Source organism: Ranitomeya variabilis, chromosome 3 (genome assembly GCF_051348905.1).
Source record: "Ranitomeya variabilis isolate aRanVar5 chromosome 3, aRanVar5.hap1, whole genome shotgun sequence".
Taxonomy (NCBI): Eukaryota; Metazoa; Chordata; class Amphibia; order Anura; family Dendrobatidae; genus Ranitomeya; species Ranitomeya variabilis.
The window spans coordinates 372,175,744-372,247,832 of record NC_135234.1 but is presented as its reverse complement, the minus strand read 5'-3'; the positions used below and the strand labels follow the sequence as shown (position 1 = coordinate 372,247,832).

General features: G+C 42.7%; 1 protein-coding gene across 2 annotated transcripts; it reads left to right on the top strand.

The window, feature by feature from the left end:
• The first annotated feature begins 30,713 nt into the window (after positions 1-30,713).
• On the top strand, positions 30,714-64,771 carry MTF1 (metal regulatory transcription factor 1). Of its 2 annotated transcripts, none has more exons than XM_077295943.1 (10): positions 30,714-31,736; positions 40,888-41,126; positions 48,024-48,155; positions 49,459-49,532; positions 49,636-49,763; positions 51,037-51,114; positions 54,306-54,408; positions 56,759-57,300; positions 58,549-58,612; positions 64,009-64,771. In XM_077295943.1, exons 1-10 carry the CDS (start codon positions 31,317-31,319, stop codon positions 64,389-64,391), a joined length of 2,163 nt encoding a protein of 720 aa, XP_077152058.1. In that variant the 5' UTR covers positions 30,714-31,316; the 3' UTR covers positions 64,392-64,771. The 2 variants fall into 2 exon arrangements, with proteins under 2 accessions (XP_077152058.1, XP_077152059.1); XM_077295944.1 differs by having other exon boundaries at positions 31,180-31,736; positions 58,552-58,612; positions 64,009-64,524.
• The last annotated feature ends 7,318 nt before the right edge of the window (positions 64,772-72,089 follow it).

The following is a 72,089-nucleotide window of genomic DNA, read 5'->3' as shown; positions in this document are numbered from 1 at the left end:
AATTCCAGTCAATTTTGCATTGAAAAGTCAAATGGCGCTCCTTCGCTTCCGAGCTCTGTCATGTGCCCAAAAAGTGGTTTACCCCCACATATGGGGTATCGGCGTACTCAGGACAAATTGTACAACATTTTTTGTGGTCCATTTTCTCCTGTTACCCTTGGTAAAATAAAACAAATTGGAGCTGAAGTAAATTTTGTGTGAAAAAAAGTTAAATGTTCATTTTTATTTAAACATTCCAAAAATTCCTGTGAAACACCTGAAGGGTTAATAAACTTCTTGAATATGGTTTTGAGCACCTTGAGGGGTGCAGTTTTTAGAATGGTGTCACACTTGGGTATTTTCTATCATATAGACCGCTCAAAATGACTTCAAATGAGATGTGGTCCCTAAAAAAAAATGGTGTTGTAAAAATGAGAAATTGCTGGTCAACTTTTAACCCTTATAACTCCCTAACAAAAAAAAATTTTGGTTCCAAAATTGTGCTGATGTAAAGTAGACATGTGGGAAATGTTACTTATTAAGTATTTTGCTTGATGTATCTCTGTGATTTAAGGGCATAAAAATTCAAAGTTGGAAAATTGTGAAATTTTAAAATTTTTTCCCAAATTTCCTTTTTTTTCACAAATAAACACAAGTTATATCGAATAAATTTTACCACTATCATGAAGTACAATATCTCACGAGAAAACAATGTCAGAATCGCCAAGATCCGTTGAAGCGTTCCAGAGTTATAACCTCATAAAGGGACAGTGGTCAGAATTGTAAAAATTGGCCCGGTCATTAACGTGCAAACCACCCTCGGGGCTTAAGGGGTTAAAAAGCACTTATCTCCAGAAGATAACCCTGTTTGTTTTTTGTTTTTTCAGATTAATTTTCTTTTGTTAGCTTCCATCCCCCCACCCCATGTCTAAAATAATAAGCATTACTCACCCTCCCCATGCCCAGCACCAGCTCTGTGCTGCCAATTTCTGTGTATTGGCTGCAGCAGAGGTGTCACAACTACAGTACACATCACCACTTCTATTATTGAGCTCCGGAGCTCGTGCATCTCCTCCTCCATAATCTATGTCCAACTATATACAGAACTATGTTAATACTTAAACTTTATGGTGAACAACCAAAAATCTGAAGATTACACACCGTCTCCTTACTGGAGGATATGTGAGGCTTCTTTATATTCTGTTGGGTGAACGCTCCTTCATGGGAAAATATCTTGTTCAATATTCAACCTGCTTCTCTTTAAATAATGCAATTAGTTTATTTTCTCATTTCTATCGAGTTCCTCTTAGAACCTGAATTCTGCCCTGCTGAATTGTATGGAGCCTAGCTTTCTTTTTCCTTGACAAGTGACGAAGTGCGATATTCATAGCTTTGCTACCATTTTTAACACTTTGTATTATTTATTATTGTTGATTTCTCAGAGGTTGTGTGATGCATTAAGAGTACTATCAAATATGTTGTACTGGTTTGTATCTACCATATAGAGACTGTAATTGTCCAGCAGTGGCCACAGTGACGTCTGTGGTCACAGTGGAGAGTACCCCACAGTCATTTAGAGAGAGAGACTAGAGAATAATGACAATCGGAACAGGAGGTTAGGTATGGTAATGATGTCTCCTCCAATGCCTCTGCAAAACTGCTGTCTGGACGCCTAATTTTATGGGGCCAGATTCTAAATTCGTTGTTAGGGGTAGTCAGGAGTCTGATTACAAAAACTTCCAACTTCGGAAAAATGCTCCAGTGAGGCTCCAAGTCTCTGTTTAGTAGCAGCCATCATGTGACGCTGCAGTCAATCACCAGTGGTCTTGCACCGTACTACTGCCGTCATGGTCTGGTGATGCCAGTAAGGCACGGACCGTCTGCAGAGGTCACATTCTGCTCAGAGCACCAGCATTAGACAAAGGACAGCTAAGTAGTGTTTTTTTATTATATGTGCAGTGTTTTTTATTTATTTTTTTAGAGTGGTCTGGAGTCTGATTTGGAGTCTGAATGAGTTTAGGGGATCTGATCTGTGGTCAGAATGAGCTTTGGGGCAATTGGATCTTGATTTTGGGGTCCCGTATGGCATCCTCACCAAGAAATACTAAATTTTGTTATAAACAACATGTCCAAAATGTTAACAAGCCAGAACAATGTAATGTTGATGTTCAGCTCAGAATTTCATCTAACCAAAGATTCAGGTAAATGGACCTTTATTAAACTTTGATCATCATTCCCTGCTATGCATTGACGTGATAATTAGAGATTAGGTACTACAACAGATATGTAAATTAAATCTGGGTATAGGGTGAGTCTTCAACCCGGAAAGGTTTCTGTACTGGAAGAAAATGCTCATATATACTGAGAATCGGGAAGGTTCAAGTAAAGGTATTGAGGACATATTTTTTCACACACGTGCTGCAAATTAAGAACGCTTTCAAACACAGAAGTGTTAACAGGTTGAATTTTGTCAATTGATAACAAAGAAGTGAATGAACAAAAGCAAAATCTAAATCAAAATATAATTTGCCACCTGGCGTTGTCATGTTGAAAAATGGCTCCTGGGACACTTTGAAGAAATGGTGGTATCACTCATTCCATTGCCAAATGTAACGCTGAACTGTTATAGCTCCACAACTTGGAGTGGGGTGGTCCCCATATGAGATCAACGGTGGACATAACCTGACTAAGGCTACTGTCACACATCAGGTTTTTGCCGTCAGGCTCAATCCGGTGTATTTAAAAAAAAAACGGATCCGTCGCAGATTGTGAAAAACTGATGGGACAGATCCATTTTTTTGCCGGATCCGACAAGCTGATCTGGCTAATTGGATCTAAGGATATGGGGGAGGAGAGAGAGAGACCAGAATGGAAAACATGAAAAAATCGGAGCATGCTCGGTTTAAAAAAAAACTGAATCCGACGCCGGATTCCGTCAGTTCACGAATACGGCGCCATAGGCTTCCATTATAGCAATAGCCAGATCCGTCACTGTCCGTTTTTTCGAAAGACACAAAAAATGTTCCTCTGTGCGTTCTCTCCAACCGCCGGACAGACAATTTTCGACGGATCCGACGAACGACGGACAAAACGTGAGGCCATCCGTCACAATCCGTCCCTGATACAAGTCTATGAGAAAAAAACGCATCCGGCAGAATGTGTCGTTCCTGATATCGGGGAAATTATTAACCCTTTGTGTAAGGGGCAGGCTTAGTGTTGACAGAATGACTAGTAATAAACTAAGCGATGTAATGGGGATTAAGTGGCCATGATCCAGTAGAAAAATATATAATGAAATATGCAATGAATATATAATGAATATGTGCATTGTATTGTATGGGGAGGAAAGGGAGAGGAAAATAAGGGGGGAGGGGAAGGGAAGAGGAGGAAGGGGGGAGCAATACTGTACCATGTATGCTGATTGTAGTGAACAGACTTAAGGCCCCGTCTCACATAGCGAGATCGCTAGCGAGATCGCTGCTGAGTCACAAGTTTTGTGACGCGTCAGCGACCTCCATAGCGATCTCGCTATGTGTGACACGTACCAGCGATCAGGCCCCTGCTGCGAGATCGCTGGTCGTGTCAGAATGGCCTGGACCTTTTTTTGGTCGTTGAGGCCCCGCTGACATCGCTGAATCGGTGTGTGTGACACCGATCCAGCGATGTCTTCACTGGTAACCAGGGTAAACATCGGGTTACTAAGCGCAGGGCCGCGCTTAGTAACCCGATGTTTACCCTGGTTACCAAAAAAAACAAACAGTACATACTCGCCTTTCGGTGTCCCTTGCCGTCTGCTTCCTGCTCTCACTGACTCCCGGCCGTACAGTGAGAAGTGAGAGCGCAGCAGTGACGTCACCGCTGCGCTCTGCTCTCACAGTACGGCGGCTCAGTCAGAGCAGGAAGCAGACGGCAAGGGACCTGGACACCGAAAGGCGAGTATGTAGTGTTTGTTTTTTTTGGTAACCAGGGTAAACATCGGGTTACTAAGCGCGGCCCTGCGCTTAGTAACCCGATGTTTACCCTGGTTACCCGGGTGCTGCAGGGGGACTTCGGCATCGTTGAAGACAGTTTCAACGATGCCGAAGTCGTTCCCCTGATCGTTGGTCGCTGGGGAGAGCGGTCTGTGTGACAGCTCCCCAGCGACCACACAGCGACTTACCAACGATCACGGCCAGGTTATATCGCTGGTCGTGATCGTTGGTAAATCGCTTAGTGAGACGGGGCCTTTAGAATACTATATTTTTCTACGAAGACTGTATAGAAAAGAAGCAGAAAGTTAGTATATGGACAGGTCACCACTGGCACTGTGGATAGGACAAACAGTATTATAGGAAACTTCTAAAAAAAGGAGATTACATATCAGCAAAGGAATAAAACGAGATACTGAGAACTCCAGAACGAGAGGATTGTAATACAGTGTATTAGTTGAACAATCTCACAAGAAGCTTGCATTATCGTAGTCCCTGTTAAGGCCTTTGGGCTCCAGGGTTTGCAGTGTATGGATCCAGTAGGCCTCCCTCTTTTTTAGATGTTTGATTCTATCATAACCCCTTCTTGGAGATTGTACCTGCTCCAGCACATGGAATCTTAGCTGGGACATGTTGTGTTTCATGCGATCAAAATGAAGTGTAATCGTGTCTTTTTTCACCTGATATTCGACTTATGTTGTGAAATCACAAACACACTGTGTGCTTTCTCCTATCTATACAAGGGGCACTTGATGGTGTATACTACAAATGTAGATTCGCAGGTTAAAAAAACCCTAATTGGTATAACCGTGCCAGTCTGGGGATGGAATTTGGAGTGAGAAATGTTGGCTGTTTTTGTGTCCACAGAAAAGTTTTTACAGGAATACATGATTCTGAGCCCAAAACTGCTTGAACCAGTTTGTCCCTAAGGTTGGGGGGACGTCTGAAGCACTGGAGGAAAGGTGCCTGAAACTCCTCCACGTTGGGGTAGCTGTTGCGTTAGATTGACTAGTGCTTCCTGATAGTCTTATGGATGCAATAGGACTAGGGGTGAAACATGTGATTGAATGCTATTCTCTTGGCCTTGGGTTTATGGGCCACTGGTCATATATTCTGTATTGTTGACAGCACCCACTCGGGGTACCCCCGTCACGGAACTTATTCCTCATCTCCCTTAATCTAACTTCTTTAATATGTTCCTTACGACACTACTCTTTCCACCCACTTAAATTGAGATAAGGTGATTGATTTTTTTCATAGCCATAGGATGGTAACTGGACAAGTGTAATAGGCTGTTTCAATCAGTTTCTTTCATGTATAAATCCATTGCTAGTCTCCCATCGTCATTCCTGCAGGCCAGGGTGTCAAAGAAACTGATTTGTTTGTCATCGTGGTGTATTGTGAATTGTAGCTTTGGCCATACGCTGTTGATGTATGTATGGAATGCCGTTAATAATTCTACTGGTCCGTCCCAAATGCAAAAGATGTCTTCAATGAATCTGCGCCATAGGCGTGAATGTCTCTTGTACAGCTCATTGTTGTATACTGTATGTACTCCTCCTCAAACATTGACATATAAGATATGGCATAGGGGGTGCAACATTAGACCCCATGGCTGCCCCCTGTATCTGAAGGTAGAATGTGGCTTGGAAAAGAGAAAAAACAGTTCAAGGATTTCTGAACAAAATCCCCTTGTGTCTTCAGTGCATTGTACCTCCATTAACTGCCTATCCACTGCTCCAAGTCTTTTCTCATTCGTGATTGAGGTATATAGGCTATTTATGTCCCAGGACACTAGTGTGGCGGTGGGGGAAATGGGGCCAAATGTATTTATGAGCATTAGAAACGCATTGGTGTCTATTAAAAATAGTGTGTGTTTTTGAACAAGAGTGACAATATATGTTCCAAGAGTATGGCCAGTGGGACAAGATGGAGTCTGTAGATGCTACAATGGGCCTCCCAGGGGGCTTGTTGAGTCTTATATATCTTGGGGAGGATGTTATAAACGAATATTATGGGATTTTGTTTAATAAGATATTCTGCTGTCTTTTTTTATCTCTATCCACAACTGTCCTGATTCTGGAAGCTATGAGGGGTGTGGGGTTCCTAGATAGGACTTTATAGACCTGTGTATTGTTGAGCTGATGGTGTATCTCTTCAACATAATCTCGATGGTCCATAATAACTATTGCACCCGCCTTATCCGCTGGCTTGATCACCAGACTCTTGTCATTAGTGTACTTACTGTATGTCATTCCTTTCTTCTGGAGATAGGTTGGAGGTACAGTGGACCAGACTCCAGTCCATCTCACGCTCAGTATGGTGTATGTCCCTATCAAATAAATCAATGTCTCTACAGGGGGATTGTTTTCGGGGGGCATATAGGTACTAGGGAATCTGAGCCCCAAATTATGGAGATTAATAGAGGTTCTAGTCACACTCCATCTCCAATCTACACTGCCGCAGCTACCGCGTGCGCACATCACGGCACACGATCACCACCACTCACTGTTGACATCACACATAGCTCCTCCTCTTCTCCGTAGGCAATGTAGCCACAGTGTCACATGAACCAGGATAATGCGGCCTTGCCTCATCCACCACAATCGGCTCTGACATAGCCCTGTGCCATTCATCTCAAGTCTCTCCCCCCAGATGGCAATCAGGTACTACATATGTACATGTTCTTGCCTTCTTTTAGATACTATATATTGTGCAGAGAACATCTTGCTTTTTTACACTGGTCTACTTTACATCAGACTAGTTCTCTGCATTAGATTAGATAGACATTTTGCCCCATTCAATAAGGTTAATATATAATCCCTGACTCATCATAAGGTGTGTGCGTCACCTTTACTACACTTCAATGACTTCACCCTTGGTGTGGAACATCTAACTCTTACTACCTTTATGATTTGTATCACTACTAATTTGCTAACATATTGTTTCTTTTGGAAAAACCTCCATTGTCATAGTCTTTTGGGACCTCGTTTCATGCCTCTTCCCCCACCTGTTTTTACCTATTTTAGCTGTATATTAAACTTTATAATTTGATCTATAGAGGACCATAATTCCTCATAACATGTAATAAACGTTCTTGATGTATCATTTCTGTTAAGCCGTATTGTGCAAAATAATTTTTTTCAATTAACATACTGATTGTATTATTATTTTGGTTCATTTAATTGTTTGTTGTTTTGTATGATTTCACACAGTTCTGACGAAGGTCTAAACAGACCGAAACGTTATACTGTGGATTGCCAATTACATTTCACACGTCTATAGACTTTGAGTGCCCTACTTGGCAGGAGTGCCGTATATTCCTTCTACATATGGTGTGTGGTGACATAGTGTGCTGTAGCCAGACGAGCTTGGTGTTACATTTATTTGGTTGAAGAACCAGTGGTACAGCTATTTCTCCAAATTGCCTCAGGAAACACTTTTCAACATGAAGTCAGGCCGCATTTTGCTGGTACTACTGTGAGCACCCTGCATGGCTTAAACCAGCTACCATGGTCTACAGGGTCTCCCAACTTGTCTCTCTCATTGAGCACATTCGGGATTTAATTTGCTTCCAGCACTGGATCTGGTTTATTTGCCTGCCCAAGTGCATTTAGTGTGGCTAAACATTCCCCTGACAACCATTAGGTCACGTGCACACGTTGAGAATTTGGTGATTTTTTTACCTCAGTATTTGTAAGCCAAAACCAGGAGTTGGAGATAAATACAGAAGTGGTGACGTGTTTCTATTATACTTTTCCTCTGATTGTTCCTCTCCTGGTTTTGGCTTACAAATGCTGAGGTAAAAAACTCCCCAAATACTCAACGTGTACATGAGACCTTATAAGGGTTACCTCATAATCTATTTTTTTTTCCTTCAAACTCACTGTAAGGGTAAGTTCACACAGGGCATTTTTGCTGCGTTTTTTAATGTTAATTTTCAGCTGTCTTTTATAGTACCAGCAAAGCCTATGAGATTTCAGAAATCTCATGCACACACATTGGTTTTTTGTATGATCAGTATGTTGTGCTTTGCTGCGTTTTTTGGATATAGAGCATGTCACTTCTTTCAGCGTTTTTGCTGCGTTTTTTTCAGCGTTTTTCACCCATTGACTTGAATGGGTGTTGATAAAAGGCAGCAAAAATGCATCAAAAACGCTCTTATCATTATTTGCTGCGTTTTTGCTGCTGAAAATCCAGGGACATTAGCATGGACAAAGAGGAAAAAAACACACCAAAAAAACGCACCAAATAACAAAAAATGCACCAAAAACGCACCTAAACCTGCGTCTTTGAGGCAGCTTCTTTCCTGCCAAGAAGATCAGATTTTGCTGCAGAAAAACAAAACAAAACCGACCTGTGTGAACTTACCCTAAATAACCCCTTTAAATGAACCCATTGTTGCCTTTAGATCCTTATTGGCTAATTGTGTACATTATTTTCTATCTCCAGTTCCTCCATAATTATCTCTCTGACAGTATGATGTGGGACAGGCCTTCAATGGTGCCACCTGCTCTCCCCCATACACAGATAAGATTAGCTACTCTTCTAACTGCTCAGTAATCATAGATTGTAAGCTTGGGAGCAGGGTCCTTACTCCTCTTGGTATCTGTTGATTTATGTGATTATTGTTAATGCTGTAATGCCATTTGTCTGTACAAGTCCCCTCTAAACAATAAAGTGCTGCAGAATATGTTGGCGATATAGAAATAGAATTATTATATTACTAGATGGTGGCCTGAGTCTAACGCATCGGGTATTCTAGAATATGTATGCGTAGTGTATAGCACAGCCCATGTAGTATATTGCGCAGCCCACGCAGTACATTGCGCAGCCCATGCAGTACATTGCGCAGCCAACCCAGTACATTGCACAGCCAACGCAGTACATTGCGCAGCCAACGTAGTACATTGCGCAGCCAACGCAGTACATTGCGCAGCCCACGTAGTACATTGCGCAGCCCACGTAGTACATTGCGCAGCCCACGTAGTACATTGCGCAGTGTCAGGACTCTGAACATTTTTTACCTTTTGTGCATTACTGCCCTTTTCCAAGATGGCGTCTTTGGTCTCATGTGCACTGTGTCTTCCTGCTATAAAACTCCACCCCAGCCTTCAGTCTGTGCTAGAGTATTCTTCCTTGCATCCCGCTCCTTACCTCTGATTACTCCCTGGCTATACACCTGCTCCTGTGAACCTGTGTGGGGAACCTGCTACTCTGCTCTGAGTTCCTGCTGCATACACCAGTTCCAGTAATCCTCTTTCATCTGCTGCTCGTGTTTACTTCCATCTGCATTTGCTGGACATGTAAGCTGTTTCTGCTCTGCAAGAACCTGAGACTATTAACCAGGCCTCCCTGGTTGAGCTAAGATATGATTTGAACTGCCTTATAAGCATATCTATCTGTGTTTGGACTAAGACAAGGATTTATTCGTGTCAAGCATCCTCAAGAATAACTGTGCTTCATAGACTTTCTGCTTGATTGCATTTTCCTCTGAAGTTTCCTATAGACTGCTAAACTGCAATTAATATTTACTCCAAGTGTTGTGGACTTGAGTTTCTCTCTGCACCTGTTTGAATCACCGTGTGATAATATAGACTTAACCACTTCTAAAACTGTGTCCTGTAGTTGTCTTGTTCCACGCAAAGAGTCTCCTGAGTTATCCCCTATAATTATTACAGGATACTCTAGCCTAAAAAAAAAAAAAATGAAAAGGAGACTGCTGGAACAATGACTGCAGAAAGCAGATTAGAGCAGGTGTTTTCCATAATTAGATCACTGCAGAAAGATGTGGAAGGTCTGCAAAACAAGTTTGGAAGCTTTGAACACAATCAACAAGTGTTTGGACAGACTTTGCAGGACTTAAGCAACCGCATGGCAGCCCAGGAAAACAAACTTGCTGGCATAGAGTCCCAGTATGGACGGGCTTTTCAGGACATAAGCACACAAATAGCTGCACAAGTGACTTTACCCTCTGGGCAACCGCCACCAGCTAGCCCACCTAAGTTGCCCCCATTCAGATTTAATGGTGATCGCGACAAATTTCGTGGCTTTGTGAATCAATGTATGCTATATTTTGATGTGCATGCTGACCGTTTTCCTACTGATAGATCTAAAGTATTGTGTGTAATAATGCTACTGACCTCACGAGCGCTCGCCTGGGCGAATCTGATGATTGATTCTCGTGACCCACGGTTAAATAACTTGGATGATTTCTTGGCCGCTATGGCATTAATGTTTGATGACCCTAATCGCCGTGCAACCGCTGAATCTGCTTTGTTGTCTTTACGCCAGGCTAAACGTTCTGTTATTGAGTATGCCACTGAATTCAGGAGATTAGCGGTAGATACCAATTGGGACAGTTATGCACAATTGCCTATTTTTAAAAGGGGTCTGTCTAGTATTATAAAAGATGAACTAGCTCGCTCTGAGTCACAACAAGAGCTAGAGACATTTATACAGCATTGTGTGCGCATAGACATTCGCCTTACTGAGCGTAGGCAGGAGAAATTTGCTGCATATAACCGTATTTCTAACTTTTCCCTTCCTTCCAAAGAGCCTGCAGGTAAAACCTCTCGGGAGGCGGAGGAGGTGCCCATGCAAATTGATTCCGTTCAGAGGCGCGAGATCAATGAGTGCCGGGAGCATCGCCTTCGTGAAAGTCTATGTTTCTACTGCGACCAGTCTGACCACTTCTTGATCAATTGTCCTAAGTGTCCTAGACGGCCTAACAAGGTGCTAGCAGCAGTAGGGTAGTATGACAACTGTGATGATGAATCTGACATCTCTGAATGTAGCCTGCCTTTAAACGCTGTATTCCATTCACTTTGTATGACTTCACCCCCCAAGGAGCTGAAGGAGAAGAACTCTCACTGTTCTCTCCCTATTAAGATCCTGTGTTCAGGACAGTGGATTTCCAGTGCAGCTATGATTGACTCAGGTGCAGGTGGCAATTTCATGGATATCGCATTTGCCAAGGAACATGGTATTGAAATTCAGCAAAGAGCCTCTCCAATTACCATGGAAACAGTGGATAGGTCACCTTTAATCTCTGGGCCTGTGAATCAGGAGACAGTACCCCTTGAAATTTTGTTGGAGCCTAATCATCAGGGGCAACTTTCTTTCTTGCTAATTTCTTCTCATTTTCCTGTAATTTTAGGCATTCCTTGGTTGCGTTCTCAGAACCCAATTATCAACTGGGAGACCGAGGAGATTATCTTTCCAACAAGGAGCAACTCAACGTTAACAGAAGCTGTCCCTGAGTCCACGGCTACGGAACCACATGTACAGGTATTTTCTTTACCTCCAGCATATAAAGAGTTCTCTGACATCTGTGACAAGAAGAATGCAGATCAGCTTCCTCCACACAGGCATTATGACTGTCCCATTGAGCTGCTTCCTGGGGCAGCTATTCCTTTTGGTAACGTATACCCTTTGGTGGCACGTGAGCTTCAAGCCTTAAAGGAGTATATTGATGAAAATCTGGCCAAAGGCTTCATACGTCCTTCTTCCTCACCAGCAGGGGCACCTATATTTTTTGTAAAAAAGAAGGATGGGACCCTGAGACCCTGTGTTGACTATCGGGAACTCAATAAGGTAACCGTACGAAACCGTTACCCTTTGCCTCTGATTCCCAAATTACTGGAAAGAGTCCGCCATGCTTATAACTTGGTGCGTATTCGTCCAGGGGATGAGTGGAAGACAGCATTCCGATGCCGACACTTTGAATATCTTGTGATTCCCTTCGGGCTTTGTAATGCCCCTGCAACGTTTCAACACCTTGCTAATGACATTTTCAGAGATTTGTTGGGCCAGTTTGTGGTGATCTATTTGGACGATATTCTAATCTTTTCTGACTCTCTACAGGAACATGAAGAACATGTCAAAGCTGTTTTAAGACGTCTGAAAGAGAACCATCTGTACATCAAGCCGGAGAAATGCGAGTTCCATCTTTCTGAGATACAGTTCTTAGGTTATATCATCTCTCCCCAGGGGCTGAACATGGAATCTGGTAAGATTCAGGCTATCCTTGACTGGCCAGTACCCAAGAACGTTAAGGAGGTCCAACGTTTTATTGGTTTTGCAAATTTCTACAGACGCTTCATTCAAAATTTTTCTGATATTGTCCGTCCCATTACTTCCTTGACAAAGAAGGAAAAGCCCTTTAAGTGGTCATCACAGGCTCAAGAAGCTTTTGATCGGCTTAAGATGTTTCACATCAGCACCGCTGTTGATACACCCAGATCAAACACTTTCATTCATTGTGGAGGTGGACGCTTCTGATCATGCTTTGGGGGCTATTCTCTCCCAAAGAACGGGAGGGAAGGGTCTGCTACATCCTTGTGCTTTCTTTTCCCGTAGACTAACCTCAGCAGAGAAGAATTACAACGTGGGAGACATGGAATTGCTGGCTATTATTGCGGCTTTCAAAGAATGGAGGCATCATCTGCAAGGAGCTGCACAACAGATCATAGTGCTAACTGACCATCGCAATTTAGAGTTCCTTAGATCCGCTAGATGTCTTTCTCCTCGTCAGGCTCGTTGGAACTTATTTTTAAATCAATTTAACTTTGTTATCTCGTACCGTCCAGGTTCTCATAATGGGAAGGCTGATGCTTTATCCCGAATCCATGCTGCGGATTCGGTACCTGGAGCCCCGTCTAAGACCATTCTATCTGATGCCAATTTCATCGGAGTTATCCACAATTAGGACTTGTGGAAGGAGTGCAGGGAGGCCTATGACGGTGATGTATTTCTGGCCAACCCACCTGTGGATATTAATCTTGTCTTTAAGGGTGGCATGTGGTTCAGAGATCGACGTATCTACATCCCTGAGGTCGTCCGTCTGCATATCCTCAAGTTGGTACATGACTCCAAGTCTGCTGGTCACAGGGGGGTACAGAAGACACAAGAGTTCCTGAGCCGATTCTTCTGGTGGCCAACTTGCCTGAAGGATACCAAGGACTATGTTCTCTCTTGCGAGGTATGTGCCTCCTCACATGTGGCACCTACAGGTCTTCTACAACCATTATCTGTTCCGTCCCGCCCTTGGGGGTCTATATCAATGGACTTTATTGTGGAGCTGCCTACATCGTGGGGCATGAATACAATCATGGTGGTAGTTGATCGCCTGACTAAAGCTGCTCATTTTGTTCCATGCACCGGCCTCCCCTCAGCTAAAGATACAGTGAACTTGGTTATACAGAATGTCTTTTGGTTGCATGGGGTTCTGGTGGAGATCATCTCTGACCGTGGAGTACAGTTCACTTCAAGATTCTGGAAGGGGTTTTGCTCTGCACTCAATATTAATGTCTGTCTCTCTTCCGCTTACCATCCCCAGACAAATGGTCAGACTGAGCGTACCAACCAGACGCTGGAACAATATCTAAGATGCTATGTCAGCCATCTCCAGGATGATTGGTTGGAGTTGCTGCCGTTAGCCGAATTTTCATATAATAATTCTCAGAGCGCCTCCACTAAATTTACACCTGTAAATGACTTAGAGAATTTCTCTATGTAAAAGCTCATGTTAAAATCACATTGCAGTCAGATGTAAATCGGATGCTATGTGTAAAAAATCAGATTGTATTCGCATGAAAAAAGCATGACACTTGCACGACACTTGCATTACAATCGTCCGACTCTCCTGCATCAAAATTGGACCAATTTTAAAATCGCTAATGTGACTCCAGCCTTAGTGCTTCATTCAGACGTCAATGCTTTTTCATCTGGGTTTGTATGCCACAACCAGGAGTAGAACATACAGAGAAAAGCTACAATTGAAAGATTGATGCCTGTTCTGTGTTTTGAAGACATTTCTAGTTTTGGCATACAAATACTGATGAAAAATCACTGACGTCTGAATGAGCCCTAAAAAGTAGAAAATTGTTAAAGTCTTGCAGAGGGATGCAGCACTCTTGAAATTGAGAAGATATTGGGGCGTGATCACAGAAGCATCAACTATTTTGTTGCGATTAGTCAACAGGGTCGCAAAAAACGTGTTGAGAAAAAAAGGCCACACTTAACTGCTAAAGATCTGTGAGGAATCAAACATGAAGTGACCAGAAACCCATTATTTTTCCAGTGATGTAATATTCCAAAACTACAGCCTCCCTGGATTACCCAGAAGTACAAGGTGTTCATTGCTCAGAGACGTGGGAATTAAGAAGGGCTGACACCCGACCACCACTGAACAAGACACAAGTTGAAACATCAAGACTGGGCCAAGAAATATCTAAAGACATTATACACTGATGAGATGACCGTGACTCTTGATGAACCAGATGGACGGGCCCATGGCTGGATTAGTAATGGGCACAGACCTTCGACTCAGATACCACCAAGGAGAAGATGGGGTACTGCTATGTCTTGTATTATTAAAGATGAGCTATATGGACCTGTTAAGGTTGCAGATGGTCTCAAAATGAACTCCCAAACCCACTACCAGGTTTTAAGGGACAGTTTTTTCAAGCAGAGGTATACGAAAAAGTGCATCTTTCAGGAAAACCGTGATTTTTATGCAGGACAATGCTCCATTGCATGCATTGAAGTATCCAGTGCTCAGTAACTGAGGAATCAAACATGAAGTGACCAGAAACCCATTATTTTTCCAGTGATGTAATATTCCAAAACTACAGCCTCCCTGGATTACCCAGAAGTACAAGGTGTTCATTGCTCAGAGACGTGGGAATTAAGAAGGGCTGACACCCGACCACCACTGAACAAGACACAAGTTGAAACATCAAGACTGGGCCAAGAAATATCTAAAGACATTATACACTGATGAGATGACCGTGACTCTTGATGAACCAGATGGACGGGCCCATGGCTGGATTAGTAATGGGCACAGACCTTCGACTCAGATACCACCAAGGAGAAGATGGGGTACTGCTATGTCTTGTATTATTAAAGATGAGCTATATGGACCTGTTAAGGTTGCAGATGGTCTCAAAATGAACTCCCAAACCCACTACCAGGTTTTAAGGGACAGTTTTTTCAAGCAGAGGTATACGAAAAAGTGCATCTTTCAGGAAAACCGTGATTTTTATGCAGGACAATGCTCCATTGCATGCATTGAAGTATCCAGTGCTCAGTAACCCAGTAAAGGCCTAAAAAAGGGAATCTGTCAGTAGGATCAACCCTCCTAAGCCGTCTACATGGGCATGTATCATAAGAAGTTGTATAAAATATCTGTTATCTGTGATCCATTGTCTTATTTCAGAGAAATCTGTCATTGCATGTCTCATACTAGTAACGCTCCTTGTAATTTAAAATAGGGTCTTGAGGCAGATTGTTTTGGAAATCTTTGTCCGGGTCGTAGAGCTTAACAGCTCATTTACATACGACCGCTGTACGCCTTTTAACGGTGGCAGCTAAATAAATAAGGTTATAGCGCCCCCAGCGTCGGAAAATCTCTGCCCTGGAGAACATGATTCGGGTCGGTTTTTACCGTCCCTAGTCTTGTGATCACCATTAGTCGTGGAATAACGACGACTGCAAAAAAAAAAGTCAGATTTCATTTCTCTGTCCTCTGATATGATCTAGCATACTAGATCATATCACAGAGCCCACCCTGGTACCTCCAGTATCCCGCGATGCTCTGGCTCTGTCCCTCTGTGTCTTCTTCCTGGAAGAAAATGGCGGTCACATGCGCCAAGGTCTGCCATCCGGCACCCGGCAACAATAGGAGATTTTTCCTATTGGTTCATTTTGATTACTGTGATAGACCCTATCACAGTTATCAAAGTAAAAAAAAATAGTAAATTAAACCCCCGTTTATCACCACTTTAGGTAAAAATAATAAAATAAAAAAATATATTTTTTTCCATTAGGGTTGGGGTTAGAGCTAGGTTTAGGGTTGGGGTTAGAGCTACGGTTGGGGCTAGGGTTAGGGTTGTGTTGGGGTTACGGTTGTGGTGTTGGAGTTACGGTGGTAGTGTGGGGGTTATAGTTGTGGTGTTGGGGTTAGGGTTGTGTTGGGGTTACGGTTGGGGTGTTGGGGTTAGGGTGGTGTTTGGGTTAGGATTGTGGTTAGGGTTGGGATTAGGGTCAGGGGTAGGATTAGTGTCAGGGATTAGGGTTGGAGTTAGAATTGGCGGTTTTCCACTGTTTAGATACATCAGGGGGTCTGTTATGGACCGATGGTAGGACCTCAAAACTGACCTGACCCATATGACCAGAACATAGGACAAGTTCTGGGGATGTGGAAACTATACTGACCGCAATCCTGATCATATCCACACACAGTAAAGGTAGCCGTGGAGCGTTACCTGAAAACCTAGATGCCTCGTCACTGCCTGAGAAACTGACTACCCCTAGAGAGAAAGCAAAGACCTCACTTGCCTCAGAGAAATAACCCCAAAGTTATAGATAGCCCCCACAAATAATAACGGTGAGTTAAGGGGAAAAGACAAACGTAGAAATGAAACAGGTTAAGCAAATGAGGCCCGCTAATACTAGATAGACAGAAAATAGCAAGGAGTCTGTGCGGTCAGTACAAAACTATCAAAAATAAACCACGCAGAGAATGCAAGAACCCCCACACCGACTCACGATGTGAGGGGCGCACTCTGCACCCCAGAACTAACCAGCAAGCAAAAAATCACATAAAAGCAAGCTGGACTGAACTCATTATATACTGAGAAACGTTTTCAAGGAAATAATGAGCAAATAAACTTAGCTTTTCCAGCAGGAGACTGGTCACAAGGAATATTCAGGAGAACTCAGAAACAGGACTGAATACACCGACAGCAGGCAACAAATGAAGGTCCCGATGAATTAAATAGGAAAGGCCTAGCAGGAAGTGAAGCTGCTGAGCCCAGCCATATCGCTAAAGGCCACCAGAGGGAGCCCAAGAACAAACTCACACAGTACCACTCATGACCACAGGAGGGAGCCCGAGAACAGAATTCACAACAGTACCCCCCCCTTGAGGAGGGGTCACCGAACCCTCACCAGGGCTCCCAGGCCGATCAGGAAGAGCCGAATGAAAGGCACGAACCAAATCAGTCGCATGGACATCGGAGGCAACAACCCAGGAATTATCCTCCTGACCATAGCCCTTCCATTTCACTAAGTACTGAAGCTTCCGTCTCGAAATGCGAGAATCCAAGATCTTCTCCACCACGTACTCCAACTCCCCCTCGACCAAGACTGGAGCAGGAGGATCAACAGAAGGGACCACAGGCACCACATATCTCCGCAACAATGACCTATGGAACACATTATGAATGGCAAACGATGTTGGAAGGTCCAAGCGAAATGATACAGGGTTGAGGATTTCCAAAATCTTATAAGGACCGATGAAACGAGGCTTGAACTTAGGAGAGGAAACCTTCATCGGGACATAACGAGAAGACAACCATACCAAATCCCCGGTCGGGGACCCACACAGCGACGGCGGTTAGCAAAGCGCTGAGCCTTCTCCTGGGACAACGTCAAATTGTCCACCACATGGTTCCAAATCTGCTGCAACCTATCCACCACAGAATCCACCCCAGGACAGTCAGAGGGCTCAACCTGACCCGAGGAAAAACGAGGGTGAAAACCAGAATTGCAAAAGAAAGGTAAAGCCAAAGTAGCAGAACTAGCCCGATTATTGAGGGCGAACTCAGCCAATGGCAAAAAGGTCACCCAATCATCCTGATCAGCAGAAACAAAACATCTCAAATAAGTTTCCAAGGTCTGATTAGTTCGTTCGGTTTGGCCATTCGTCTGAGGATGGAAGGCTGACGAAAAAGACAATTCAATGCCCATCTTAGCACAAAAGGACCGCCAAAATCTGGACACAAACTGGGATCCTCTGTCAGACACAATGTTCTCCAGAATACCATGTAAACGAACCACATTCTGAAAAAACAGTGGCACCAAATCAGAGGAGGAAGGCAGCTTAGGCAAGGGTAACAAATGGACCATTTTAGAAAAATGATCACAAACCACCCAGATGACAGACATCCTCTGAGAGACAGGAAGATCCGAAATAAAATCCATGGAAATATGCGTCCAAGGCCTCTTCGGGACAGGCAAAGGCAAAAGCAAACCACTGGCACGAGAACAGCAAGGCTTGGCCCGAGCACAAATCCCGCAGGACTGCACAAAGGAACGCACATCCCGCGACAAGGAAGGCCACCAAAAGGACCTCGCCACCAAATCCCTGGTACCAAAAATTCCAGGATGACCCGCCAACACCGAAGAATGAACCTCGGAAATAACTCTACTGGTCCATCTGTCCGGGACAAACAGTCTCTCCGGTGGACAACGGTCAGGTCTATTGGCCTGGAACTCCTGCAACACCCGTCGCAGATCAGGAGAGATGGCAGACAAAATCACCCCCTCTTTGAGGACACCAGTTGGTTCAGAAACTTCCGGGGAGTCAGGTACAAAACTCCTAGAAAGGGCATCAGCCTTCACATTTTTCGAACCCGGAAGATATGAAACCACGAAATTGAAACGAGAAAAAAACAACGACCATCGAGCCTGTCTCGGATTCAACCGCTTGGCAGACTCGAGATAAGTCAAATTCTTGTGATCTGTCAAGACCACCACACGATGCTTGGCTCCCTCAAGCCAATGTCGCCACTCCTCAAATGCCCATTTCATTGCCAACAACTCCCGATTACCAACATCATAATTCCGCTCGGCAGGCGAAAACTTTCTTGAAAAGAAAGCACATGGTCTCATCACAGAGCCATCAGAGCTTTTCTGCGACAAGACAGCCCCTGCTCCAATCTCCGAAGCATCAACCTCCACCTGAAAGGGAAGAGAAACATCAGGCTGGCGTAAGACAGGAGCCGAAGAAAACCGACGTTTCAGCTCCTGAAAGGCCTCCACGGCCGCAGGAGACCAATTCGTAACATCAGAACCCTTCTTGGTCAAATCCGTCAAAGGCTTAACCACACTAGAAAAATTTGTGATGAAGCGACGGTAAAAATTAGCAAACACCAAGAACTTCTGAAGACTCTTCACAGATGTAGGTTGAGTCCAGTCATGAATAGCCTGGACCTTGACTGGATCCATCTCAATAGTAGAAGGAGAAAAAATAAAGCCCAAAAAGGAAACCTTCTGGACTCCGAAGAGACACTTAGAGCCCTTCACAAACAAGGCATTGGCACGCAGGACCTGAAATACCATCCTGACCTGCTTCACGTGAGAGTCCCAATCATCAGAAAAGACCAAAATATCATCCAGGTACACAATCATAAATCTATCCAGATACTCTCGGAAGATGTCGTGCATGAAAGACTGAAACACAGAGGGAGCATTAGAAAGCCCAAAAGGCATCACCAAGGACTCAAAATGGCCTTCGGGCGTATTAAATGCTGTTTTCCATTCATCGCCCTGCTTTATGCGCACAAGATTATACGCACCTCGAAGATCTATCTTGGTGAACCAACTGGCCCCCTTAATCTGGGCAAACAGATCAGACAACAATTGCAAGGGGTACTGAAATTTGACCGTGAAGTTATTTAGAAGGCGATAATCTATACAGGGTCTCAGAGAACCATCCTTCCTGGCCACAAAAAAGAACCCCGCACCCAAAGGGGACGAGGACGGGTGAATATGCCCCTTCTCCTAGGACTCCTTTATGTAACTCCGCATAGCGGCATGTTCTGGTACAGACAAATTAAAAAGTCGTCCCTTAGGGAACTTACTACCAGGAATCAGATTTATGGCACAATCACAATCCCTATGAGGTAGGACACTGGATTTGGGCTCATCAAATACATCCTGGTAGTCCGACAAAAATTCAGGGACTTCAGAAGGAGTAGAAGAAGCAATTGACACCAAAGGAGCATCGCCATGAATTCACTGGCAACCCCAACTTGACACAGACATTGCTTTCCAATCCAGGACTGGATTATGAGCCTGCAGCCATGGCAGACCCAACACGACAACATCATGCAAATTATGTAGCACAAGAAAACGAATCACCTCCTGATGTGCAGGAGCCATGCACATGGTCACTTGGGTCCAGTACTGAGGTTTATTCTTGGCCAATGGTGTAGCATCAATTCCCCTTAGAGGAATAGGAAATTGTAAAGGCTCCAAGATAAAACCACAGCGCCTGGCAAATGACAAATCCATCAAATTCAAGGCGGCACCTGAATCCACAAAAGCCATAACTGAGTAGGATGACAGCGAGCAAATCAAAGTAACAGACAAAATGAATTTAGGTTGTACAGTACCAATGGTGACAGACTTGGTGAACCTTTTTGTGCGCTTAGAGCATGCTGAGATAACATGAGCAGAATCACCACAGTAAAAGCACAACCCATTCTGACGTCTGTGATTTTGCCGTTCAACTCTGGTCAGAATCCTGTCGCCTTGCATAGGCTCAAGTTTCTGCTCAGAACATTCCGCCAGATGGTACACAGGTTTGCGTTCCCGCAAACGCCGATCAATCTGAATGGCCAAAGACATTGACTCATTCAGACCCGCAGGCGTGGGGAACCCCACCATAACATCTTTAAGGGCTTCAGACAGACCCTTTCTGAAAATCGCCGCCAGGGCGCACTCATTCCATTGAGTGAGCACAGACCACTTCCTAACTTCTGACAGTAAACCTCTGCTTCATCTTGACCCTGAGAGAGAGCCAGCAAAACCTTCTCTGCTTCGTCTACCAGATTTGGTTCCTCATAAAGCACTCCAAGCGCCAGAAAAAACGCATCCACATTTAGCAATGCAGGATCTCCTGGCGCCAGCGAGAATGCCCAATCTTGAGGGTCGCCACGCAACAAAGAGATAACAATTTTAACTTGCTGAACAGAATCACCAGAGGAGCGAGGTCTCAGAGAAAGGAATAACTTACAATTATTCTTAAAGTTCAAAAACCTAGATCTGTCTCCGGAGAACAGTTCAGGAATAGGTATCTTAGGCTGTGACATAGGACTGCGAACTACATAATCCTGAATGCCCTGCACCCTTGCAGTGAGATGATCCACACTAGAAGACAGACTCTGAATGTCCATATCCGCAGCTGAGTTCAGTACCACCCAAAGATTAAGGGGAGGAAAGAGGCTAAACCCAGGGCAGAGGAAAAAAAAAAAAATGACTTCAGGATTTCTCTTCTCCCTCTTCTGCTGCATTAACACTTTCGGGCCTGCTGTACTGCCATGGTCCGATGGTAGGACCTCAAAACTGACCTGACACATATGACCAGAACATAGGACAAGTTCTGGGGATGTGGAAACTATACTGACTGCAATCCTGATCCTATCCACACACACTAAAGGTAGCCGTGGAGCGTTACCTGAAAACCTAGACGCCTCGTCACAGCCTGAGAAACTGACTACCCCTAGAGAGAAAGCAAAGACCTCACTTGCCTCAGAGAAATAACCCCAAAGTTATAGATTGCCCCCACAAATAATAACGGTGAGTTAAGGGGAAAAAACAAACGTAGAAATGAAACAGGTTAAGCAAATGAGGCCCGCTAATACTAGATAGACAGAAAATAGCAAGGAGTCTGTGCGGTCAGTACAAAACTATCAAAAATAAACCACGCAGAGAATGCAAGAACCCCCACACCGACTCACGATGTGAGGGGCGCACTCTGCACCCCAGAACTAACCAGCAAGCAAAAAATCACATAAAAGCAAGCTGGACTGAACTCATTATATACTGAGAAACGTTTTCAAGGAAATAATGAGCAAACAAACTTAGCTTTTCCAGCAGGAGACTGGTCACAAGGAATATTCAGGAGAACTCAGAAACAGGACTGAATACACCGACAGCAGGCAACAAATGAAGGTCCCGGTGAATTAAATAGGAAAGGCCTAACAGGAAGTGAAGCTGCTGAGCCCAGCCATATCGCTAAAGGCCACCAGAGGGAGCCCAAGAACAAACTCACACAGTACCACTCATGACCACAGGAGGGAGCCCGAGAACGGAATTCACAACAGGGGTCACCAAATGCGACATGGCACCCGCCATTGATTCCAGCCAATTTTGCTTTAAAAAAAAATCAAAATGTGCTCCCTTCCTTCTGAGCCCTGCCATGTGCCCAAACAGGCACCGTATTGCTATTCGTATTGCATATATTTCACATTGAAATGCTTTAGCACAATACCTTTTTTTGTATATTGTATATGAAGGTAACTGCTTCTGGTATACACCTATTCAGACTAGTTTGGATGTGCCAGTCAGTTTTCTTGTTATGTGCCCAAACAGTGGCTTTCCCCCACATATGGGGTATTGGTGTACTCAGGAGAAATTGCACAACAAATTTTGTGATCCATTTTCTCTTGTTACCCTTGTGAAAATATAAAAAAGTTTAGGTCAAAAGTAAATTTTTTGTGAAAAAAGTAAAATGTTCATATTTTCTTTCAACATTGCTTTAGTTCTCATGAAGCACCTGAAGGGTTAATAAACCCTTGAGGGGTGCAGTTTTAGAATGGTGTCAGTTTGGGGTATTTTCTGTCATATTGACCCCCCAAACTCACTTCAAATGTGAGGTGGTCCCTTAAAAAAATGGTTTTGTAAATTTTGTTGGAAAAATGAGAAATTTCTGGTCAACTTTTAACTCTTATAACTTCCTAACAAAAAAAAATATTTCCAAAATTGTGCTGATGTAAAGTTGACATGGGGGAAATGTTATTTATTAACTATTTTGTGCGATATGACTCTCTGATTTAACGGCACAAAAATTAAAAGTTTGAAAATTGCACAATTTTCAAAAATTTTGCCAAATTTGTATTTTTTTTTATAAACGTAAGTTATATCGAAGAAATTTTACCACTAACATGAAGCACAATATGTCATGAAAAAACAATCTCAGAATCAGCGGGATCTGTTGAAGCATTCCAGAGTTATAACCTCATAAATTGCAAGTGGTCAGAATTGTAAAACTTGGCTCTGTCACTAAGGGGATAAATCCAAGCCAAAGAGGCCACACTGAAGGTTAAATGTAAATGTAGGCACCTAGATGCATATATTACAGTAGCAACATGTTACACATGGCGTAATACTAGACATGATAGCAGCGATAATAAACCCATATCATGATGTGGGTGGGCAATATTACCTGGTGAGTTGTGTAGGTGCAGCACGTATCCCGACGCGCACTTTGGACAACGTCTTTCGTCAGGGGGTAGTGCCCAGACAGAACCGGGGGGTTTTAAATAGTGAGACCGATGCGATATTATTGGAAATGAGCGCCGCATGCTCCTCTTGGAGCACCCAGAAGTTGCTGGCCCACACGTCATTTTACAAATGACGTCAGAGCACAGTCATGTGATCCGGCTCATCAGTGACCTAGAGATGCAGGGGGCGGTCAACAGCTGGGACACGAGCAGGCGCATGTGTGCGCAACCGGTGATATCGGATGAGTGTAGGAGGAGGGGCCCTGAAGGTAACCAATGGATGTGGTTAGGCACGAAGGGCATCATACTGTATATACAGCTCTGGCAAAAATTAAAAGACCACTGCAAAATTTTCAGTTTGTCTGATTTTTCTCTTTATAGGTATATTTTTGAGTAAAATGTAAATTGTTTTTTTATTCTATAAACTACTGACAACATGTGTCCGACGTTCCAAGCAATAAATTTTGTATTTATTTTTTGGAAATGAGAAATGGTTAAAATAGCAAAAAAATGCAGTGCTTGCAGACCTCAAATAATGCAAAAAAAAAAAAGTTCATAATCATTTAGAAACAACAACACTAATGTTTTAACTCAGGAAGAGTACAGAAATCAATATTTTGTGGAATAACCATGATTTTTAATTACAGCTTTCATGCATCTTGGCATGCTTTCTACCAGTCTTTAGAAAAGTATATCGTGGCATAGGTGTGTTGGTGCACAAACAGGCTCCCAAACCAGTGGATATATAATAAAATTTGGCACTCAACTCATAAAGATCCGTTGCAAAAAAGAATTTTTATTGCAGTCCAACACAAAACGTTTCGGTCTTTCCAAGACCTTCCTCAGTAAACCGGCTGCTATTGCACTGTCTCAAATGAGCATCAGTGTTCAAAGACTGTGTCCAGTGTAGATAGTGGGGCTTGTTCTCCCTATGGGAGAAATATCTCCCTATTTTATTTGTCAGAATAGTGAGATCAACGGTTCAATTCCGGATCAGTCAAACTGGACATCAGTGAGCTTAATAAATAAAGGTTGCTCCACAGCTTTGGTGGATCCAAATTTCTCAATAGCAGAATAGGTGCTCCGGGTTTTAAAAAGAGGTTGTGACGAGGAAGTCCTTGTGGCTCCCAGGAATTGAGGAACTCAGTTGGATATGGCTCTTGAGGAAGCAGCTGCTGTTCTCATGTGTGTCAGCCTTGTTTCTCGGGCTTCACATTTTTCATTGACCCGTAATGCAGGTTTTCTTTTCACATCAGCTGACATTCGTGCCATGGAATTCCTTTTCTTATGAGGCATTATTGTGGTAAAAATAGTCTGAAACTGGCAGTTTCTATATCCTCTCACATAGAGGTAATGTGACTGACATCAGCCTTTCCACCAACACACCCTAACAACATTGATGTCAGTTCTGGTGCACAGAACCCATTTGGGCCAGGCTGGAGGGACCTGGGTTTGATGCAGGGCATCACTGTCTGTGCATTTTAAGTGTCAGATCAATGGCCCAAAGTAATTTAACCCCTTAAAACCATCAGTTACTTTTTCAAATCTGTGAAAATGGGCTGTTTGCCCACTTTGATGCCAGTTCTGGTGCCCAGGACTCATTTGAGCCCGGCGGGAGGGACCTGGGTTTGTTGCAGGGCATCAATATCTGTGTGTTTTAAGTGTCAGATCAGTGGCCCAAAGTCATTTAACCCCTTAAAACTGTCAGTTACTTATCTAAATGTGTGAAAATGGGCTGTTTGCCCACTTTGATGCCAGTTCTGGTGCCCAGAACCCATTTGGGCCAGGCTGGAGGGACCTGAGTTTGATGCAGGGCATCACTATCTGTGTATTTTAAGCGTCAGATCAATGACCCAAAGGCATTTAACCCCTTAAAAACATCAGTTACTTATTCAATTGTGTGAAAATGGGCTGTTTGCCCACTTTGATGCCAGTTCTGGTGCCCAGAACCCATTTGGGCCAGGCTGGAGGGACCTGGGTTTGATGCTGGGCATCAATATCTGTGTATTTTAAGTGTCAGATCAGTGGCTCAAAGGCATTTAACCCCTTATAAACATCAGTTACTTATTCAAATGTGTGAAAATGGGATGTTTGCCCACTTTGATGCCAATTCTGGTGCACAGAACCCATTTGGGCCAGGCTGGAGGGGCCTGGGTGTGATGCAGGGCATCACTGTGTATTTTATGTATCGGATCAGTGGCCCAAAGTCATTTAACTCTTTAAAAATATCCGTTACTTATTCAAATGGCCAAAATTGACTGTCTGCCCACTTTGATGCCAGTTCTGATGCCCAGAACCCATTTGAGCCAGGCTGGAGATAACTGGTTTTGATGTGGGGCGCCCTGTTCTATATGTCTGCAGTGTGAGATCAGTGGCCCAAAGACATTTAACCCTTTCTTCAGAGCTCTTTGGTGCCCACTTTGATGCCCATTTTTGTGCCAGTTTTATTGTTTTTGTAGCTCATTTTAAGTGTATTTACATCAGGTCACCTCACTGCATTGTTTTATTATTGTGATGCTTATTTTTTGTTGTTAAACCTATAAAAAAACAGAAAAGAAAAAATTGCCGAATAAGAAACCAACTTCAGCCTCGTATTAATAGCTGCCCAATAACGCAGACATCTAATATATAAAGCTGAATGTGTGTATGTATGTATGTATGTATGTACACTCACCGGCCACTTTATTAGGTACACCATGCTAGTAACGGGTTGGACCCCCTTTTGCCTTCAGAACTGCCTCGATTCTTCGTGGCATAGATTCAACAAGGTGCTGGAAGCATTCCTCAGAGATTTTGGTCCATATTGACATGATGGCATCACACAGTTGCCGCAGATTTGTCGACTGCACATCCCAAAGATGCTCCATACAAGGCAGGATGGATCCATGCTTTCATGTTGTTTACGCCAAATTCTGACCCTACCATCCGAATGTCGCAGCAGAAATTGAGACTCATCAGACCAAGCAACGTTTTTCCAATCTTCTACTGTCCAATTTCGATGAGCTTGTACAAATTGTAGCCTCAGTTTCCTGTTCTTAGCTGAAAGGAGTGGTACCCGGTGTGGTCTTCTGCTGCTGTAGCCCATCTGCCTCAAAGTTCGACGCACTGTGCGTTCAGAGATGCTCTTAGGCCTACCTTGGTTGTAACGGGTGGCGATTTGAGTCACTGTTGCCTTTCTATCAGCTCGAACCAGTCTGCCCATTCTCCTCTGACCTCTGGCATCAACAAGGCATTTCCGCCCACAGAACTGCCGCTCACTGGATTTTTTTTCTTTTTCGGACCATTCTCTGTAAACCCTAGAGATGGTTGTGCGTGAAAATCCCAGTAGATCAGCAGTTTCTGAAATACTCAGACCAGCCCTTCTGGCACCAACAACCATGCCACGTTCAAAGGCACTCAAATCACCTTTCTTCCCCATACTGATGCTCGGTTTGAACTGCAGGAGATTGTCTTGACCATGTCTACATGCCTAAATGCACTGAGTTGCCGCCATGTGATTGGCTGATTAGAAATTAAGTGTTAACAAGAAGTTGGACAGGTGTACCTAATAAAGTGGCCGGTGAGTGTATGTCCGGGATTGGCATCTGAACTGTCGCAGCTACAATCACAAAATTTTGCACAGTCACAGGTCTGGACCCCGAGAGCATCATAGGCTATATTGTGAGGTGAAATTTTAACCCCGCGCTTTCCAATTCACCAAACAATTTTGCCCCTATCTACATAATGGGGAAAAAGTGAAAGGAATAGTGTTGGAGGCGTCGCAGCTACAGGCACAAAATTTTGCACAGTCACACGTCTGGACCCCGAGAGCGTCAAAGCTATGTTGTGAGGTGAAATTTTAACCCCGCGCTTTCCAATTCACCAAACAATTTTGCCCTATCTACATAATGGGGAAAAAGTGAAAGGAAAAGTGTTGGAGGCGTCGCAGCTACAGGCACAAAATTTTGCACAGTCACACGTCTGGACCCTGAGAGCATCAAAGCTATGTTGTGAGGTGAAACTTTAACCCCGCACTTTCCAATTCACCAAACAATTTTGCCCCTATCTACATAATGGGGAAAAAATGAAAGGAAAAGTGTTGGAGGCAAATTAACAGCTGCCAGATGTGAACAAGGGGAACTTAAAGAATGACAGCGATGGTGCCAAAGAGTATATACTGTACTGTTGCTAAGGTGGCGCCCCGACATGGGATAATCACCACATCACCACGGGGATATGAACACACACACAAAATGCGCCACACACTACCACGTGCTCGAACACATATACCACCCTCAGCACACATTTCACCACACATACACCAACCTCGCCACATAAAAGTTGAAACACAAAAGTCGCCGCTCAAAACTCGCCACGCGCAAAACTCTCCACATGCAAAACTCGCCACATGTGCAAAACTCACCTCATGGAAAACTCGCCACACGCAAAACTTGCACACGCGGAAAAATTGCCACATGCACAAAAGTTGCAACACATGCAAAAGTTGCCTCACACAAAACTTGCACATACTCAAAAGGCACCACACATAAAACTCGCCACGCGCAAAACTCGCCATGCGCAAAACTTGCTGCACACAACTTGCTACACTAACCTGTCACATGCAACTCGACACACAAAAAGTTGCTACACGCATGTCGCTACACAAAACTCATCTCACAAAAGTCGCTACATGCATGTCGCCACACGCAACTCAACACACACAACTTGACACACGAAACTCGCCCTAAAACACACACAAGTCTGGTATTATCCTTCAAAAATAAAAATCTGATTAATAAGCTGACAAACTACAAGAGCAACAAATGTACCATATAGGAATCCGGCAGCTGTCAGTCACATGACCAGTCTATTATGTGTATGTGTGAGCTAATATATACTGCCAGGGGGTGGGCTTACTGTTGGCTGGGGATTTATCAGGCTGCCAATTTAGCTTACAAATACTGAGGTAAAAATACTGACCAAATAACGTGTGAACGAGGTCTAATACAGGAGGAAATGACATACAGATATATACTATATACAGGAGATGACACACAGGTATATACTATTTACAGGGGAGATGACACACAGGTATATACTATATGCAGGAGGAGATGACACACAGATATATACTATATACAGGAGAGATGACACACAGGTATATACTATATAGAGGAGGAGATGACATACAGGTACATACTACATACAGCAGGAGATGACATACAGGTATATACTTTATACAGAAGGAGATGACACACAGGTATATACTATATACAGGAGCAGATTACCTACAGGTATATAGTATATACAGGAGGAGATGACATACAGGTATATGCTATGTATAGGAGGAGATGACATACAGGTATATACTATATACAGGAGGAGATGACACACAGATATATACTATATATAGGTGAGATGACACACAGGTATATACTATATATAGGAGGAGATTACATAAAATGAGAGTAATGGGGATAGGGGAAAATATGTGTAAGTGGGTTGAGAGCTGGCTCAGGGATAGGAAACAAAGGGTGGTTATTAATGGAGCACACTCGGACTGGGTCACGGTTAGCAGTGGGGTACCACAGGGGTCAGTATTGGGCCCTCTTCTTTTTAACATATTTATTAATGACCTTGTAGGGGGCATTCAGAGTAGAATTTCAATATTTGCAGATGATACTAAACTCTGCAGGGTAATCAATACAGGGGAGGACAATTTTATATTACAGGATGATTTATGTAAACTAGAAGCTTGGGCTGATAAATGGCAAATGAGCTTTAATGGGGATAAATGTAAGGTCATGCACTTGGGTAGAAGTAATAAGATGTATAACTATATGCTTAATTCTAAAACTCTGGGCAAAACCGTCAATGAAAAAGACCTGGGTGTATGGGTGGATGACAAACTCATATTCAGTGGCCAGTGTCAGGCAGCTGCTACAAAGGCAAATAAAATAATGGGATGTATTAAAAGAGGCATAGATGCTCATGAGGAGAACATAATTTTACCTCTATACAAGTCACTAGTTCGACCACACTTAGAATACTGTGCACAGTTCTGGTCTCCGGTGTATAAGAAAGACATAGCTGAACTGGAACGGGTGCAGAGAAGAGCGACCAAGGTTATTAGAGGACTGGGGGGTCTGCAATACCAAGATAGGTTATTACACTTGGGGCTATTTAGTTTGGAAAAACGAAGACTAAGGGGTGATCTTATTTTAATGTATAAATATATGAGGGGACAGTACAAAGACCTTTCTGGTGATCTTTTTAATCATAGACCTGAGACAGGGACAAGGGGGCATCCTCTACATCTGGAGGAAAGAAGGTTTAAGCATAATAACAGACGCGGATTCTTTACTGTAAGAGCAGTGAGACTATGGACCTCTCTGCCGTATGATGTTGTAATGAGTGATTCATTAATTAAATTTAAGAGGGGACTGGATACCTTTCTGGAAAAGTATAATGTTACAGGGTATATACAATAGATTCCTTGATAAGGCGTTGATCCAGGGAATTAGTCTGATTGCCGTATGTGGAGTCGGGAAGGAATTTTTTTCCCCATGGTGGAGCTTACTCTTACCACATGGGTTTTTTTTTGCCTTCCCCTGGATCAACATGTTAGGGCATGTTAGGTTAGGCTATGGGTTGAACTAGATGGACTTACAGTCTTCCTTCAACCTTAATAATAACTATGTAACTATGATATATACTATATATAGGAGGAGATGACATACAGGTATATACTATATACAGGGGAGATGACACACAGCAGGTATATACTATATACAGGGGAGATGACATACAGGTATATACTATATACAGGAGATGACATACAGGTGTATACTATATATAAGGGAGATGACAAACATGTATATACTGAGGTGAAAATGAGAGGTGTGAGGTGAAAATGAAAAGGTGTGAGTGCAAAATGAGAGGAGTGAGGGAAAATAGTGGAGTGATCGGAAAATGACAGATGTGAGGTCGAAATGACAAGTGTTAGGGGGGAATGAGAGTAGTGAGGGGGAAAATAAGAGGAGTGAGGGGGAAAATGAGAGGTGTGAGGGAGAAAATGAGAGATGTGAGGGGGAAAATGAAAGATGTGATGGGGAAAATGAGAGGCGTGATGGGAAAATAAGAGAAGTGAGGTGCTATAACTAACCACAGATATTTACTATGCCCAGGCAACGCCGGGCTCTTCAGCTAGCTTAGATTTACAATCTCCATGCTTTTCTCATGGTCAACTTTATGTGGCCTGTTCAAGAGTTGGAACAGCCAAAAATCTGTTTGTCTTTGCACCTGAAGGAAAAACTAAGAATGTCATTTATCAAAAGGCTCTCGAATAAGTAGTAGAAGATTACTTCACATTACTTGGCCAATTTAGTTAAATCTGTGTGGAATATCTCTGGTGTTGAACTATATGTTGTAAAATGCTTCTATTAGCTTAGTTTTTGCCTTTTAATAATTACATTTCTATTTGTTTTGTGGTTTTTTTGTGCAGAATAAATTTTTGTTAACACATTCTATTTTGCTAACAGCAGTTATTACCCCGGGCAAAGCCGGGTAGTACAGCTAGTATAAATATATAAAGAAATGTATTATTTGCATATAGTATATTAGTGTGAAGTTGACATGCTCTAATCATTTTCTCTGGGCGCATGTCCGTGTGCGCGGCTGTATAGGCATGTGTCACATCTAGAATGACTTCCTCTCCATGCAGGGCTGTGACCAGAGCAGTGACACGTGACACACACAGCACGTCCCATGACCACACTGAACGCCTTCACTCATGTTTGTCCCTCTCGGCGGTCCGTCTTCTTCCTAGCAGCGAATGAAGGGAGCGGATCAGGAAGTGGCGCTGCTCGGGCATGAGCTGAGGACCCCGGAGCAGGGCTAGCGAGCAGCGGCAGGTTTGGCTGTCCGTTTGCCTTCGTATTGGTCGGAGCCATTGCTGTAGAGTGAGAAGTTGTGTGTGCAGTGCCGCTGTGCGAGCTCTCAGCCGTGTGTATGGGGAGCAGTGGCCCCTGAAGTCCTGTGTCAGCGCCAGACATTAGTAGCTGATTGTCGGTGGCTCCTGCCTCACCATGCTCCTCCATAGCCTGGACGTGGTCAGCTACTGGTCATGTCCCACCCTCCCTCCTTACCTCCATGTGACTGCCCTGAGCTCTGTGGAGGAGCTGGAGGCAGCCTGAGCTGGCCAGGACCTCCTATGCCATGTGTAGCCCCCCTATGAGGATGTGAATGTGACCCTTCTGACCGCCAGAATACTCGTTTCTCCAGGATAAGAGCGTGATCTATCCAGCTTTGTGCCATGGGAGAAAATAGCCCAGAACTGGCCCTTATGTCTGAGGAGGAGGAGGAGGGCATGTGCCCAAATGCCAAGATGAGGAAGTGGTTCCTGGATAAAGGCGGGCGAGAGGTGCCCACAGTCTATGATACCACCACCGTCCTCATAGAGCAGGACCAGCAGCCATCAGAGGAAGATGATGACGATGAGGAGGAGGATGAGAGTAACATTAGCTCCAAGCTTCCATTCCTTGATGCGGCTAATGAAGAAGGCCTATTGCTTATGTCCGAACAGGATGCCATGTCCCAAGGATACGTTCAGCACATCATTTCACCGGACCAGATTCACCTCACCATTAACCCTGGTTCAACTCCTATGCCCAGGAACATCGAGGGGGCCACACTGACTCTTCACTCCGAGTGCCCGGAAACCAAGCAGAAGGAGGTAATGCAGACACTAAACCTCACTAATATCTGGATATGTTTATCGGCCCCTTTTTAAGGGGTTGTACACTTCAAAGAAACTTTGAAATGCAAATATACCCAACTTTCTGCAACCTCTAGGTGCCAGGTCCTGGCATTCCACTTCCAGTTAGTGCTTGGTGCAGGAGACCTCTTCAGATGCTTGCATGTTATCAGTGCAGTCTATGAAGGGGGCTGGCAGACTGGTCATTTTAGTTGCTAAGCCAGCTGCCATCTCACACACCGAGAAGGGGGCTAGCTTTGCTATAGAAATGAGCCAGTCTACCAGCCCCTTCTATACACACACCACTGATGGTGGTTGGTAAGTTGTACATCGATCTATGTTAAACACATCTAAACACTTTTGTTACTGGCCATCTGCTTAAAATGCACCATGAATCCATTAGGCCGAATACAGCAACACTGATTGTGGGGGCCTTTAGCATGCCCCTATCAGTAGTACAGTGCCCTTCCTGGACGTTCTCTAGATGCCCTTATTTAAAATTCCTCTGTCTATATCTGGTTATAGGTAATAATTTTCTTTATTACTAAAAGGTATACAGCATTCATCTTTACTGCGGTCTTGCCTTCATTATTAGCCTTTCCTCTTATTATAGTTAGTATATTCGATTTATTGTTTCTTCAGCTACTTTTTTGTCAAATATTATGCAACCTAGTTTACATAGGTTTTCTCAAAACCACGGGGTATCCTTTACCCATCTCCAGCAATCTCAAGACTGACAATCCAGAGCCCCTTTTTGAATAGAGCAGAGGGGTACATTTTTGGCCTCTGCTCCATTCATTGTTATTGAGACAGGAAATAGCTGAACACTGTATTCCGCTTTCCCTGGCATTCCCATACACAGTGGAGTAGAGGCTGAGGATGACCACTTCTGCTTTATTCATTGTTAGGCTGGGGTCACACAAGCGTATATTCTCTCATCTGAGAGAATCGTGTCGATTATGCTAATCACATTCTCGTCAAACTGTGATCGGATTCTCTCAGATGAGAAGAAGATGGAGTAAAACATTTCTCCATTTCCTCTGTTGTCAGTCCTTGGAATCAGACTGCACTCAGATCTCATCCAAGTGCAGTCCCAATATTTTCCAGGGACTCATCGACTTGCTTGGGCAAGTACAATCTGAATATCAACTCAAACATTCTGTGATTATTTATTTATATTATTTTTTTTCCTCCGACCTGCTTTGTCTAAGGTAAAAAATTTGACATGCACGGCCCCATAGAATAACATTTTTATTAATGTGATCCGTTGCTTTGTCGGATCGCACTCAGACGGATAATACGGACTGTGCACGAGCCTTTAGTGAGACGGTAGGAAATAACTGAGTGCTGTATTCATCTTTCTCTGGCTTTCCCTGACAGTGAGTGCAGCGGAGGCTGAGCATGTCCACTTATGCTCCATTTAAAGGGAACCTGTCAACCCCAAAATCGAAGGTGAGGTAAGCCCACCGGCATCAGGGGCTTATCTACAGCATCCTGGAATGCTGTAGATAAGCCCCCGATGTATCCTGAAAGATGAGAAAAAGAGGTTAGATTATACTCACCCAGGGGCGGTCCCGGTCCGATGGGCGTCGCGGTCCGGTCTGGGGCCTCCCATCTTCTTACGATGACGTCCTCTTCTTGTCTTCACGCTGCGGCTCCGGCGCAGGCGTACTTTGTCTGTCATATTGAGGGCAGGGCAAAGTACTGCAGTGCGCAGGGAAAGGTCAGAGAGGCCCAGCATCTGCGCACTGCAGTACTTTGCTCTGCCCTCAACAGGACAGATAAAGTACGCCTGCACCGGAGCCACAGTGTGAAGACAAGAAGAGGACGTCATCGTAAGAAGATGGGAGGCCCCGGACCGGACTGCGACGCCCATCGGACCGGGAACGCCCAGGTGAGTATAATCTAACCTCTTTTTCTCATCTTTCAGGTTACATCGGGGGCTTATCTACAGCATTCCAGGATGCTGTAGATAAGCTCCTGATGCCGGTGGGCTTAGCTCACCTTCGATTTTGGGGTTGACGGGTTCCCTTTAAATGGAGCATAAGTGGACATGCTCAGCCTCCGCTGCACTCACTGTCAGGGAAAGCCAGAGAAAGATGAATACAGCACTCAGTTATTTCCTACCGTCTCACTAAAGGCTCGTGCACAGTCCGTATTATCCGTCTGAGTGCGATCCGACAAAGCAACGGATCACATTAATAAGGTTCCCTTTAAGAAGTGGCACTGCAGGAGCCCTGTTCTTGGAATTCTTGAGTATTTTTCTCAGGATTGCTAGGGGCATCAGTGATTAAACATCCAGCGATCCGCACAATAATCCCTATCCTATGGATAGCAGGTAACTTCTGTTTTTTGGAAATCCCTTTTAGGCTACGTTCACATTTGCGGTCCGCGCCGCAGCGTCGGGCGCCGCAGCGGCGCCGCATGCGTCATGCGCCCCTATATTTAACATGGGGGCGCATGGACATGCGGTGCACTTGCGTTTTGCGCCGCATGCGTCACTGCGGAGCACGCGTCCGGGCGCAGAGGACGCAGCAAGTTGCATTTTTGCTGCGTCCAAAATCAATAGAAAAAAGGACACATGCGGCGCAAAACACAGCGTTGTGCATGCGTTTTGCCGCATTTTTGTTTGCAAATGTGAACGTAGCCTTAGCCCATTTTTTTTTCACATGCCAGTTAGTCGCTGGTTATGACAGTTGGTCTCGGTGGCAAATATTTAATATGTTGCTGGCACCACTGAGATCCTTCCCAAAATGTTAATCCTCTCAGTGGTGCTATATAGATCTTTAAGGCAACATCATTCAATACCACGACTTGTGTACAAAAAAAGCCCTCCTATGTCGGTGTTGGCAGAAAATTTAAAAGTTATGGCTATTTGAAAAGGTGGAGATTAAAAAAAAAAACTTTGTCTTTAAGGGGTCAAGTCACTACTTGTTTTTAGCGCTCATACATCCCCCCAAGGGACACCCTGCACTGTGACATAGAATTACTTTACAGTGGCTGTAACTTTCTGGTGTGTACAACAGCTTAAGGCCGGGGTAACACTTTCGAGTTCAATGAACTCAACCTATAGTAAAAATATCGCAGATAAAATATTCTTGCCAGCCGCACCAAAAGCTGACAATGGGTTTTGCCTTACGAAGCCTTGACTGGCTGAACAAAATACTGTATGTGTGTGTGATACATGGTGGTGATCCAGATGAATGGCCCTCTTTGATTGGTTAGAGGAGACTCTCTTCTTCAATGCCAACATAGGACATTTGTTATATCCACGAAAACAATCTCTGGAATACAGAATACCGTGCCTGACTCTAAGAGATAGCTGTCCTAACGGGGAAATTTATTCACAACTATAGAAAAAGTTGTATCCAGTAGTTACCAGGAATCATTTTCCAACAAGTCTTGGAGTTCCCGGAGGTGCTGAGCACTTGTTGGCTGGTTTGCCTTCACTCTGCTAAATGTGCCTTATTTAGAATAAATCACCAGTAAGCAAAGCACCTCCAAACCATCACACCTACTCCTGAATGCTTCACAGCAAGCACAACTAAAGTAGAAACGTTCCACTCACCTCTCTGCGACTCAAAGACTTGCTAGTTGGTACCAAAAATCTAAAAACGTTGACTCCTTAAACAAAGTACAAATTTCCTCTGGTCTAATGTCCAGTTCTTGTGTTAGTTGCTCCAAACAAATGCATGTAGAGTAGCTGCAGAGACACCATCACGTGTTTCTCAACGCAAGCAGTGAATAGCCAGGCCTTTCACCGGGAAGGAACAACCACAGGAAGGGCAGCATCCAATAAAGGAAAACATCCAATACAGGAAAACCACCTATGCCAAGCATGGTATCCATCCACAGACAGCTGTTTTGGGGTTTTTGCCCCTCATCAGTGTGGAGTAGGAATCTGGCTATTAGGAGCAGTGCCTAGTAAAAAGGCTGTAAAGGCACAGATGATTGGCCTCGGGGAGACCAAAACATCCAACACCGCGGAGACACCATCACGTGTTTCTCAACGCAGTGATCCAGAACACTGCCGCCATCCCTTATGGGAAATATGCAAATGCATGTAGAGTAGCTGCGGAGACACCATCACGTGTTTCTCAACGCAAGCAGTGAATAGCCAGGCCTTTCCCCGGGAAGGAACAACCACGGGAAGGGCTGCATCCAATAAAGGAAAACATCCAATACAGGAAAACCACCTATGCCAAGCATGGTATCCATCCACAGACAGCTGTTTCGGGGTTTTTGCCCCTCATCAGTGTGGAGTAGGAATCGGGCTATTAGGAGCAGTGCCTAGTAAAAAGGCTGTAAAGGCACAGATGATTGGCCTCGGGGAGACCAAAACATCCCAACACCGCGGAGACACCATCACGTGTTTCTCAACGCAGTGATCCAGAACACTGCCGCCATCCCTTATGGGAAATATGCAAATGCATGTAGAGTAGCTGCGGAGACACCATCACGTGTTTCTCAACGCAAGCAGTGAATAGCCAGGCCTTTCCCCGGGAAGGAACAACCAGGGGAAGGGCAGCATCCAATACAGGAAAACCACCTATGCCAAGCATGGTATCCATCCACAGACAGCTGTTTCGGGGTTTTTGCCCCTCATCAGTGTGGAGTAGGAATCTGGCTATTAGGGAAAGGCCTGGCTATTCACTGCTTGCGTTGAGAAACACGTGATGGTGTCTCCGCAGCTACTCTACATGCATTTGCATATTTCCCATAAGGGATGGGGGCAGTGTTCTGGATCACTGCGTTGAGAAACACGTGATCGTGTCTCCGCGGTGTTGGATGTTTTGGTCTCCCCGAGGCCAATCATCTGTGCCTTTACAGTTGCTCCAAACAAGTCTCTTGTGATCCCCTAGTGGCCCCTTTACATCATTACTACTATAAGGGTGTGTGTTTTAATTTGTGCATTTGTGTGTATATATGCACATGTGTAGGCAGATTTTATTATGTTGGAAGTACAGTTGATACGTCTATATACTTGCACATTGTTGAAACACTGGACAATACCAGGAAGCAACGTAGGCAGTGCACGTAGTGTGTATATATAAAAGTACCTGTCTGCTCCCACCAAAAAAAGTTACCGTATACACTCGAGTAGAAGCCGACCCGTGTATAAGCCAACCCCCCTAATTTTGCCTCAGAAAACTGGGAAAGCTTAATGACTCGAGTTATAAGCCTAGGGTGGAAAATGCAGCCGCTACCGGTAAATTTCAAAAATAAAAATAGATACCAATAAAAGTAAAATTAATTGAGACATCAGTAGGTTAAGTGTTTTTGAATATCCATATTGAATCAGGAGCCCCATATAATGCTCCATACAGTTCATGATGGCCCTATAAGATGCTCCATATTAAAATATGCCCCATATAATACTGCACAAAGGTTAATAATGGCCCCATAAGATGCTCCATAAAGATATTTGCCCCATATAGTGCTGCACAAACGTTGAATATGGCCCCATAAGATGCTCCACAAAGATATTTGCCCCATATAGTGCTGCACAAACGTTGAATATGGCCCCATAAGATGCTCCATAGAGATATTTGCCCCATATGCTGTTGCTGCGATTAAAAAAAAAATAAAAATGACATACTCGCCTCTCCTCGCTCAGGTCCCCGGCACTTGCAATACTCACCGGTCCTCGTTCCGGCGCCGCAGTGTCTTCCGTGTCCTCTGCACTAACGTTCAGGCAGAGGGTGCGGACTAACCACGTCATCGCGCCCTCTGACCTGAAGGTCACTGCAGAGGACGCGGAAGACGGAGCGGCGCCCGGAACGAGGACAGGTGACTATCGCGCAGTGCTCCCCATTATACTCACCTGCTCCTGGCGCGGTCCTTGGCAACTTCCCTGATGGTCTTCTCCGGGCGCTGACAGCTTCTTCCAGCGTTGAGCGGTCACAGTTACCGCTCATTACAGTAATGAATATGCGGCTCCACCCCTATGGGAGTGGAGTCGGGTCCATATTCATTACTGTAATGAGCGGTACCATGTGACCGCTCAACGCTGTAAGAAGCTGTCAGCGCCCGGAGATACAGGGACCGCGCCAGCAGCAGGTGAGTATGTCACAGCCACCGCTCCCCCTCCCCCGCCGACCTCCCTGGAACAGTGACTCGAGTATAAGCCGAGAGGGGCACTTTCAGCCTAAAAAAATGGGCTGAAAATCTCGGCTTATACTCAAGTATATACTGTATATATTTAATTTCTGGTTTGTATAATATGTTATGGCATTTGTTATGCCTGATTTCTAGGAAATGAGAAGAGGAAGCAAAATCTTGCACAGTACACAAAAATAGCTGTTAAGGAAGTCGGTATTCACAAGGATTTTTTATTGCTTGCTTGTAACTTTCCATCTAGAAGGAGAAAGATGGAGTATTACGGAACTAATCACAATTAATTTAAAAACTCTCTGTATGTGCGCTTACATCTTTCACAGACAAGTCTTGTACATGGCCAGTCCGCTCCTCCATTACTAAGAAGTCAATGTTTGAATCAATATGCAAAGCAGGCTGTAGTGTTTTTGGCCCATGGAAGCTCTTCCAATTCAATTTTCCACTCCTTGTCCGACAGCTCCTTTGTTGTGTGACTTCAAGCAGAGGAGCAGTAGTCAAGGAGAAGGCGCTGAGCGGTGACTACGGGCAGTGACCACGCGTTGGGACCAGTTTCTAAGGGCCAAAAGTCTTTCAGCTCGTTTGCATATTGATTCAAACGCTGCTTTTTCAGTAATGGAGGAGCCGGCCGGCCCCATGTAAAGGTACCGCTGAACCTGTCTTAGCAAGAACTACATGCACAAAAGAGTTTGGGGACTGGGGGTTCTTCTGACAGATTTCCTATAAGTGCCAAGCTGCTACCTAGTCTATTGCACCTCATTAAATCATATGCAGTCATGAGGAAAACTAAGTACACCCTCTTTTTAATTCTATGTTATTAAAAAAAAATCTTGTCCTTAGAAGTTAGATGGTATTGGTTAAATGCATCCTCAAATGAACAACAATACATGAGAAATTACATTGTGTAATTTCTTATTTAACAAAAACTAAGTACACCCCATGAATCCATAGCTTGTGCAATTACCTTTAACAGCTGTTAAGTACAGTAAACTATTGAGAATTAAGTCTGTCAGTCTCTCACATCGCCCTGGATTATTTTTGGACCACTCTTCTTTACAACGTTGCTTAACCTATCGCCAATCTGGAGCTGCCCTTCTCTTATTCATTAAGAGTGGGCAACCCCAGACTGGTGATTTTTCTAAATAAAAGTTAGTCCAAAACGCACAGAAGGCGACGTAATGCCCCGTGAAAGGGCCGGCTGTATAGCAAAAGTCGGGCCCAAACGTTTAAAGTCTTGTGCATTCTCTTAAGCATTTTGCGATAAATCCGTGCTGCCGCACAGTTTATTAAGCAGTGAGTAAAGAGTAACATCCTCAGGTTAAGTTCACACTTGTCTTTGCTGCATTGTTTTTTTTAATGCAAATTATAAGCTGCATTTTACAGTGCCAGCAAAAGCTATTAGATTTCAGAAATCTCATGCGCAGACACTTCTTTTTTTTTTTTCTCCGAGTGAGTTGGAAAACTGCGTATTTGAAACAGGCAACATGTCACTTTCAGTATTTTTGCACCATTTTTTCACCCATAGAAAGCAATACGCAGCAAAAAATGCAGGTATTAGGTTTTGCTGTGCTTTTGGTGCAGAAAACTCAGGAACATTAGGCACTAAACTGTATCAGCATGCACAAGAGATGTATGTACCTGAAAAATGCAGCAAGACCTGCTTCTCTACTGCCAAGAAAGCATGTTTTGCCTGCAGAAAAAAACCGCAATGTGTGAACATAGCCTTAGAGCAGTTGCCGTCACTGCATAGTAAACCATGTATCAATGCTAGGTTAGTGCAAAGAGTGATATCTCATGCTTTCACTGTCAGAGTGGCCATGGAGGCTTGTGGGATCCCATTCTGCATGCTGGAATCCCACGACCTGGAAGTTTGGGCCCATCTTTTCCTTGAAAGTTAAGTCCTTTAGTGGGGTATTTGGCAGTGTTCTTAGTAACTATTAAATAACTAGATGGTGGCCCGATTCTAACGCATCGGGTATTCTAGAATATGTATGTACCAATCGCGACCAATCAGAGACGCTCCGTTCCCAGTAACGCCTTGCAGCAATAACCCGTGATGTAGCTGTCTCGCGAGACCGCTATGTCTTCTTTGGTCATTGCCGCAATGGATTCTTGGGACCGGGAGTGGGAAAGGCTGGCGCGGATGCCGGAAGGTGAGAATATAATGTTGTTTTTTCTTTTTGTTTTATTATTTTTAACATTTTATCTTTCTACTATTGATGCTGCATAGGCAGCTTCAATAGTAAAAAGTGAAGCGGTGTGTAAATCCTGCCCCAATATCGCTGATTGGTCGCACCGGCCAGGCGCGACCAGTGACGAGGGATTTCCGTTACAGACAGACGGAAGTTACAGACAAACAGATGGAGGTGGACCTTAGACAATTATATATATATATACAGTGTGTATATGTGTGTGTGTATATATATATATATATATATATATATATATATATGTATATATATGTGTGTGTGTGTATATATATATATATATGTGTATATATATGTGTATATATATATATACATATATATATATATATATATGTATATATATGTGTATATATATGTATATGTGTATATATATATATATATGTATATATATATATATATATATGTGTGTGTATATGTGTATATATATATGTATATGTGTATATATATATATATATATATATATATATATATATATATATATATATATATATATATATATGTATGTATATATATATATGTGTGTGTGTCACCGCAGATTGAGGTACTCCTCACGTTTGTAGGCATTTGTTAATGCACAGCATTTCACATTTCAGTTGGGGTGAGGTCTGGACTTTGTCTGGCCCATTGCAACACTTTGATTCTTTTATTTCTCAGCCATTATTATATACGGTAGATTTGCTCATAATCACTGGAGGTGGAAAGACAAATGGCCATTTTAAGGGGACTTCTCAGACTACCTAAGTCTGTACCTCTTATAGAAAGTGTAATAAATGATTGGCTAATGTGTATAGCTTCTTCTTGTTTTGCAGGTGAAGCGCTATCAGTGCACGTTTGAAGGCTGCCTTCGTACATACAGCACAGCGGGCAATCTGCGCACCCACCAGAAAACACACCGAGGGGAATACACTTTTGTATGCAATCAGGAGGGCTGTGGGAAGGCGTTTCTTACCTCATACAGCCTCAAGATCCATGTCCGAGTGCACACTAAGGAAAAGCCTTTTGAATGTGATGTGCAAGGCTGTGAAAAAGCCTTTAATACCCTATACAGGTGAGAATGGCATGTGGTGTCCAAGGACATCTAAATAAAGTAAATGTTTATTTTTTTCAAAAAGTTTTTCAGATTAAAGCTGGACTTTACAGAGACATACACTCAAAATAAGCCTTTCTTATATCATAGAGGGTAACGGTTGTTTAGGAACAGAAACTTTACTTAGTGGTCTTTATTTAAAGGGCCACTGTCACCCCCCTCCAGCCGTTATAAACTAAAAGATTAGGGCAATCACATGGCAGTGACGTCATCGCAGGTCCTACAGCTATTTGCTGTGCAGCAGATCCATCCTGGTGTTCTGTGGATGTCTTTTGTTCTCTGGTATCAGCCATTACATCAGACGGCCAGAGCTTACTGCGTCTGCGCAGGACACCAGTACACAGCGCAGGCGCCGGATTTGAAACGATAACAGCGCTGAGGGGGCGGCGCCGAAAGCGCAGGAAGATGTGAGTGACGGCAGAGGAGCTGGCCAAGCTGGGGAGTGAGGACCCGCCTACCTGGCTAAAGACAGGAATTGTGGCTAAGTATAAAAACGTTTTATTTGGGGTATGCTTGAACCTATAACTAAAAGAGCCACCTTGTTAGAATGCAGCATTACTGCTGCACAAGGTGGCTCTTTTAGTTTATAACGGCTGGAGGGGGGTGACAGTGGCCCTTTAAAGAATCAGTGATGGGCGAAGAATCAACCACACATGGTTCAGGCTTGAATGTTTAAATCGGCTGTCGATGAGCAACATTGCTTTTCCTCATGGGGTTTGTATAATGCAGAACTTCAGTTTAGACGACCCCAACTCTCTCGTGTTCCCCACCACCCCAAACAAGACATATTACTTCCATAGGTAAAGCTGGCTCTGTGATTACTGCAGATCTAACTGTTGTTCAGTCGACTGTCTGTTATCCTTGCCATGTGTAAGTAAAGCAAGGTGTATCTTCTAAATATACAATAATTTGTGTGCCCAGCCTATAGATCAACTTGTTGTTTGTTTCTCAATTTAATGACTGGTGATTTTTAATGACTGTGTCATGTATGTAATGAATGTAGAGGAACAAAGCAAAGGAGAACAGCTCAACAAATAAATTGCCCTTTTCATCTCTGGGTAATATGGAGTCATTTATTATGGATAATTATAGCTGTTACTGTCTCCAGTTTGTCCTTGCCTGCATGTTGCTTTTTTTTTTCTTTTTCTCTGTATAGATTAGTTACAATTTTCTACATTGTTTCAGCTGACACCTACCTAAACATGGTGACCTTTCCTCTGTTCCAGCGCAGTGTTCTGTTTTAGAAATATACAGTGTCATGTAAAAGTTAGGGCACCTCTGGTCAAAATTACTGTTGTTGTGAACAGGTAAGCAAGTTGAAGATGAAATGATATCTAAATGGGCTAAAATTAAAGATGACGTATTTCCTTTTGTATTTTAAGCAAGCATATCGTATTTTTTGGACTATAAGACGCATCTAAGCTTTAGAGGAGGAATAAAAAAATTGAAGTAAAAAATGTGGTCATGACTCACTGTTATGAGAGAGGATCTTCTGCTGACACTCTTATAGTGTAATGTCCGCCAATATCCCCTATCCTGGTATATATGTCCCCACCCAGGTATATATGGCACCCTATCCAGTATCCATGGCCACCATCATGGTGCACACTTGAAAATAAAATGATTCTACTCACCTTTCTTCCTCTCCCTCGCAATGCTATGTACTAAGCTGATGCCAGCAGCTGATTTCAACATGTAAAAGCACATGACTTCACTGCCTTGTGCCCTCACACTCAGAGATCAGCTGCTGGAGTATACACTGCTCTCCACACCCTGGACTATGGGCGTGGGGAGCAGTGAATATTCATTCTGTTTAATTGCAGGCACAAGGTTAGTTGCAGACACCGGCTTCCTGGAGCTGCTGGGTGATCACGTGTCCCCGCTATTGAATGAATATTCACTGCTCCCACGCCCATAGTCCCTCCCACCTCTATGCTCCGACTTCAGTGCAAAGAGGTGGGAGGGACTATGACCGTGAGGAGCAGTGAATATTAATTTTCTTTAGCAGCGGGTACAGTGTTGGCTGCAGTCGCCGACTCCTGCCTGCTGTGACCCACTGCTCTGCCTCTGCTGACCTCCCTCCTCCACCCATCCTCAGCCACACTGTAAGATAAGGTACATCTGAACTATATGACGCACCCCCTACTTTCCTTCAAAATTTTGGAGGAAAAAAGTGTGCTTATAGTCCGGAAAATAGGATGTCTATAATATAGCTGTATGAAAAAGTCTTTGCCCCCTTCCTGATTTCCTATTCTTCTGTATGTTTGTCACATTTAAATGTTTCAGATCACCAAGCAAATTTAAATATTAGACAAATGTAACACAAGTAAACACTTAGAATGCAGTTTTTAAATTAAGTCTTTATTATTATTATTAAGGAAAAAAGAAATCCAAACCTACAGGGCCCTGTGTGAAAAAGTGATTGCCCCCTAAACCTAATAACTCTTTGGGCCACCCTTAGCAGCAACAACTGCAATCAAGCGTTTGCGACAACTGGCAATGAGTCTTTTACAATTCTCTGGAGGAATTCTGGCCCACTCATCTTTGTAGAATTGTTTTAATTCAGCCACATTGGAGGGCTTCCAAGCATGAACTGCCTTTTTAAGGTCATGCCACAGCATCTCAGTCGGATTAAGGTCAGGACTTTGACTAGGCCACTCCAAATTCTTAATGTTGTTTTTCCTAAGCCATTTAGAGGTGGACTCGCTTTTTTGTTTTGGATCATTGTCCTGCTGCATAACCCAAGTGTGCTTCAGCTTGAGGTCATGACAGATGGCCGGACATTCTCCTTCAGGATTTTTTGGTAGACAGCAGAATTTATGGTTCCATTTACCACAGCAAGTATTCCGGGTCCTGAAGCAGCAAAACCTCCCCAGATCATCACACAACCGCCACCATATTTTACTATTGCTATGATGTTCCTTTTCTGAAATGCTGTCACATCAAGCCAGATTTATTGGGATATACACCTTCCAAAAAGTTCAACTTTTGTCTCGTCAGTCCACAGAGTATTCTCCCAAAAGTCTTGGGGGTCATGAAGATGTTTTCTGGCAAAAATGAGACGAGCCTTTATGTTCTTATTGCTCAGCAGTGGTTTTTGTCTTGAAACTCTGCCATGCAGGCCATTTTTCCCCAGTCTTTCTTATGGTGGAGTCATGAATACAGACCTTAACTGAGGCAAGTGACGCATGCAGTCTTTGGATGCTGATGGTAGTCTTTTGTGACCTCTTGGATGAGTCGTCTCTATGCTCTTGGGGTAATTTTTGTCAGGAGGCCACTCATGGGAAGGTTCATCACTGTTCCATATTTTCGCCATTTGTGGATAATGGCTCTCACTACGATTAGCTGGAGTCTCAAAGCTTTATAAATGGCTTTATAACCTTTGGATCGTGGCATGATGTGTAGCTTTTGAGGAACTTTTAGTCTATATAACTGTCTGGCTGGTCCTCTTTAACCCCTTCACGACATGCGCCGTACTAGTACAGCGCATGTCGTGTCTCCCCCTTTGATGTGGGCTGCAGCGGTGAGCCCACATCAAAGTCGCGACATGTTAGCTGTTTTGTACAGCTGACATGTGCGCGCAATAGCAGTGAGTGAAATCGCAATTCACCTGCCGCTATTAACCTGTTAAATGCCGCTGTCAAACGCTGGCCGGAATTGAGCGCATCGCCGACCCCCGTCACATGATCGGGGGTCGGCGATGCGTCAGGATGGTAACCATAGAGGTCCTTGAGACCTCTATGGTTACTGATGCCAGCCTCCTGTGATGGCTCCCCTGTGGTTGGCGCTCATAGCAAGCCTGCATTTCAGCTACATAGCAGAGATCTGATGATCGCTGCTATGTAACTGAGCCGATCGAGTGGTGCCTTCTTCTAGCCTCCCATGGAGGCTATTGAAGCATGGCAAAAGTAAAAAAAAAAAATCTTTTTAAAAATATGAAAAAAAAAAATATATATCTATATAAGTTTAAATCACCCCCCTTTCGCCCCATCCAAAATAAAACAATAAACAAAAAATCAAACCTACACATATTTGGTATCTGCTCGTTCAGAATCGCCCGATCTATCAATTAAAAAAAAGCATTAACCTGATCGCTAAACAGCGTAGCGAGAAAAAAATGAGAAACTCCAGAATCATGTTTTTTTTGGTCGCCGTGACATTGCATTAAAATGCCATAACAGGCGATCAAAAGAACGTATCTTCACAAAAGTGGTATAATTAAAAACATCAGCTCGGCACGCAAAAAACAAGCCCTCACCCGACCCCAGATCATGAAAAATGGAGACGCTACGGGTATCGGAAAATGGCTTCTTTTTTTTTTTTTTTTTTTTTTTTTAAGCAAAGTTTGGAAATTTTTTTTCCCCACTTAGATAAAAAAATAACCTAGACATGTTAGGTGTCTATGAACTTGTAATCACCTGGAGAATCATAATGGCAGGTCAGTTTTAGCATTTAGTGAACCTAGCAAAAAAGCCAAACAAAAAACAAGTGTGGGATTGCACTTTTTTTTGCAATTTCACCACACTTGGAATTTGTTTCCCGTTTTCTAGTTCAAGACATGATAAAACCAATGGTGTCGTTCAAAAGTACAACTCGTCCCGCAAAAAATAAGCCCTCACATGACTATATTGACGGAAAAATAAAAAAGTTATGGCTCTGGGAAGGAGGGGAGCAAAAAACGAAAAAGGGCCGTGGCATGAAGGGGTTAAGTGATTTATTGATAAGAACAGGAGTGGTAGCAATCAGACCTGGGTGTGGCTAGAGAATTTGAACTCCGCTTCCCAAAGATGTGATAAACCACAGTTAATTTATGTTTTGAGGGGGAGGGCAATCACTTTTTCTCACAGGGCGTTTTGGATTTATTTTCCAATTTATAATAAAGACCTTCATTTAAAAACTGCATTTTGTGTTATCTTTGTCTAATTGTTTTGGTGATGTGAAACATTTTAAGTGTGACAAACATGCAGAAGAATAGGAAATCAAGGAAGGGGGCAAATGCTTTCACACATTTTAAAAATTATAAAAAGGAAAATTGGCCGATGTGCCCTGCATGGTTAGTTCCTAGTAGCACCCCCTTTGGAAAGTACTGCATCTTGTAGACATTTTTATAGCCAGCCAAGAGTCTTTCAATTCTTGTTTGAGGGATTTTCATCCATTCTTACTTTGAAATTTCTTCCAGTTCTGTGAGATTCCTGGGTCGTCTTGGATGCACTGCTATTTTGAGGTCTTGAGGCCACAAATTTTCGGTGATGTTCAGATCAGGGGACTGTGAGGGCCATTGTAAAACCTTCAGCTTGCGCCTTTTGAGGTAGTCTGTTGTATATTTTGACTTGTGTTTAGGATCTTTATCCATTTGTAGTCGCCATCCTCTTTTCAACTAAAGCTTTCTTGCAGATTATGTTTACATCAACAATTTTTTGAAATTTCATTGAATTCATTCTTCCCTAGACCCTTGAAATGTTCCCCGTGCCATTGGCTGCAACACAACCCCAAAGCATGATTGATCCACCCCATGTTTAATGGCTGGCGAGATGTTCTTTTCCTGAAATTCTGTGTCCTTTTTTCTCCACACATACCTTTCATCATTGTGGTTAAAGAGTTCTATTTTAAGCTCACCTGTCCACAGGACTTGTTTGCAAAATGCATCAGGCTTGTTTAAATGTTGTTTTTTGCATACTTCTGACTCTGAATGTTATGGTGAGGACACAGGAGTGATTTTCTTCTGATGACTCTTCCTTGAAGGACATATTTGTGCAGGTGTCTCTGAACAGTAGAACAATGTACCACTATTCCAGAGTCTGCTAAATCTTTGTAAGTCTTTTGCAGTCAACTGGGGGTTTTTGCAATCCTACGAGCAGCTCTCACTGAAATTTTGCTTGGTCTTCCATACTTTATCTTGACCTTCGCTGTTCCTGTTAACTGCTATTTCTTAATTACATTTTAAACTGAGGAAAAGGGCAGCTTGAAAACGCTTTACTATCTTCTTATAGCCTTCTCCTGTTTTGTGGGCATCCACCATTTTCATTTTCAAAGTGCTAGGCAGCTGCTTAGAAGAACCCATGGCTGCTGTTTTTTTGGCACAAGGAAAAATGAGGCTGGGTTTCTGTAAATTAGCATCACCTTTCCATTCCTAACGATGATGAACAAGCCATAAACCTAATAGGTATGAAACTTTGGTCAAAGTTATCTGAGCACACACATCTCCCAAGTGTGCCCAAACTTTTGCATCAGCCCATTTTCCTTTTTTATCACTTTTAAAATGAGATATATATATATATATATATATATATATATATATATATATATATATTTTTGTTCCTAAAATACAAAGCAAATGTGTCATCGTTAACTTTGGGCATTTTAGAGATCACTTCATCTTCATGTTCACAATAACAGTAATTTTGACCAGGGCTGCCTGAACTTTTACCTGCCACTGTACATTGGCTTTGGTGCTTTGTCAGAATGCTGTATGTATGTTCTTCCCGTATTTGTGTGAGTTTCCTGCAACGCCCCAAAGACATACGGATAGGGAATGTAGATTGTGAGCCCCGATGAGGACCGTGATGATGATGTCTGTAAAGCGCTGTAGATATTAATGGCGGTACATAACCAAGGTATATAAAATAAACATGACAGCTACACGTAGCTTGGAAAATACCAATGCAAACTTTTTCAAACTATTTTGGAAGTAAATGCAAGCGGACAGAAAATGGCATTTTCCATTAAGGTATGAGAATCGAATAGACCGGACTTTCTTATTGCCCTATATTCTATGAGGAAGTATATATGAAATTACGGTAAATACCATAAATAAAATGTCTAAAACCAATCTTCATGTAATGATTTGCCCCTCCGTAGGTTAAGAGCTCATAAAAGACTCCACACTGGTGAAACTTTTAACTGTGTGACAGAAGGCTGCAGCAAGTATTTCACTACCCACAGCGACTTACGGAAGCACATTCGCACGCACACTAGAGAGAAACCATTCCGGTAAGAGTATGTCTATTCGCATCCCATATTCCGTCCGTGACATTCTGATGCCAGTTTCAGACGAATGACATCTCATATAATCTCCATTGTCATTACAAGTGCTGAAATGTATGTTTTACCACGGTGACTGTCATTTGTGATGTTACTTAGTGTTTGCTGCATTGAGCCAAAATCGGAACTTTCTCCTGAATCCTGATACTGTACACATAGAATGGTTAAACTTATATGTTAACATTGTTTGTTTTGTACAGGCTATGGGTTATTCCCATAAAAAGCAAGTTATGGATAGGGTATACCTTGCTGATCTCTGGGGGCCTGACCACTTGGTCTCTCAGTGATGCTGAGATTGGAGCTTTGGAACCAAGAGTGTGGGACATCCCTATCCTTATTGTAGCAGATATCCATTCATTGTCTATGGGACTGCTGGAAATAACCTAGCACTGCACTCCGCAGAACCGTTAACAGTGAATGGAGCAGAGGCTGACCATGTGCACCTTTACTTCCTTTAATGGCTGGGCTGCTGAGCCTTGTTTTTGGTGTTCCAAAGCCCCTCTTTGGGAATCGCTGGGGTTCCCCCCAGCCATTTCACCCCTAGTGATCAACGTGTCATTGGTTAGGGGGAGATAAATGCTTTGTATGAATATATCTTGTAAAAATACAAATAAAGGTGTGTGTCACAATGTATGTAGAGATCTGTTCTATCTGTTACACAAGATGTCCTGGTAATAAATGGACATGGTCACTGTACCTGCACAATAGAGGGGGGAGGACAGCTGTAGTACACAGCCTCACTTCCACCTTAATTGCTGAGTTCAGAAATAAACTTCCATCGCCATTATTTACTGGACCAAATCCAGTGCATAAGTATAAGGATCACCGTTATGTCCAAGACTAAAACCTTTATTTATTTTTTATTTTTTTGTTTTTTTTAAGGCTTTTGTCCCCAAAATTTAACTCATAAGGGCCCTTTATAGATAGAAAAAAAATTAAAAAAAAGCTATTGGTCCCGAATGCCAAGGTGAAAAAATGTATATGGTCATAAAGTGCAAAAAAGGCTTAGTTCTAAAAAATAAAAAAGTGGTCAAAATCTGCTTTAATTATTGTTCTTTTTCTTCTTCTTTTTTTTTTTAATGCGTAAAGTTAAACCCACCATTGCCGTTACTTCCTTCTTGGTAGGATTGATGTACCACATAGGGGGTATAGTTTAAACCATCGGAGAGGTTTTTAGCGGTTTCCATTTAGAGGATATTGCTTGAATGTAGGATACGTGCATATTTTAATGTAGCCTTATTTAATGATACAGATGTGACCATGATGGATGTGGCAAGGCATTTGCTGCGAGCCACCACCTGAAAACGCACACCAGGAAACACACAGGTGAGTGGTACAGTGCTGTGCCATGGTCTGTACAAAGTTATGGATATCGTTCTATAGTGTCAGGTTTTGATCATCTTTTGTCGTCTTCTTTTTTTTTTTTCAGGGGAAAGACCGTTTTTTTGCACTAGTGATGGATGTGAGAAAACTTTCAGCACACAGTACAGCTTAAAAAGTCACATGAAGGGTCACGATCTTACTGGTGTGGATGATCCGTTCCCTCACAATGCGGAGGTACTAACTGATGCTGTATGCGCCCCATGTAGGCTTGTGGGTGTATAATTGATGAGATGAGAGCACTATATGTGTCTGATGCAGCAGGTTACAGATGGCTTTATCCCACTTATGCAGCTACAAGCATATGTACACTCACCGGCCACTTTATTAGGTACACCATGCTAGTAACGGGTTGGACCCCTTTTGCCTTCAGAACTGCCTCAATTCTTCGTGGCATAGATTCAACAAGGTGCTGGAAGCATTCCTCAGAGATTTTGGTCCATATTGACATGATGGCATCACACAGTTGCCGCAGATTTGTCGGCTGCACATCCCAAAGATGCTCCATACAAGGCAGGATGGATCCATGCTTTCATGTTGTTTACGCCAAATTCTGACCCTACCATCCGAATGTCGCAGCAGAAATCGAGACTCATCAGACCAAGCAACGTTTTTCCAATCTTCTACTGTCCAATTTCGATGAGCTTGTGCAAATTGTAGCCTCAGTTTCCTGTTCTTAGCTGAAAGGAGTGGTACCCGGTGTGGTCTTCTGCTGCTGTAGCCCATCTGCCTCAAAGTTCGACGCACTGTGCGTTCAGAGATGCTCTTAGGCCTACCTTGGTTGTAACGGGTGGCGATTTGAGTCACTGTTGCCTTTCTGTCAGCTCGAACCAGTCTGCCCATTCTCCTCTGACCTCTGGCATCAACAAGGCATTTCCGCCCACAGAACTGCCGCTCACTGGATTTTTTTTCTTTTTCGGGCCATTCTCTGTAAACCCTAGAGATGGTTGTGCGTGAAAATCCCAGTAGATCAGCAGTTTCTGAAATACTCAGACCAGCCCTTCTGGCACCAACAACCATGCCACGTTCAAAGGCACTCAAATCACCTTTCTTCCCCATACTGATGCTCGGTTTGAACTGCAGGAGATTGTCTTGACCATGTCTACATGCCTAAATGCACTGAGTTGCCGCCATGTGATTGGCTGATTAGAAATTAAGTGTTAACAAGAAGTTGGACAGGTGTACCTAATAAAGTGGCCAGTGAGTGTATATCGGAGCCAAGTTCCGCACCGTTTCAACCAGCCGCTCCGATCTGCTTTTGTATGTTTAAAAAGGTGCTTGCCACCCTACCCCTGTACCCCACTACGCCTTTCATGCTCTGAATCCTGTTTTGGCATTTTACACATTTGGTGGTAAATTTCCCCCCCAATAGGAGTGTATAAAATGTTGAAATAATGTGATAGTATAATTGCTTTTGGGCCATACTAATGATTCTGCATTTCTCTTTCAGGACCCCAATCATTGGCTCTGCATCAGTGATTTAAGCACTTTATCCACTGATTCGGAACTGCGGGAAAATCCAGATGGAGTAAGTAATTTGGGAAAGTAATTTTAAAAGGGTTTTATAAGTAAAGACATAAGTAGCGTATTATCTGAACATTGTTGATCTCTAGATCAAAGGCGTGACATGTCTAGGAAACCATTGTGCTTTGTTTTCTTCTGTCAGCTTTGCTTAGCTGTCCCTGCAGGCCACATGAATATATTGAGTATATCGAGTCAATCTGTAGATAAGGTGGCACAGTGCTTTATGATGGCTTACTTCTAGTACTTAGTGTAAAGGTACCGTCACACTCAGCGACGCTGCAGCGATATAGACAACGAGCCGATCGCTGCAGCGTTGCTGTTTAGGTCGCTGTAGAGATGTCAAACACAGCAGCTCCACAACGATGCAGGAGCGATCCAGTGACGTAACGGCGACTCACTTATCGTTCTCGCTGGTTGTTAGCTCCATGTAAAACATTGCTGATATCGTTGCTTTTGATGTCAAACATGACGATACACGCCAACCTGACGACGAAATAAAGTTCTGGACTTCTAGCTCCGACCAGCGATGGCACAGCGGGATCCAGATTGCTGCTGCGTGTCAAACACAACGAGATCGCTAACCAGGACGCTGCAACGTCACTTATCGTTGTCGTTCTCGTTGCAAAGTTGCTGAGTGTGACGGTACCTTTAATCACAGACCTCGGACAGTAATTCAATGTAATCCCAGCCAAACGAGCTATAAGCCACTTGTTCCTTTATTAAACCGTGTTAATAACCATACAGAACATAAAGCTGACACACAGGCATACAGACCTACGCGTTTTGAACTATATTGTGACTAGTGACATTTTACTGTTGAAAAACGTAGGTCGCTATGCCGTGTCAGCTTTGTGTTATCTATGGTTTTTAACACTGTTTAAATAAAGTATCCTGTTTGGCTGGAATTAAGGTACCTTCACACTGAACAACTTAACAACGATAACGATAGCGATCCGTGACGTTGCAGCGTCCTGGCTAGCGATATCGTTGTGTTTGACACGCAGCAGCGATCAGGATCCTGCTGTGACATCGTTGGTCGGAGCTAGAAGGCCAGCACCTTATTTCGTCGCTGGATCACCCGCTGACATCGCTGAGTCTGCGTGTGTGATGCTGATTCAGCGATGTCTTCACTGGTAACCAGGGTAAACATCGGGTTACTAAGCGCAGGGCCGCGCTTAGTAACCCGATATTTACCCTGGTTACCATTGTAAATGTAAAAAAAAACAAACACTACATACTTACATTCCGGTGTCTGTCGCGTTCCCCGGCGTCCGCTTCCCTGCACTGTGTCAGCGCCGGCCGGCCGTAAAGCAGAGCACAGCGGTGACGTCACCGCTCTGCTTTACGGCCGGCGCTTACACAGTGCAGGGAAGCGGACGCCGGGGAACGCGACAGACACCGGAATGTAAGTATGTAGTGTTTGGTTTTTTTTACATTTACACTGGTAACCAGGGTTTACCAGGGTGGATTGATTTAAATCACGCCGATTTAAATCATGATTTAAATCACGATTTAAATCAAAAGATTTTTTTCTATTTAAATCGGATCGATTTAAATCATGATTTTAATCATGATTTAAATCACTGATTTAAATCAAAAGGTTTTTTTTAATATAAATCACGATTAAAATGAGAAGTGAGAGCAGTGCGCATGTGCGCCCATAGTTACACGGACGAAACTAGGGGCAACGATCTAACGCCAGGGTGAGGGGGGGACCCCAAAGTAAGTAAAAATCTTTTTTGTTTTACTATATGGCAATAGGTAGGTGTTTAAAAGCAGCATGTCTTAATTGTATAAACTATTAATAGCCTCCACATTTTGTTCATACTGCCCCTTTAATTCCACACTTCTAGCTTGGTTTCACTTTTGGTTTAGTTTCTTTTTCCATTCAGTTGACATGCCCAAACTTGTTGGATAGTCAGCATCCTACAGAAACCTCTGGAAGAGCATGGCATTGTGAATGTTACACATATACAGCCTTTATTCTACTGAGTTAAACAACTCAGCTTTATCTCATGATGGAAGAACCTTTGGATGGTAAAATATTTTCCTCAAAAAGCAGTTTATTGAAAAAAATCCGATTTAAATCAAAAAAATCCGATTTAAATCAAAAAAATCCGATTTTTTTGATTTTTTTAAAAAAACATTGATTTTTATCCACCCTGGGGTTTACCCTGGTTACCCGGGGACTTCGGCATCGTTGGTCGCTGGAGAGCTGTTTGTGTGACAGCTCTCCAGCGACTACACAGCGACGCTGCAGCGATCGGCATCGTTGTCTATATCGCTGCAGCGTCGCTTAATGTGACGGTACCTTAACAAGCACTTCTGGGATGCGCAGTCCTTGCCTGAGGATTCAGAACCCATCTATCTAGTAAACTACATTGTTTCACATTGTGTCACCCTTCTATAAATGTAGGCATTGATGTTACAGCTTATTGCTTGGATACAATAACACACACTGTGATGACCCTTTAAAGAGAATATGTCAGTACGACTAACCCTCCTAAGCCGTCTATATGGGCATGTAGGTCATAGATTGTTAAATAAAATGAGATCTTGATATCGGTGATCCGATGCCTTACCTAGAAATCCACATATTTTTTTCTTAATATGTAAACAAGCTGTTAAGGTCTATGGGCCGGACACTGATCTCCGTGAGAATCTACCTCCAGAGCTTACTTTAAATGAAACTGGGATTTTCCGGTGTGCGGTATATACATCAGTTTCTCCAATTACAGCAATGTAAGTGGAAAGATTATAAACATGCTCTCATATAATAACCCCTTATTTTTCGGTCAACACAGCCATAATAGAGCCTCTGCTGACAAAGCCAGTGGAAGCACCACTATGGTGTCACAACTTATATGCCGCTGACAGTGATTGACAGAGACATTTAACAATTTAAAGCACAGCTATTGGAGGCAAGTGCTGGCTATATAACAAAGTCCTGAGCTCACTCTCCTACCTTGACCCACTCCACAATGTATATACATCCTGAAGTGTCATGGGGTTGAAGATCAACTCGCAAAAACAAACAATTTATGAAACTGGTAAAGTATCTTGTACTTTGCTGGACAAGCCAGTTAAAAGAGGAAAATTGGGGCTTTATTTTCTGCACGTAATATTTTTCTGCATTAGATATTTTTTTTCTGCATATAGATTTTATATAAATTTATTTTTCTCCATCTGGTCTAGAGCTCTGGACAAGCCCTGGGCTCATTATTAACGCAAAACCTATTTCAGTCAATGTTCCAGAGTCCTGAACACACAGAAGATAATGATTCTGCTCATCAGACAGGTAGAAGAATAACAGAAATGTTACATATAATTTGTTTGCCATATAATACATTCCACTCCTGCCACCTTCCTTGCAATGTCATTACATGGTGACTGGTGTGATTTGGCCTTTATGATCTTCAGTTCACGCTTGGTCACACACCTTAAGCCTTCAAATGGGAGTTATGCTGTATGAGTGTGGATGGCACATTCCTCTTGGGCCGTTATCAAATGTGGCCTATTAAGGAAAATGCCTCTGTTACTAGATGGGGCAGAATATTACTGATTTGTTTCTGTTGCATATTATTACCCATTATGAATGCATTTATTTAATGTAATTTTGGAAATCAAAACGCTAATTCTAAATAATTCTAAATGCTGATCCACTCTGAGGGAGGCATAATCCCAGGCTGGGGGGTAAAGCCACGTAGTACAGTAATGGTGTAGATTTGATGCAGTTTTTGTATAAACAAACGTGCATTTTCTTACTTTAGGTGGTTTGACAGTGTCATACAAGGAATATTTAAAATGGATTATTAAAGGGATACTGTCAGGTCTCCGGTGCCCCCACAACCACCAGCAGTTGTGTCTGTATATGTAAACTCCCTGCCTAACAGTCCCTGTAGTACATTACATACTTTTTCTAAAGATCTGTTTATGTATTTCTAAAGTCCGTTTATGATATCTAAGTGAGACCTTTGACTAATCAATGTGGTGTTAGTGCCCCCAGACAAGTTTGCCCTCTTAGCTATTATTACGCCCCTGTGGTCTTGATAACATAACTTACAAGCTCCAGCATCATCGCAATTGCTATACTTACCTTGCACATGCGTGCGCCTTCTTCCCCTCGCATCATTGATCATCTAAAACATAGTATGTGCATCCCGGCTTCAGAGAGGCGCACTGTGCATGATTGGAAGTGCACAACAACAAAGTACTGCAGTGCGCATGCGCCGGGGCTGCTTGACCTTTCCTGACGCCTGCACACTGAGGTACTTTGTTCTGCCCTTGTCGATGCTGGGGAGACTGTGTGGAAATATGGCGAAAATGTTTAAAATTTTGAAATTGTCAAACTTTTAATTTTTATGCCCTTAAATCAGAGATATCACAAAATAGTTAATAAATAACATTTCCCACATGTCTACTTTACATCAGCACAATTTTGGAAACAAAATTTTTGGGGGTTAAACGGTTAAAAGTTGACCAGCGATTTCTCATTTTTACAACAAAACTTACAAAACCATTTTTTTAGGGACCACCTCACATTTAAAGTCACTTTGAGGGGTGTACATGACAGAAAATACCCAAAAGTGACACCATTGTGAAAACTGCACCCCTTAAGGTGCTCAAAACCACATTCAAGAAGTTTAGTAACCCTTTATGTGCTTCCTGGGAACTAAAGCAATGTGGAAGGAAAAAATTAACATTTAACTTTTTTTTACGAACATTTTACTTCAGAACCTATTTTTTTTATTTTCACAACTGTAAAAAGAGAAAGTGAACAACAAAAATTTGTTGTGCTATTTCTCCTGAATACGCCGATACCCCATATGTGGGGGTAAACCACTGTTTGGGCGCACAGCAGAGCTTGGAAGAGAAGGAGCGCCGTTTGACTTTTTCAATGCAGAATTGGCTAGAATTGAGATCGGATGCCATGTCACGTTTGGAGAGCCCCTGATGTGCCTAAACAGTGGAAACGCTCCACAAGTGACCCCATTTTGGAAACTAGACCCCTTAAGGAACTTATCTAGATGTGTGGTGAGCAGTTTGAACCCCCAAGTGCTTCACAGAAGTTTATAACGAAGAGCTGTGAAAATAAAAAAAACTCACAATTCACAATTTTTTATTTTCCCAAGGGTAACAGGAGAAATTGGACCCCAAAAGTTGTTGTCCAGTTTGTCCTGAGTACGCCGATACCCCAAATGTGGTGGAGGACCACTGTTTGGGCACACATCGGAGCTCGGAAGGGATGTAGTGATGTTTTAAAATGCAGACTTTGATGTAATGGTCTGCGGGCGTCATGTTGCGTTTGCAGGGCCGCTGATGTGCTTAAACAGAAGAAACCCCCCACAAGTGACCCCATTTAGGAAACTAGATCTCCCAAGGAGCTTATCTAGATGTGTGGTGAGCACTATGAACCCCCAAGTGCTTCACAGAAGTTTATAACGTAGAGGCCACATCCAAATCCTGTTTTTGTGGCTGTTCAGAAGGAAGCCCAGGATGGAGTCAGGAATTGGGGCTTAGTGGTCTGGGCTGAACCCAGGCTTAGACAGAATTGCGTAAGATCAGACTGATGCGTAACTATTTAGCGCTTGTTGTAGACTAACCTTGTGGTAAAGTAAACTAATCGGTCTTTTTATACTGTTTCACAGAAGCGCTTTTGAAAAGTTGGAGTGCAGAAACGCAGGCAATAGACTGTACAGAGACCAGCACAACGGACCCTCCTTCTGTGGTTATGCCTGTTATTAACTCCAGCACTGTGTCCGAGGCTTCCCTGCAGTCTGCTCCTAGCACAGCATCCATACCTTTACCATCTGGCTCCGTAGGATGTGGGACTCAGTCATCACCCGCTGTGTCCAGCACAGCACCACAGCCTCTGGAAGTGCCTATTCCTAATGGGAGTCATTTCACAGTTACCCAGGAGAACTACATTACGCCACAGACCTCACAGCCCTTAGTAGAGGGATTAACTGTGGTTGCAGGATCCAGTCTTCCTATAGGAGCCACTTCGGACACCGTTTTGCCAACGCTGGTGCAGGCTGCCGTTTCCAGTGCCAGTACAGTACTGGGCAGCAACCCTGCAATAACGTTAACACAGACTCCCAATGCTGCCATCTTGCAACCCAGCCTAGTGATGGATGAGCAAAACATTCAGTGGATCTTAAATGGAACGTCACAAAACAATGAGCGATCAGTAAGTACTAATTCATTACAGTTGCAATTAAAATGGGGGGAAAAAAACTTTTATCTGGGATCTGTTTATCCAGAACCAAATTCAAACACAGAACTATAGTATCTAAGGGACAGAAATGATTGAAGTTACTGTTTGAAAACAAACTTACAATATATTTTGTGCTAACCTTTTTATTAAGGTTTTGTTACCGTTTTTGTGATGTTTTTATACTTTTTTATTACCATCTGCTTTCTTTGATACTTAAAGGGGTTATTCTTTGTCCAATGAAAAATTATATAATTTTCCCTTATACCCTCTTACAAATTCTTCTGGGTTTTCAAGATTTTCATTTGCTTTGATTTAATAGGAACCCTGCTTCCGGCAGGAGGGAACAGTCTGGACTGATTTGTAAAATGTTTATTTTTAGTGGTGCACTTGGCTGGTTGTGTCTAATGTCAAACCCCTCTGAGCTGATTGTGAGAGGCTGAGTTAAAAGGAATTTGTCACCAGGTTTTTGTACTCCATCTGAGAGCAGCATGATCTATGGGCAGAGACCCTGATTCAGCCGCTGCCACATCTTCTATCTATGAAACAAGACCTTGTCAGGAGGCAGAGATAAAAGCAGTGAGTAACATCAGCGCTGCCCCACAGCTTCCAGCACCGCCCCCAAACTAATTGTCAGCAGGGGGCTGTGATGGAAGCAGTGAGTGACACCATGTCCGCCGCCCTGATGACTCTTTATTTGTGGGCGGTGGTAGAAGCTGTGGGGCATCTCACTGCTGCTATCTCCTCCCCTTGACGTCTTGTTTCACATAAGCAGTGGCTGTGTACATAGAAGCATCGCGCTGGCGCTGCACTCACCTCTCCCGAATCGTCTTGCCATTGATCTAGGACAGCTATAGTGCCACTGCACTCTGCAGAGGCAAAGCAGTATAAGTGAATGCACAGTTACGGAGCAGCTGAGCTCTGATGTTGGTGGTCCGTGCTGTCAATCATCAGTAGCACATCACCCCCAATAAGCAGGGTGGTGAGGGAGCGGTGCCCTCCTGCAAAAGGTGAGAAAATTGAAGTATTAATCTAAAATACGTATGGGAACAATGAAATGCATTCCTTTCATCTTAGTTAGGTCTGCCATCTTAAGAGATGCATTATAGGAGCCTTTTTAATAGTATTTTCTAGTTACCTTTACTTGTACATGAACTTCATAAAAAAAAAAATAGAGAGAACAATTGCTTTGCCCGAATAATGAACTTTTATTTCTGCACACAGCAGCAAGCCCCAAAGGTAGAGAAGGTGTTCTTCACCACTACAGTCCCACTTTCCAGCACTGGAGGTATGTCCGAAAACGTTTATGTCTACATATACACATTGTTATGAACACTCATCTGTATTTTTTTTTTTGTACTTGTTTTATTGAAAATTATACAACATAACAAGGTTACATCATTTCACCAAATATCCTAAAAGTATAGTGAAAAAAACGGAACACTGTTAAAACCATGTAAATGATGTTTGCGCAGAAGTTAGTGAGGAGCGTTTTTGTGTATTTTGACATTTTTAGCTCCTGCAATGCATAAGTACTGGGAAGCTGTCAGGGGACACATGCTGCCTGAACCACTGGTAACGTCTTCGAAAAACAGTCTAAAGCAGCACTAATTTATCTTCCAGCAGGAGCCACTGTGCTAAATTACTCACATTTTAAGACTATCTTGTCTGTGTATATTGTAAAAAAGCTTTAGCAGTTTTAATTTATCTGCCCCATAGTTCGAAAACAAGCAAGGAATAAGGAACCACATCAGCTTGACTCGTCGTGATTGTCATGTATTTTCCTACATATAGGAGGAGACTTGTCTATTAAGATGAGCAGCGAGTCGCCCCCATTATGCTTCTATCAGTTCCTGGCTCATTTTTTAACTATATTGTAGGTAAAGCTTTGCAGTTTGTAACCAGGGAGCTGGACTTGACAGTTTTAATGTTTGTTTTTTTATGTTCTTTGTTTCGGCAGCATGATTTCCCCATGAGGTATTGTTAGAGAGCTTCTCCACCTATAGTGGCTTGCCAAAGCTTGGACACCCCTGGTCAAAATTACTGTTATTGTGAAGAGATAAGCAAGTTGAAGATGAAATGATCTCTACAAGGTCTTCCATTAAAGATCACACATTTCCTTTGTATTTTAGGCCACAACAAAAAAAGTGTCAGTTTTTACATTTTAAAAATTGCAACAAGGAAAATGGGTGAATGCAAACGTTTGGGCACCTGCATGGTTAGTACCCAGTAGCACCCCCTTTTGCAATTATCACAGCTTGAAAATGCTTTTTGTAGTCTGCCAAGAGTCTTTCACTTCTTGTTTGAGGGATTTTCATCCATTCTTCCAGTTCTGTGAGATTTCTAAGTCATCTTGCACGCACTGCTATTTTGAGGTCTAGTCACAGATTTTTCAATAATGTTCACATCAGTGGACTGTGAGGACCATTGTAAAACCTTCAGCTTGCGCCTTTTGAAGTAGTCTATTGTGGATTTTGATGTGTGTGTTTAGGATCATTATCCATTGGTAGAAGCCATCCTCTTTTCAACTTCAGCATTTTTATTTTTTTTTATAGATGGTGTTATGTTTGCATCAATAATTTGTTGAAAATTAATTGAAATCATTCTTCCCTCTAGCCTTGAAATGTTCCCTGTGCCATTGGCTGCAACACAACCCCAAAGAATGGTTGATCCACCCCCATGCTTAATGGTTGGCTAGATGTTATTTTCCTGAAATTCTGTGTCCTTTTTTCTCCATACATAAACTTCCGTTCCAAAGTTTAGGGTCACGAAGAAATTTCCTTATTTTTTTTTAAAGAAAAGCTCTTTTTTTTGCAATGAAGCCAACATTAAATGATTCAGAAATACACTATACATTGTTAATGTGTTAAATGACTATTCTAGCTGCAAACGTCTGGTTTGTAATGCAATATCTTCATAGGTGTATAGAGGCCCATTTCCGACAACCATCACTCCAGTGTTCTTATGGTACTTTGTGTTTGCTAACTGTGTAAGAAGGCTAATGGATGGTTAGAATAACCTTGAAAACCCTTGTGCAAGTATGTTAGCATAGCTGAAAACAGTTTGGCTGATTAAGAGAACCTATAAACTTGACCTTTCTTTGAGCTAGTTGAGAATCTGGAGCATTACATTTGTTGGTTCCATTAAACTCTCAAAATGGTGAGAAAAAAAGAACTTTCATTTGACACTCGACAGTCTATTCTTGTTCTTAGAAATGAAGGCTATTCCATGCGAGAAATTGCCAAGAAACTGAAGATTTCCTACAACGGTGTGTACTACTCCCTTCAGATGTGAGCACAAACAGGATCTAACCAGAGTAGTGGGAGGCCCCGCTGCACAACTGAGCAACAAGACAAGTATATTAGAGTCTGTAGTTTGAGAAATTGACACCTCACAGGTCCTCATCTGGCAGCTTCATTAAATAGTACACGCAATACGCCAGTGTCAACGTCTACAGCAAAGAGGCGACTCTGGGATGCTGGTCTCCAAGGCTGAGTGGCAAAGAAAAAGCAATATCTGAGACTGGCTAATAAAAGGAAAAGCTTAATATGGGCAAAAGAACACAGACATTGGACAGAGGAAGAATAGAAAAAATTGTTATGGACAGACGAATCCAAGTTTGAGGTGTTTGGATCACACAGAAGAACATTTGTGAGACGCAGAACAACTGATAAGATGCTGGAAGAGTGCCTGACGCCATCTGTCAAGCATGGTGGAGGTAATGTGATGGTCTGGGGTTGCTTTGGTGCTGGTAAAGTGGGAGATTTGTACAAGGGAAAAGGGATTTTGAATAAAGAAGGCTATCACTCCATTTTGCAACGCCATGCCATACCCTGTGGACAGCGCTTGTTTGGAGCCAATTTCATCCTACAACAGGACAATGACCCAAAGCACACCTCCAAATTATGCAAGAACCATTTAGGGAAGAAGCAGGCAGCTGGTGTTCTATCTGTAATGGAGTGGCCAGCGCAGTCCCCATTGAGCTGTTGTGGGAGCAGACTGTATGGTACGCAAAAAGTGCCCATCAAGCCAGACCAACCTGTGGGAGGGGCTTCTGGAAGCATGGGGTGACATTTCTAAAGATTACCTCAGCAAATTAACTGCTAGAATGCCAAAGGTCTGCAATGCTGTGATTGCTGCAAAGGGAGCATTCCTTGACGAAAGCAAAGTTTGAAGGAGAAAATTATTTAAAATAAAAAAAATTTTTCGAACCTTGTCAATGTCTGGACTAGATTTTCAATTCATTTGGCAACTCATTGGATTAATAAAAGTATGAGTTTTCATGGAAAACACATTTTCTTGGTGACCCTAAACTTTGGAACCGTAGTGTACCTTTGATCATTGTGGTCAAAGAGTTCTATTTTAACCTCACCTGCCACAGTACTTGTTTGCAAAATGCATCAGGCTTGTTTAGATGTTTTGTTTTTTTTGCATACTTCTTACTCTGAATTGTATAGTGAGGACACACGAAAGGTTTTCTTCTGATGACTCTTCCATGAAGGCCATGTTTGTGCAGGTGTCTTTTGAACAGTAGAACAATGTACCACAACTCCAGAGTCCGCTAAATATTTCCGAAGGTCTTTTGCATTAAAGCAGGGCTTCTGATTTGCCGCTCTAGCAATCCTACGAACAGCTCTCTAAAAATTTGCTTGGTCTTCCAGACCTTATATTGACCTCCACTATTCCTGTTAACAGCAATTTCTTAATTACATTTTGAACTGGGGAAAGCGCAACTTGAAAACGCTTCTTCTACAGTAAGGGTACGTGTCCACGGTCAGGATGGCCGGCAATATCGCCGTTCGGCGTTAAGCCCGCCCTCTTTCTGGGACGCGATGATGCCGGATGTGTTAACTGTACACATCCGGGATCATCGCACCCTCGCATAGCGCCCTGTGATATTACTTGCGGCGACGCAGCGTCGACGCAGGTAGCACGGACATGCTGCGATCTGAAAAGACGCGCAGCATGTCCGGAGTCGCAGGGAAGTCGGATGCGTGTTTCCACGCATAGTGGACACGGGATTTCATAAAATCCCCTCCACTATGCTGGAACATCTGGACGCTGCGTGTTTGACGCTGCAGCCCTGCGCAGTGTCAAACAAGCAGCGTTTACTGACCGTGGACACATACCCTAATAGCCTTCTTCTGTTTTGTGGCCCTCCATCACTTTCATTTTCAGAGTGCTTGGCAGCTGCTTAGAAGAACTCATGGCTGCTGTTTTTTTGGCACAAGGTTAGAGGAGGCTGGGTTTCTATAAAGCTGGGAAATTTGCATCACCTGGCCTTCCTAACAATGATCGTGAACAAGCCATAATCTTGAGGCTAAATAAGGTGTGAAACCTTGGTCAAAGTTATCTGATCACACAAATCTAAAAGGGTGCCGCCCAAACTTTTGCATCAGGCCATTTTATGTTTTGTAAATTTTTAAATGTAAGAATTGCTACTTTTTTTTTTTTGCCTAAAATAGAAAGGAAATGTATCATCTTTAACTTTAGGCCTTTATAAAGATGATTTCAGCTTCAGCTTGGATAACTGTTCACAATAGTCATTCTAACCAGGGGGGCACAAACTTTTACATGCCACTGCAGTGCTATTGTCATAAAAATCTGAATAGTACTGCAGGAATAAGCAGGTGACGGCAGAGTTAGACTGCTGCCACCATTTCTATGCTTAGTATTTTTGGTAGCATATTTAGAGGATTTTTTTAAAATATTTTTATTTTTTCCAACTATTAAGGTCCATAGAAAATCCTAAAGGGGGGGAAAATGCAAAAAAAAATAGCTATCCCAAGAAAATTTTTCATCTCCCACATTCCCTTGCCCTCCTGAGAAGAAAAAACCCACCACATTCAAAAAATGCAGTCTGTATAAAGTTTTCAATAACTTCCTAAAGATCTTAATGTAGCAAAAGTGTGAATTAAAAATTTTGACTGATCTGGATGAAAATGACTGGTGTGTTTGAGTTCTGTCTGCACATACCCTTAAAGGGAACCTGTCACTAGGTTTTTCCCTATATAAAGTAAATCCATCACATTTTAAGCGGGGTGCCCATGATCCGGAAGTAGCAGTGCTTTGGTATGTTCGCTGCGTCACAACACGTGCCTGGAGAGCCTGTGTGTTGTGACTGTCGCACAGCTGTGCGCCTGACACCTGATTATCGTGAGCGCTCTAGGTAACCGGGTTCCCACTGCAGCGGTTCGGTAAGCTCTATTAGCAAGCCGAATAAGGAGGGATCCAACGATATTTGCTCAGGTCTAGTCTCCTACGCCATCCACAGAGTCTGTTTGACTCTAGCGCCTCCACTGTAGAGAGCCAATGCTGCGCAGATGTATCAGACTGGATGATGTAGGAGTTGTCAGTCACAGCAGTCAAGTTGGAATGCCGTTTAAAAAGACTTAAAGGTGGCGGATGTAGTTTCTACAGTGGAAACCTGATGACAGATTCCCCTTAACCTCTTCTGTCAGATTGTTATGCTGTTTGCTCAAGAACTAATTGGTCCTAGCTGTGTTTAGACAGATAACGGTCAGAGGCGTTAGATTCTCAATGCTAGCCACTGTGCAGTCTGAATGATTTCATTTTTAGCAGTTACTTTACTGGTAATTTTCTTCCATTAGGGTGGAGGGCACCCGTCAAGTACACCACATGTCCACTCTAATTCTAGATTCTTTTTGTGGCTTTCTTTTTCAGTTAATGCTGTACAGCAGATTGGTCTGAGCCTTCCTGTTATCATCATAAAACAAGAAGAGTCCTGTCAGTGTCAGTGTGCCTGCAGAGACGCTGTTAAAGAGACCTCTACAAAGCGCAAAAGAAGTTCCACATCAGAATCGAACTCTGACCCCAAACCAGCAGCTGAGCCCCCTCCTCCTGACCCGGTACCCCTTCCACCGTCACCCTGTGAAGGAAGCAGTGGCCATTTATTGAACTCTGCAGACTCTCAGCCATGGACACCTTCTTCTATAGACATCTCAGACTTCCTGTCCCTCCAGAGTCCAGAGAATTCCTCCTCTCTGGTCCCTGTGGAAGCCTTACTGCAAGGAGATGACCTCAGCCTTAGCGGTTTTTCTAAATAGACTGTAAATCAGCCAATGGACTGTTATTTTGGATATTTTTGTAGTCTTCTTACTTCCAACACTCAGCACCTGTCTCTGGCTACATAACACAACTGACGACTCATTTTAATTCTTGGTAGATAAGCAGAGTCCTCTTATTGTATAGAGGCCCACGATGGAAGGAAAGTAGCAGCGTTACCTTGTGGCGCTGATGAGGGTTGTCAGCCGGGTCCACAGTAACCCATTGCTTTATTGCACTATACGTCACTTTTGTGTAATTTCAGGGGAAAATATATATATATATTTTATGACATAGGTAAGTCACTGGAGTTCATGTTTTATGAGATGTTGTTACTAGACATTTTACAATGGGCCAGATATATAAAAGAGACCACATTTTAGTATTGGCTTTATTTTCATCATTTCATCAGAAGATGCTGGAAGCTTACCTGGGTTCATGTTGCATTTGCAGAACTACCCTACGTTGTCCGTCTCCTCCCTTGGCATTTAATATTCTAAATACCCAGCTATAGGAAATTGAAAGTCTGATTCTGGAAAATACATGGCAGCCAAGCCCAGGGTTCACATCAACATCATAGGATCGCAAGCAAATGCTTCCACCACTAAGCGCTCGGAGATGCATGTGTCTACTGTATGACACTTAGCCCACCTCTAAGATTAGCCTGTAACTGGTACACACATGGGAGATGCCCTCCGGGGATGCTTTCCGAATGAAAACGTGACATTGTACATATTCTATCAACTAAACTAGCTCTGCTGCATCCTTTACTGAGCGGTTTCTGAAGAGTAACAACCCTAAATATGGTACCAATAGGTAACGCTTAAGAAATGATGCAGCAACTCTGGGATTGAGTAAAGAGCTAGATAACACATTTTCATTCTGAGAGTGATGGTGGGATCCCACATGCCGGAAGTTGGGGACACTTTCCAGCATTTTTCAATAGATGTTAAAAAATAAAATCACCAAATCTGGAGCTGCCCAATGTCTGTTTTTTTGTTGTTTTTTTTTTATAAAAAGGGTAGCAACAGAATAGTGATATACTCTTTAACAAGAAGAACTGAAAATTCTAATTAAAGTCATTAACTTAACAATGTTAGATGTTTTCTGTATTTTCTGTGTAAAAGTATGAACCTATGGCTCAGCGGCTCTCAGGAGAATACAACTTTCCCGGGAGTGCAATTGTTAATATTGCTGTAAGGAATTATTCAGGGACTTGTTTCATTGTTACATTGTGCCTTTCATTGCCAGTAAAATGTGAAAGTGGAAAGATCTTTCTTGCCATAGTCAATATGCCCTATACTAAATGTATTTCTGCTGCTCCATCGCTTTCACAACAAGCTGCCTGCGTCCGTGGTAGTGCTGCCAGTACAAAGGATTCACAAGTGGCAGATATGTTGCTGTAATGCGGTACATCTGAATGTGGGGTTTTCCCCACCAGTCACTGACATTTCTGCATTAAATCTGCATATGTGAAAATGCCCTTTGGGACGTGATGCACAAGTTGCCTAACATCCGTGAGATCTATTAATAATAATAATCTTTATTTTTATATAGTGCTAACATATTCCACAGCGCTTTACAGTTTTGCACACATTATCAAAATTATTAAAAGGCTCATATTAATCAAACCAACCGGTAATATGCAGCAAATGTCTTGACACCAGCATTTGGACTGAAGAAAATGTCCCCTTGATGTTTTTGTAGCTAGCGTCTTCCTTACCACATAGTGAATACTGAGCGGCCAGTGGCTTAGTGGATCTTCTGTTTGTGCCAAAATAGAGCAGCACAACATTAAACCCTATTCACAGGATAGGAGATTCATTGCTATTTGCTGTGGGGTTCCCACTTCTGCAGCCCTGTCCTGAATGGAGCAGAGGTCTGCATGCTCGTACTCCGCTCCATTCATTGCTAATGAGACAATAAAGCATAGTATAGCTTTCGGCTTTCTTCAGCAGTTCAATAGATTAAGAATGGAGTGAAGGTCGAGCATGTGCACTCCTGCTCTATTCAAGAATCCCAATCTTGGAATCAACAATCGAATCCTGAACGATCAATAGGTTTTTCCCTGTCCTATAGATTTTGGGGGGAATAACCCTTTGCCCTGAATGGGGCGGAGGTCATTCATGTGCTCTACTGCTCCATTCATTCTTAATGGAAGTGTTAGAGACTGCAGAGCACAGTGCTTGGCTGATCTTTAGCACTCTATTAGAATAAATGGAAAGGCAGGGAGTGGTGCTGATTATGTGGCGGCAGTTATCAAGCACATGTTCTATTCACCCATCCAGGAGACGAGCACGGTTCATGCATGGCAAGTACGTGGGAACACAATGTCATTGGCACTGCGCTCCACCCAATGTGGAAGTGTGTCCTGTCAAACAAGGCTTTTACAGACTATTTGCAAGAATCAAACTACATTATAAACGTACATTTGTTTTTCCCTTGTTCTGACATCAAGGTGTTGCAGATTTATAGCTGCCTTATGTAAAGTAAGCAGATTGATGTGAGAATGGAGCCATTTTTTTAACACCGTGATGTATACACAGTACATGACATGGATTCCATTCTGTCACGTTGAATCTTTGAGAAGTGTAACAAGGCACTGATGACATCAGTCTGATATAGTGTATCGGTCCTACTATAGTTTCCTATACTTCCTATATTATATAGCTTTTATACTTTGAATTCAACAGAAAAAGATACATTAGGCTCCCTGTTGACAGGTATTTTTCCCCAGAAGCGTAATACACCACCTTATGGAGGCACATAAAGTGCCTATTGCTAATAAAAGTAGCATACTCTCTTTACCCAAGGCCCCCCTTATGTCACCTTTTGGACCCCTGCGGGTTTCTGTACTTTCTGCTTAATCTGGGTGGACATGTGAACACAGCAGCCAAAAAACCCATAGTAAGTCATTGGTTGCTGCAATTGAACCAGATGAAGCTGGAAGTACAGAGAACAGTGGTGAACTGGGGTATGATAAGCTGAGAATTACTAGTTTTAACCCTGTACATCATTCTAAACAGTTGAAAAAATAAAATCTTGATGGGTCAGCAAAATGTGGAGATGAAAAGTTCAAGACAGACACTAGGTATTGGATATATTACTTGACTGATATTTTTCTTCACTGTTACAACCGAGCATGGTAGACGCATTTTAACAAGGCTGGCGTTGTTCACGTCCTGGAGTCAGACACTTTCAAGAGGTGCATTCCTCTTCACGAATCTGGAACTTCTGATGATTGTCATGCATCTCGCCAGAAATCTTACTCCATTCCTGTACAGGAATGAGATTTCTGGTGTAGTGAAACAGTTCATCATGACTTAGACAAACTGTGGCTTCCCGCCCCAGGTCCAACCGTTTCCTTGGAGCTGGGAGGAACTGGCTTGAAAATGCCAAAAGTCAGAGACTTGTGTCTCAACTCTTGTGTTGCACCTAAAATTTTGCAACTGTTTTTTAAAAAAGATTTTATGCCAGAATTCTGTCTTGAAAGCTTTGCTAAGTTGGGCCAATAAGCCATGATTCATCAAGACTGGTGATTTTCTTGCCGGTCTAGCCGAAGGGGGTGTGGTGAGTGAGATGTTCTGGATTCCTGTAAAGGTGCACATCTCTTCATGAATCTGGAATGTCTGACGAGCGGCAACCGCCATGCCAGAAATCTTACTCCAGTCAGTGACCGATTTCTGTTGTAGGGAATACCATAGCTTCTCATGAATTGGACATGGCATAAAAGGTTTCATGAATCGGGGCCTTAGTGAGGGTGATGAATAAAAGCAAGGCCTTTTACTAAATGCCCTTAGTTTCACATATGTCTACGAAGAACGTGGCTCATGTCAGGAGAAACGGGCTGGGTCTTCTGACACTAGAATAGTGTTTAAGCCATAATAAAATCCAGCCTAAAGTCTGTTTCATACATGCATGCAAGTAGAAAACCGCACTCGCAACTTTCAAATCTGATATTTATTGATCATTCATAGTTGTAAGATGGAACATTGAGATGTTCTGATATCATTTATTCATTTCCATGTTATGACCATGAATGATAAATGATATTGCGTTAGTCAGTGGCGAGTGCTAGTTTCATCTTGTAGAATAGTTAATTATGCAATATATCAAGAACCATGTATGAGTAATGCCAGCATTTTCTACTATTGAGTTGTATTATGAGTCGTTTTTTTGAAAAGATTTTAACATATTAGGAATAATTTATCAAAACTTAGTGAACATGTATCCCTTTAAAAATACTTTTTAATTTCAAAAATGTTTAAAAATACACCACCCAGTGTTTTTAGCAGGACATTTACTGCTTAATAAAAAAGACCAAGGTCTAGCGTATACCCTATACTAGTCCTTCCTACCCCTACCTAGCTGTGGAGGTTGGCACCCTAGCAACGATTTTTTGGCGCCCCCACTCAACGTAGGCTGGCCCTCACTGCCCTATCTCACCCTCTCAATACAGGTGAGAAAACAATAACATAAGAACAGAAATGAAGGAAGAAAAAAAATGGTCAAATTAATAAAAAAACTCAATATAATAAACTTAGCAAAAAGGAAGATGGAAGGCAGTTGATAGGAAGGAAAATATCATTTCCATATAGGAACTAATTTAGCAATTGAAATAATACCAAATGCTATATTCCAATGGGTACACTGTCGAATACACCATACAAATATTATATTAGGCAAAATTTTCGCCCCTTTCTTTTGGGGACTAGCATTAACACCACGGATTTAATATATCAAAAATCATTGCTGTCAGCCATATGTATTATACGATGTCCTCAGTGTCATATGTATCTACCATTCACTTATTAATAACTGACACCGCTATGTATAGTACCACCACACTACTGAGTCAGATTACCTCTAGATCATGATATCCCCCATAGTGCTAATGTTCATTACAGTGCTTTAATACTCCTCGCATAATAATCAGCACAATCTGCTGTACCCAGCAGCATCAGGTACCCACATGAAAATACATATGGCCAAATTTGAGGGTATGTTAGTAATATCCACAATTTTACACGATAGTTAACGCAGTACTCTGTGACTAGTCCACACTATTGCAAGTTACTTATCGCAATGTGTTGCGCCTCAACGCGTTTCCCCGCTCTCCGGTTCATCGCGCTGTAATGAACATTAGCACTATGGGGGATATCATGATCTAGAGGTAATCTGACTCAGTAGTGTGGTGGTACTATACATAGTTTAAGAGCGGTGTCAGTTATTAATAAGTGAATGGTAGATACATATGACACTGAGGACATCGTATAATACATATGGCTGACAGCAATGATTTTTAATATATTAAATCCGTGGTGTTAATGCTAGTCCCCAAAAGAAAGGGGCGAAAATTTTGCCTAATATAATATTTGTATGGTGTATTCGACAGTGTACCCATTGGAATATAGCATTTGGTATTATTTCAATTGCTAAATTAGTTCCTATATGGAAATGATATTTTCCTTCCTATCAACTGCCTTCCATCTTCCTTTTTGCTAAGTTTATTATATTGAGTTTTTTTATTAATTTGACCATTTTTTTTCTTCCTTCATTTCTGTTCTTATGTTATTGTTTTCTCACCTGTATTGAGAGGGTGAGATAGGGCAGTGAGGGCCAGCCTACGTTGAGTGGGGGCGCCAAAAAATCGTTGCTAGGGTGCCAACCTCCACAGCTAGGTAGGGGTAGGAAGGACTAGTATAGGGTATACGCTAGACCTTGGTCTTTTTTATTAAGCAGTAAATGTCCTGCTAAAAACACTGGGTGGTGTATTTTTAAACATTTTTGAAATTAAAAAGTATTTTTAAAGGGCTATGAGTTGTATTATGGACAGAATACCCAGATCCCATGTAACCGTGTAGTTATCAAAGTTTGGTTTAGTACAGTAGAATGGAGAATTTTAGTGCTCTAAGTTATGAGCCCATCACACAGCCCTGTGGATCCTATCCTACTGAGAAGACCAGTGTGCCCAATACTTAAACTTCATGTGCACATCTATAACACAAGGAGACTAGTGATGAGCGACTGTACTCATTGCTCGGGTTTTCCAGAGCACGCTCGGGTGACCTCCCGAGTATTTATGACTGCTCGGAGATTTAGTTTTCCTTGCTGCAGCTGAATGATTTACAGCTAGTAGCCAGGCTGAGTACATGTGGGGGTTGCCTGGTTGCTATGGAATCCCCACATGTAATCAAGCTGGCTAGTAGCTGTAAATCATTCAGCTGCGGCAAGGAAAACTAAATCTCCGAGCAGTCCTAAATACTCGGGAGGTCACCCGAGCGTGCTCTGGAAAACCCGAGAAACGAGTACACTCGCTCATCACTAAAGGAGACGTATCAGAGATGAGCCTCCTACATTATCTGTGCTGCTATGTTTTATTATTTGTATTGTGTAAATAAATGCTCGTCCTCCGCTCTGTTCATTGGAGTAAATGCTGCTTCTATAGGTTTGAAATAAGATTCCCACAGCCTAATGCTATCAGCCAGAAAAGTGTACAAAAGAGAAGAATGTTTATAAGAAAAAACCTCTAAAATACAGAAACACATTTTCTAAAGTATATACATTGTACAGGTCATTTTACAAAATAAAACCTATAATTCCACTTCTTAAAAATGTGTATTTTTTTTCTTAAACTTATTTTTTTTAATAATTAACGCTATGTTCCCATCAGATGAAAATGCCATCTGAAATTTGGGTAAACACTGGCCATTCAAGACGAGCGTTTCTCCAGTCTTGAGTGTGCAGCAGGAAGATGCGCTTAGTTCATTAGACTATAAACGACTATTAATGAATTTGGCACATCTTTCAACTGCTGTAAATATTACTCCTGTCAGAGACTAGAGTACATCTCTGCTGCGGTTTGTCACTTTAGGGGCAGAAATCCCCAATTTGCTCAGTTGTGTGGGCCCCATGCAAATACAACATATAAGTGTGATATAAAATTCTTCTTGCCATGTTTTTCTAAGTCATACATCTAAATAAATCGTATAGATAATGTTATTCAGTATCTCCAGACTATTACTGAACAAAACCCACCATACCAAGACCAGTATTACCAATAATATCACATACAAAAGACCAATACCGTCACAACATGCCACCATACTGATTAATATAATGATCACTATACTAACACTAAGATTATCCCCATATAATGACTATATAGTGGAATGTATCAATATACACAGTAGTTCAGAGACTTAACAGTGATGTCTCCAATTGTAGCCATTAATTTTCTCTTTTCCTTTTCATTTGGCGCAGACTGCTAGGACTTCCTCCAGCCACGACTTGTCTTTGTAGAATGTAAAACAGATAATTCTTTGGTTCAAAAGCAAAGAAAGATCACTTCTAGAGACTCAGGCCACTTCTCCCTAATTCTACAGTAACAATATCCCTAAAAATAAACTACAGTAGTGCTGCCACCCATATAGTAGTAACGCTTATCTTCTTTGTGCCCAGATAAAGTAGAATACATTTGTCCCACTATGGCACCTATACAGTAGTATTGTCCACCTATTGAGCCTCTATCCAGGGTAATGTGACCCCCAATATAGTAGTATTACCCTTTGTAGCCCCATATATTAGTAATGCCCTCCATGTAGTAATTTTGCCCACATACATTATCAACATCTCCTTGTGGCTCCCAAACCAAAAATGAATATCTCCTTTTGTGGCCGCCATGCATTAATAACACTGGT

Bases quoted from the DNA above. Each gene is read 5' to 3' on its own strand.
- MTF1 (XM_077295943.1), top strand. From the start codon at position 31,317: ATGGGAGAAAATAGCCCAGAACTGGCCCTTATGTCTGAGGAGGAGGAG. The intron at 48,156-49,458 runs GTAAGAGTATGT...TTAATGATACAG, and splicing joins ACTAGAGAGAAACCATTCCG to ATGTGACCATGATGGATGTG. The intron at 57,301-58,548 runs GTAAGTACTAAT...TTCTGCACACAG, and splicing joins CACAAAACAATGAGCGATCA to CAGCAAGCCCCAAAGGTAGA.